The 72089-nt window shown below is 37.8% G+C and overlaps 4 protein-coding genes across 8 annotated transcripts; 1 reads left to right on the forward strand and 3 right to left on the reverse strand.

Moving 5' to 3' along the window:
• Window positions 1-18850: 18850 nt before the first annotated feature.
• Window positions 18851-21461, forward strand: LOC130976871 (glucan endo-1,3-beta-glucosidase 5-like). The gene is made up of 2 exons (XM_057901818.1): window positions 18851-19399; window positions 20192-21461. The coding sequence occupies exons 1-2, from the start codon at window positions 19050-19052 to the stop codon at window positions 21303-21305; spliced, it is 1464 nt and encodes a 487-aa protein (XP_057757801.1). The 5' UTR covers window positions 18851-19049; the 3' UTR covers window positions 21306-21461.
• A 640-nt stretch (window positions 21462-22101) lies between these two features.
• LOC130976872 (uncharacterized protein At4g26485-like) lies at window positions 22102-24212 on the reverse strand. 2 transcript variants are annotated; one of them, XM_057901820.1, is made up of 3 exons: window positions 23879-24212; window positions 23549-23675; window positions 22102-22945 (listed from the first exon to the last, which is right to left on the reverse strand). In XM_057901820.1, the coding sequence occupies exons 1-3, from the start codon at window positions 24141-24143 to the stop codon at window positions 22660-22662; spliced, it is 678 nt and encodes a 225-aa protein (XP_057757803.1). In that variant the 5' UTR covers window positions 24144-24212; the 3' UTR covers window positions 22102-22659. The 2 variants fall into 2 exon arrangements, with proteins under 2 accessions (XP_057757803.1, XP_057757802.1); XM_057901819.1 differs by having other exon boundaries at window positions 23477-23675.
• A 21261-nt stretch (window positions 24213-45473) lies between these two features.
• Window positions 45474-51541, reverse strand: LOC130972972 (DNA-directed RNA polymerases IV and V subunit 4-like). 4 transcript variants are annotated; one of them, XM_057897330.1, is made up of 12 exons: window positions 51242-51541; window positions 50426-50473; window positions 48300-48362; window positions 47565-47636; window positions 47332-47385; window positions 47090-47179; window positions 46809-46920; window positions 46613-46690; window positions 46417-46450; window positions 46273-46341; window positions 45841-45933; window positions 45474-45723 (listed from the first exon to the last, which is right to left on the reverse strand). In XM_057897330.1, the coding sequence occupies exons 3-11, from the start codon at window positions 48340-48342 to the stop codon at window positions 45865-45867; spliced, it is 621 nt and encodes a 206-aa protein (XP_057753313.1). In that variant the 5' UTR covers window positions 48343-48362; window positions 50426-50473; window positions 51242-51541; the 3' UTR covers window positions 45474-45723; window positions 45841-45864. The 4 variants fall into 4 exon arrangements, with proteins under 4 accessions (XP_057753313.1, XP_057753312.1, XP_057753314.1 ...); XM_057897329.1 differs by lacking the exon at window positions 50426-50473; XM_057897331.1 differs by lacking the exons at window positions 50426-50473; window positions 51242-51541 and adding an exon at window positions 48559-48855 and having other exon boundaries at window positions 45474-45726.
• A 632-nt stretch (window positions 51542-52173) lies between these two features.
• Window positions 52174-55425, reverse strand: LOC130974542 (calcineurin B-like protein 2). The gene is made up of 8 exons (XM_057899417.1): window positions 55290-55425; window positions 55131-55213; window positions 53461-53520; window positions 53274-53382; window positions 53058-53110; window positions 52668-52748; window positions 52350-52462; window positions 52174-52234 (listed from the first exon to the last, which is right to left on the reverse strand). The coding sequence occupies exons 1-8, from the start codon at window positions 55423-55425 to the stop codon at window positions 52174-52176; spliced, it is 696 nt and encodes a 231-aa protein (XP_057755400.1).
• Window positions 55426-72089: the final 16664 nt, after the last annotated feature.

Genomic DNA, 72089 nt, shown 5'->3' on the forward strand with positions numbered 1-72089 from the left:
TTGGGGGGAAGGCTAACCGTAGGAGAAAAAGGGTTTGGGTTAATGTGGAAAAATTGGAAATAGGGATAAATTAGTGGTAGGATAAATTAAAACTGAACAGACCATTTGAAATTAGGGTAAATGAAGATTAATTTATTCTTTTAATTTAAATTGGGGCGAATAAATATCCCATTGTAACTATTATATAGATACTTCATTATTTTTCTAGCAGGACTCTTATAAATCAATAACATACTTTGTTTGAGATAAGTATAAGTGTATATTTGTCTAACACTAATTCTTTGAACTTCTATGCTTAAAAAATAACTTAGTTCTCCAGGATCTTTTAGATGAAGATTGAATTTAATTGTTTAATCATAGTATCAATTTCAAAAGTATCATTTTCGGTAATAATGATATCATCAACATAGCATATAGGATATAAATAATCTAAGTATGAGATTGTTTAATGAACAATGATGTATCACACTAAGCATGTGTAAAATCAAATTGAGATAAGATATTATATAACTTAAGAAATCATTCTCTTGGAATTTGTTTTAGACTATAAAGAGACCTATTTAGCCTACAGCATTCAATTTGAGCATTAATTCAAAACCTTTAATTTGGACTATTTCATATAAACAATTTGTTTAAAACCTCTATTTAAAAAAATATTATTAAAATTAAATTGTCTAATCACTAATTTTTAGACAAAACTAAAATTAGAATTAATCTAATGGTGGTTGGTTTTATCACAGGACTAAAAACTTTATCAAAATCTATTCTCTCTAATTGAATGTAGTCTTGAGTCACAAGTTTGATTTTATGTTTTTGGATGGATTTGTTCATTAGAATTTTTTTTATTCGAATATTTGAGATATTTTTCGTGACATATCGAGAGAGTTTGCTATCACCTTTTCATTTTGTAAAATTGCTGGTGAATAATTGCAGCAAACATTATTTGTGTGAGATAAAAATTGCTACTATCTTTTGTGACGAATGTATCTGCCACAAACCTTTTGCAACGGAGGTTATGGAAAATTGAGAGAGAAAAGAGAGAAAGATTATGAACTATATATTTAGAAAACCAAATGGCACTTTAGTAATTAGAATATCTTCAAAGTAGGTAGATATTAAAAAGAAAGGTTTCTTCGACATAAAATTATCCATAGCACACTATAGTTTTATTCAGGGAAATTATCAAAATAGTTTTGTTTGCTTCCACCATATATTATATTCACCAAATAAAGAGAAGTACATATATAGAGTCTGCCTCAACCTTCAACCTTCAACCTTGTGATATATTATAGGAAAAATTTCAAGTGTATCGAGAAACATCAGTGTTTCAGTTGTTTTAACCGTTGATTTTAATTAATATATATTATATATATTTTTTATAATTCAAATTAATAGTTAAAACAACTGAAATACTTGTATTCTCAATACACTTAAAACTGTTTCTATATATATGCTTAAGGGCAACATCCATCTTCACAGCATGCTTTTCCACATTGGATCATTGGCTTCCAAATGAACCAGCAACACCTACAACCTTTGAAAAAAAAATGACAAAACATTTTATTATTATTACTATAATTGTTGCAAGAATTGGAAACTGAAGAGTCAAATATTGAATCCAAATTCATAATTAAGCATATACTTATTGATTTTACCTTGAGGATAATAGACCATATGGTTAGACTTTGGTGGGTGAATTTTGGTATTCCCTTCATCATTTGCATATACAACTACTACTAATGTCACAAGTAAGAGCCATAAGAAAGCAGTGACAAAAGCTTCTCTTTTCACCATCATCTCAAATCTCAAAACTTCTACACTTTTTTTTCTTTGCAAACCAAACCTATTTATAGGGTCTCACTCTCAATAGGCTAGTTGTTCTTGGGACAAAAAGTAGTGATAAGACCATTTTGCAACTTGTTTCTTGTCATTCATATATTGAAATTGAATAATGTAGCATACTCTGCACACATGAATTATTGGGAACCATTTGCCCATAACACTCTTGTCCACACCTTTTAGGTCAAAATTATATTTCGGGTTAAAAAATAAACCTCTATGTTTATTATCGGCAGCTACAAGTGACTATTCATATGAAATTGTCTTCATGTGAAAAAAATAATTTAATTAAATATATTAAATTATTTAACGATTTTTATGTGAAGACAAATTCATGTAAGCAATATTTTTTTTTTAATCATAGTATTCTTCTAAAGAGGTAAAGAATTATCCAAAAAAATAGTGTTCTATCTATTCCATTCAGTGGAGACTGAATATTTGACTACATAGTTAAAGGTTGAGATGAGCTACTACCATGTCACATTCTATACCTATCTTTTTTGTCATAATTGAGCTAGCCAACATTGACTTCCCCATATTTTAAGCATTCATATAATATAATATAATCTGTGTGCAAGTCGAATAATAAATGCTTCTTTGGTCTCTCAATAATATAGTTCCATTTTATTTGTTAGTTCATTCATCTCATCAACACTCAAATAACACATTGATTTTTTATTTCTAGATCAAAAATTAATTCCTCACAAATATAAAAAAATAATATACTAGTATTGATGGACAATTAGACATAGGGAACATTTGGCGAAAATTTATGTTGGCATTAAATGGGACCGTATTAATTGGGCTTTATGTGATCTAAGAAATTTAAGATTGGGCCATAAGTCCATTAATAATAGATAAAAAACAGAATCAGAATTTTTTTTGAAAGAGAGCATTTATTAAGAAATGCAGGGTATCGTCAACAAAAAAAAATGCATAGTATAAGTAAGTATTAGGGATTTAAATCTCGTCTTATGCATATAATAATTTATTGGTTAGTAATAAACTCTTAAATGGAGTTCCGATTCATGACAGATTAGTTCTTGATTTATCGGGTTGAGAGATACCGTAAGAAACAAGAAAAATATACGATATTCTCTAGTATTCTCGATAAATTAATTTTTGGCCTATTGAGCGAGAGAATACCGTGAAAAATAAAAAAAAGATAAATTTGGACAAAATTAAAAATTAGCGGTTGGTTTTTAACCGGAATATTTAAATATTTACGCTTAGTAACATAAAAAAAAAGTGACCAAAAAAAATGAGATACAATATTTGCATGGAATGAGAAATTTTCTTATATTTTATGGTTTTTAGTTTCTTTTCCGGTTGGAGTTAGACTAAAATTAAATCTCAAATTTGGTATAGTGTGAGAGCCTACAAGCAAATTGCAATTATAAGCTCTAGATGTTATTGTGACCCTAAGACCCTTCGTGAAGTTGTTGCTTCAATTTTCGTTGTGTTCTTATATTCTATTATACTTGATATGATGTTTATTTTATAACAGGTTCATCTTCTGTTTGATGAAATGTCTCACAGGAATAATGAATCCCTTAGCAGAGATGAACAATAAAGAAAGCAAAGAAGAAGAAAAAGCATTGGTTCAATTATTTATGTAAGGAATCTCATACTTCTGGCCTTTACACCCCTTCCCTTTTCTGCTTTCTTAGACTTTAATTTTTCCCATTACATAATGACATCACTTGCTTATCTTGATAAACTTTTTCATAAGCATGGATCACTCCAATGCAGAATGGTGATTTTATATTATATAGTGTATTTATTTAAGAATTTAATTTTAATGCACTGTATTGTAAAACAATTTTATACAAATATCCAATTATGTAACTATCTCTCAGCAAAATAGCTATTTTTTGCATCGATAATATGAATGGTCATCTAAAAAAATGAATGTGATTGAACGACTACTTAAAACATTTTGCGCTGTTAGTGCATAAAAGCAAACTCTTTATTTAATGTTAAAACAATTTTATCTTATTTCCTTTAACAAGTAATATAAAGGGTCTTTCAATTGTTCATCTTAGGATAAACACTTGAACAGCATGGATGAGTCTAATCTAATGCAGAATCATGAGTACTAATCATGTGTTTATGTCAACTATTTTGTCTTGTTTACTTTAAACTAGTGGCATAAAGCCATAAACTATCCCAATCACATCACAATGACAAAGCTTGATGATTCAGAAGGGCTTGCTTATCTGTTATCTCTAATGGATTTATATTTGATAAATCAAACACATGCACATATATTGTGATTCAATTACTCTGAATAAAATTACCAGTAAATGTAGTTTGCTACAAACACTTTATAATAGGTTCCTATTTCAGTAAAATATTACTTCTGCAATTTCAATGCACTGAAATAATTAAAATAAATATCTTAACTCTTTTATTCAATATTTTAGAACATTTTTTAGCTGAATTCATTAGTTAGGATTAGTGTTAATCAACATAGTAATCAAGAAAGTGCTTCTGCTTGCTGGTGCCAGCACTGATAACCTTTTTTATTAAATGCAAAGTAAAAGAGATTATTAATTCTCACTAATGACATGGTTGACAAAAATCTTTTGCTGTGTTTTGAATTAAATTGTTGATCTTTTGATTGAATGCATGCCACGTCATTGGTATTATTTTCTTTACGTTAACACTTTAGACTTGTAGCCTAATCTATCGTATGATCATTGTTATTGCAGAACTAAACACTTTTAAAATTGTGCTTCCTCTTGTTGTTGTTGTTGTTATTTAGATAACCATTCTTTCAGAGGATTCATTGAAACATTCAGTTACTCTTTAGCATATGTTAGATAATTTAGGCAGCACATACATATAATTAATTTTATTTTTTTTTGTGGTCTAAATAAAAATAAAGTGGAATTAGCCCCTGTTATATTTCTATCTAATCTTATAAAGTTCATATAAAGATAGTGATACATAGTGATATATTATAGTTTTAGATGGAAATAAATTCGCTACAGGGCAGAAGATTAGGAATTCATGGTGGTTGATAAGACTTTGATACCATGTTGAACATCATCCTTATCACTTAATAAAACTACCTGAAAGAAATGTAGTAAAGGTTGAATATATAAGACTATAAGTGAAGTATACTCTTATAAGAAAATGATAATATTACTGGCAAGTAATTAATTTGTAAAATATCTACAAACACTATGTTGGAATATTTAAGTATGATCACTGATCACCTTATTAATTGCCAATTGAGACTAGTTCAATTGGTGTACAAGATTAGGCTAGAGTTTTTCCTTTCCCTAAGGGTGTGTTTGTTTGAGAGGAAAATGGGAGGAAGGAAATAGGAAGGAAAGAAATTGGAAGGAAAATAATTATTTTTCTTTGTTTGGTTGAATGGAAAAGTTAAAGGGAAAAAATGAATAGTGTAAAAAAATGGGTGGGACCCATTGAAAATTTTTTCCCTCCAATAATGGATGGAAAATGGAAGGAAAATATATTTTGTATCAATATTCCAATATTACCCTTTAATTTTTAATATATTTTAAAATATCTAAGGATAAAATTGTCTTTTCATAACATTATATACTATTTCCTTCCTTCTCATTTTCCTTTCATCCAAACATATCCAAGGAAAATAAAATTCCACTCAATTTCTTTTCTTTCTCTTCTTTTCTTTCTATTTCCTTCCTTTCTATTTCTTTCCTTCCAACCAAACAAACCCTAATGCTTGGGTTCAAAACTCAATTGGTGTAGAAGATAGATTAGGTTAGAGTTTTTACCTCTCCTATGCGGGCTCCAGATTAATTAGAGTAATTATTTACATTAGTCCAGTAAATTTTTATTGTTTAGAAGTTTTTAAAAAATTTTTATAAGTCAAATTAATCCTTTTGTTATTTTAAAGAGAGATAAATTTGTCATATAATTATGTTTTTTAAAAATTTAATTGTCTTATAATAAAATTTGTAAATAATTAATTTATCTAATACATATATTAAAAATTTGGTAGAAAATTACGTATAAATAAGGTGAAAACTCAAGTGCAATTGACTTCACGTGAAGTTGATAATTGAGAGTGTTAGATGAAAATTTAGTTAAATCATCTAATGACTCTCATCTATCAACTTTACGTAAAGTCAACTGCACCTGAGTTTTCACTAATAAATAAATATCTATTGAAGATTAACATGTCCCATTTAAAATTTGTTGGAATCAGAGATGTGTATTTTGTTAATTATTTCATTATGACTAATGAGTAGGCAGCACCCGGGAGAATAAGAATCAAATTTTGGAATGATATTGCAACCATATTCAATTCAATTTTTAGTGAGCCTAAAGAAGATAGAGTGATAACCAGAGAGTGAATGGAATGGATTATGGGCCATAGATATCTATGTCAATCTTGAATCTTTGAGAGAATATAGAAATAAAAATAAGAATGAAAGTGTGCTAATTAAGGTGCAAAATGCAGATGCAAAAGCACCCTCCCTGAAGTGATAAGCATGTGCTACTATTTTCTTTGGCCTTCTCTCTTTTATGGTGGCAGACATAAATACTCAACAAATAGAGAGTGCCAAATAAGCTTTCTATATTCTAATATTCTCTACACCAACCAGCCCCAATTGATGTTTGGATTCCCTCAAAGTGGCAAAGAAAGTTATAAAGATAAGGTGTTTCTCAATGAGGAATCAAGCACCAATAGAATGAAGATTTATCAGATAATAATCTTTCTTTGAAAATGCTGACTTTTCCTTTCTTCTTCTTCCTTTTTTTTCCTTCTTGTGTTGGTTGATAATATATATATCAATATCTGGACTTGCCTAAGAAGACATGTTTCCTTTTACAATCCTTCAAAAGCTTGCAATTGCAAAGTGGTTTTGGACATATAATAAAAAAAAAGTTGCACTGTACTAACAACTCATCCTCACATTTAGGAAGGGTAATCTGTTTTTAGAAAAACTAATAATGTGACATCTTCACTCTCTATTCCAAATTCAGTTAAGATCAGTGACATTTTATAAATAACAATAATAAAAGCAAATAATAATGAAAATAAAAATCAATAACACTAAGTTTTAAATGATATTAGTCTATTTACTATTTTATGAGATAATTTTGTTTTAGATTCAGATGCACATGAGTTTTAAGCACCATAAGATGCAATTGGGAAATAGGTTAATATGCACCTCTCTTTTCTTTTCTCATTATCTTTGCATAATCTTAGTTATATAAAATTGCAAGACTTATGCAGACACTTAGATATATAGAACAGTTATTTTAAACTGTTGATGGATTTTCTTTACACCTGTTACGGCCTGGCCCAAGAAAGAACTTGGGCCTACCCGACCCGATCACCACCCGACCTCAACGGTCAGGTGACCCGAACCTGTCCGACCTGCGTATCCGTTTGGGACAGCTGGCCGCCGCAGCTGTGCAAGGAAGCTTTCAAGAAGGTGGGTTCTGCCCTCCTGGGGCCCACACCTGACATAGTATATAAGGGAAGGGTCCTACCCTCCCCTGAGGTACGTCACACTTTCCACCTAACCTATTCCCCACCTGCTCACTAGCTGACTAGAGCGTCGGAGTGTCTTTGCAGGTGGCACCCTCTCTTTTTCCTCAACAAGAGCTCGGCTACCCGGTAGATCCAAACCTAGCACGTCCACGATCGAAGCGTTCTCACCCCCTCAAGTGTTCACCCGAGTCGTCCGGTAACCGCTTCACCGAACATTGGCGCCGTCTGTGGGGAGTGGTTATGGAAGTTGTGCCGGGCCTTGGAGATCAAGGCCGAGCAGCCGGCGCAGAGGCGGCAGCCTCTGTCGCATCACCGGGAGGACGGCGAAGGTCCCCCCGGCAACACATCGAAACACGAACCAGGACGCGAGAGACGCGACCTTTCGGAGGAACTGGCGGTGACAGCGCCCGAATAATGCAGGAGCTACGTCACAGAGTCCAGAATCTGGAACGACAACTAGCTGATCAGGAGCACGATCGACGGACCACCGATCCTACTTACTCCCCGTCCCCAGAGAGCCGGGAGAGGGATTCCCACCAAAGTCACCCCCGGCACGCCTCCGCTTCCAGAACGGAAGCGGAAAGCACCCGAGAAGACTCTCCCATCCCGAGAAGACGAAACGACACAATCATCTACTCCCGAGGCAAGGAAACATTCCACACGGGACGAGATCACGAAGGCGGGGAAGGAAGGCCTGTGAGGACGCGGCAACCCGTGATAATGGGCGCCACCCCGTTTCATCGGTCCATCCTTGAGGTCCGGTTGCCGAAGCACTTCGACAAACCAACGGACATGAGGTACGATGGAACTCAAGACCCACTGGAACACCTCATAGCTTTCGAGGCTAGAATGAATCTGGAGGGAGTAGGGGGCGAGGTGAGGTGCCGGGCCTTCCCGGTCACCTTAGCCGGACCCGCGATCCGATGGTTTAACGGCCTCCCGCAGGGATCCATCTACGGATTTTCGGACATCAGCCGTGCCTTCTTGGCTCAGTTCACAACGCGGATAGCAAAGGCAAAACACCCGATCAACCTGCTCGGGATAACCCAGAGACCCGGGGAGCCGACCAGGAAGTACCTGGATCGCTTTAACGATGAATGCTTGGAAATCGACGGCCTAACCGACTCGGTGGCCAGCCTTTGCCTGACGAACGGCCTCCTGAACGAGGACTTTCGAAAACACCTTACCACGAAACCGGTTTGGACGATGCACGAGATCCAAACGGTGGCTAAGGAATACATAAATGACGAAGAAGTCAGCCAGGTCGTGGCCGCCAATAAACGGCACTCCGGCTACAACCAATCTAGGCAACAGGGTAACGGGGAGAGGCACAAAGACCAAGCCAAGGAGGGAGGACCGACCAAGGCACACAGATCGTTTCCCCGGATCGGGAAGTTCACCAACTACACTCCACTCACTCTTCCCAATGTGGAAGTTTACCAGCAAATAGCCGAGAGAGGGATCTTGTCGAAGCCCCGACCACTCAAGGACCGAACGGGGGGAATAAGAGCCTCTACTGTGACTACCACAAGGGCTACGGACATCAAACACAAGACTGTTTTGACCTGAGGGATGCATTAGAGCAAGCAATAAGAGATGGCAAACTCTCTGAGTTCTCCCACCTCATACGGGAGCCGAGGAGACGGCAACGTGACCAAGACAGCGAAGAAGTCAAGACCCGAGCGGCAAAGCGGCGACAAGAGCCAGAAGATAAAGGCCACGGTCTTACGGTGATAAATGTAGTAACCGCCAAAAACTCCGCGCCGAGGTCTAGGTCAGCTCACAAGAAAGACGCCAAAATCCTAGCAGTCTCCTCCATCCCAATGCGAAGTTCCAAGAGGCCCCCATGCGTCTCCTTTGGCCCCGAAGACCAATGGTTCGACGAGGCACCCGAGAACCCACCTATGGTCATCACGGCCAGGGTGGGAACCGGCCTCGTCAAACGGATCCTTGTCGACACGGGGGCATACTCGAACATCATGTTTCGCAATGTGTTTGACGCTCTAGGATTAAGAGACGCCGACCTATTATCGCACCAACATGGGGTCATCGGATTAGGCGACCACTTCATCAAGCCAGACGGAGTAATATCCCTGCCGATCTCTGTGGGACAGGCACAGGGCCGGAGATCGGCAATGGCTGAATTCGTGGTTCTCCGAGATTCCACAGCCTACAACATCATCTTAGGAAGAAAGACGATCAATGATATTGAAGCGATAATCAACACGAAGCTTCTAGTCATGAAGTTTGTTACCGACGATGGGTCCGTAGGGTCCATAAGGGGAGATCTGGAAACGGCAGTCGCTTGCGACAATGCCAGCCTGTCCTTAAGGAAGAAATCCAAGGAAGCGTCGGGGGTGTTCCTAGCAGACCTAGACGCCAGGGTAGACGACAAGCCCAGGCCGGAACCAGAAGGGGACCTGGAAAGGTTCAGGGTCGGCGACACGGAAGAAAAGTTCACGTTCGTCAACAGGAACCTCCCACATGAATTGAAGGAGCCCCTGGTAGAGATGATCAGGGCCAATGGGGATCTATTTGCCTGGACACCGGCCGACATGCCGGGCATAGACCCTGAAATTATGTCACATCACCTGGCCGTGAAGTCGGATGCGCGCCCGGTAGCCCAGCGTAGACGAAAGATGTCGCGGGAGAGGGCAGAGGAGGTGGCCAGGCAGACGGCCAGCCTCCTAGAAGCAGGTTTCATACGAGAATTAGACTACTCGACGTGGCTCTCGAATGTGGTCCTAGTAAAGAAGCACAGCGGCAAATGGAGAATGTGCGTAGACTACTCCGACCTCAACAAGGCATGCCCAAAAGATTGTTTCCCCCTCCCCAACATAGATGCACTCGTTGACGCTGCGGCGGGCTACCGCTATTTGAGCTTTATGGACGCCTACTCCGGCTACAACCAGATACCGATGCACCGTCCCGACGAGGACAAGACGGCGTTCATAACGCCGGAAGGAACCTTCTGTTATAAGGTGATGCCTTTCGGGTTGAAAAACGCAGGAGCAACGTACCAGAGGCTGATGAACAAGATATTCCACGACCTCATAGGCAAGACTGTAGAGGTCTATGTGGACGACATCCTCGCAAAGACAACGAGACCTGACGATCTTCTGAATGACCTGGCAAAGGTATTCGCCTCTCTCCGACAACATGGCATGAGACTCAATCCCCTCAAATGTGTCTTCGTTGTGGAAGCTGGAAAGTTCCTAGGATTCATGATAACCCAAAGAGGGGTAGAGGCTAACCCGGAGAAATGCCAAGCGATCCTCCAGATGAAGAGTCCGGGTTGTATCAAGGACGTCCAGAGATTGGCGGGACAACTGACCTCGCTATCCCGGTTTCTCGGAGCATCGGTAGCAAAAGCCCTACCTTTCTTTAACCTCATGAAGAAAGGGATAGCGTTTGAATGGACGCCCGCGTGCGAGGAAGCCTTTAAGCATTTCAAGGAAATCCTGGCGGCGTCCCCGGTTCTCGGGAAACCAAGGGTCGGAGAGCCGCTATACCTATACCTCGCCATAACAGGAGAAGCCCTGGCCGGGGTTCTAGTAAGAGAAGAAGGGAGGGCTCAACAACCGGTCTATTTCATGAGCAGGGCCTTACAAGGGGCAGAATTAAGATACAGCAAACTGGAAAAACTAGCTCTAGCACTCTTGACCTCTTCACGGAGGTTAAAACAATACTTCCAGAGTCACCGGATAGTCGTAAGAACAGACCAAGGGATCCGACAAGTGCTCCAAAAACCCGACCTGGCGGAAAGGATGATGACTTGGTCCATCGAACTTTCCCAATATGACATACGGTACGAGCCCCGGCAAGCAATCAAGGCGCAAGCAATGGCAGATTTTCTAGTAGAAGTAACGGGAGATCCAACCGAAGAAGCGAGCACACGGTGGAAGCTCCACGTAGACGGAGCCTCCCACCAGACCTCTGGGGGCGCCGGGATCATCCTGGAAAGCCCGGTTGGAGTCATATACGAGCAGTCGATCAGGTTCGAATTCTCCGTTTCGAACAACCAAGCATAATACAAAGCCCTCATAGGGGGCTTAACCCTAGCAGCGGAAGTCGGAGCAACGAGGTTGGAAATATGCAGCGATTCACAGGTCGTCACCTCCCAGGTAAACGGGAGCTATCAAGCCAAAGACGCATTATTGCAAAAGTACTTGGAAAAGGTCAAGGATTTGAGCCAAAAGTTCAAAGAGGTCACGATCCACCACGTGCCCAGAGAAAGAAATACACGGGCAAAACTCCTATCAAAACTGGCCAGCACCAAGCCGGGAGAGGGTAACCGATCTCTTATCTAAGGTATGACGAGGGAGCCGGCGATCACTCTACACCTATCAAGGCTAGGCCCCTCATGGATAGACCCCATCACCAATTTCTTAGAAAATGGCAAACTCCCCGATGACGAAAAGGATGCAGCAAAACTAAGAAGGGAAGCGGCCAAGTACGCGATCATCCAGGGACAGCTATTCAAGAAAGGACTCAACCAGCCCCTACTGAAATGCCTACACCCCGACCAGACGAGCTACGTCCTCAGGGAAGTCCACGAAGGTTGCTGCGGACATCACATTGGGGGCAAAGCCCTAGCAAGAAAGTTGATTCGAGTTGGATACTATTGGCCGTCGATGATGGCAGACTCTAAAGAATTCGTCAGAAAATGCGCCAAGTGTCAAGAGAACGCCAATTTCCACAGGGCACCGGCCTTCGAGTTAAGCCTGCTAACGTCCTCCCGACCATTCTCGCAATGGGGAGTCGATCTCTTGGGGCCCTTCCCGGTCGGTCCGGGGCAAGTCAAGTACCTCATAGTCGCCATTAATTACTACACCAAATGGATAGAGGCCGAGCCGCTGGCCAGCATATCCTCATCCAATTGCAGAAAATTCATGTGGAGGCAGGTGATAACTCGATTCGGTATTCCGGAGGTCGTTATCTCGGACAACGGCACACAGTTTACCGACAAGAAGTTCACGGAGTTCCTCACCGGCCTGGGTATAAGACAGAAGTTCTCCTCGGTAGAGCACCCCCAAACAAACGGACAGGTGGAGTCCGCGAACAAGATTATCCTGTTAGGACTCAAGAAGCGATTGGATAATAAAAAAGGTGCTTGGGCCGACGAGCTAGCCTCGGTCCTCTGGTCTTACCGAACAACCGAGCAATCCTCCACTAAGGAGACCCCTTTCCAACTGACATACGGGTTAGATGCGGTAATACCCGTGGAAATCGGAGAACCGAGACCGCGACTACTTTTGAAAGGAGTGGAAGAAGCCGTGGAAAAAGACCTGATAGATGAAGCCAGAGAAATGGCCCATTTGGCGAAAACAGCACTGAAGCAAAGAATGGCCCTGCGCTATAACACCAAAGTGCTTAAAAGGGAATTTGAACCAAACGATCTCGTCCTAAGGCGTAACGACATCGGCTTACCGACCCCAGGAGTAGGCAAGCTGGCGGCAAACTGGGAAGGCCCCTATAGAATCAAAAAGGTGATGGGTAAAGGCGCTTTCAAGTTAGAGAGACTCGATGGCAAAGAAGTCCCAAGAACGTAGAACGCAAACAACCTGAGAAGATTCTACTCCTAGTACACGAGGCGACATGCCGACCAATCAAGCTAAGTATTTCATGCACGGAATTGTACTTTTCATCATCGAATTGTACTTTTACGCAATTACCGAATAAAATATACTTGTGCAAATTTTGTTTCTTTTGTCTCGTTCACTTTTTCCAGACAACCCACTACGCAAGCGAATTCCTCACAAATCGGCAACAATGCGCGGCCCGGGACTGATCACCCCGGTAGCCCATAAATCACCACGATAGCAAACGGCTACACTACAAAGCCACGACTTGGCCTCACAAACGGCAACTACAAACCAATAACGGTGAACATAAACGGCAACACTACCAGACGAATTAAAGTATTAATTGACAAAGCGGGCAAAAAACCCAATAAAACAAACTGTTCACAAAAGCCAAAACAAACGGCCAACCAAAAGTTTCATACAAAATGAGAGGAATCACTTTTTGGGAACGTCAACAATCTTCCCGTCCTTGATCACCTTGAAGACACCAATTGCAGACGTGTCGAAGTCAGGAGCAACAATTTTGACCTGAGCCTTAAGGGCCTCCTCAGTCGCCAGGATCGCGCCCTTCCCCTGCTTGACGACGTCTTTGTACTTCGATTTTAACGCTGCCAACTCAGCCTCCACAGCTTGCTTCTCCTTCTCCATCTCGGCCACCTATTTTTGTGCCGCGCCGACCTGACTCTCTAAAGTCATTTCACGCTCAACAAGACGTGAAACCGTGGCGTCCGACTCTTTCAACTTTTTCTCAGCGGTAGTGACTTTCTTCTCGGCAACAGCAGCTTTCTTCTCGGCGGCGTCAAGCTTTTCATTGGATTGGGTCAGCTGCTCCCGGAGACTCTCAACTTCGCGTTTAAGCTCATTATTAGCCTTTCCAGCAGATTCCAACCTCCTGCGAAGAGATTCCATCCCGGACAGCTCGAACTCGGCTTTCCGAGCTATCACTGCGCCGCGCAAGAGGGTACGGTACATCCACCTCGCTTGCCCGGTAAGGGATGATTCATGAAAATGCTCTTCAGTACCAGGAATCGGCTGAGAATCTATAAAGTTTCCGGCGTCGAAGTTCTTCTCCATGACAGTAAGAACCCCCTCAGGACTGCTGGACATTTTCCTCTTCCTTTTGAGGCTAGGAACCTCCTCCACCTCGTCATCGGCATCAGGGTTGGACGTCGAACCCCCAGTACCGACCACCTCGTGGAAGGGGGAAACGTGAACCACCTTATCAACCTGAACCGAGGCACCCTGAGCCGGGGTGCCGGTCTCGTCGACCGCAGCCCCTTGCTCGGAGGCGGCCTTGTCCTCCGGGGCAGCAACAGATTTCTCATTACCCCCCCTCGTCGTCACTCGCGCATAGGAAGGTTTGGAACAAGTTGGGGAGACCCGTTATCTCGGCAGACATTCCCACTGTGAAAAGAAAAAGAAGTCTGTTAGTCGCAATAAGTTATTAGGAAAAGCAAGATGCTAAGGGACAAAGCAAGCAAAGATCCCTCACAAATATAGTTCCGACCGGCCTCCCGGTCACCCATGAGGAGATGAGGATTCACATGATTCCTCCCAAAGATTGCCAGCAACACGTCGGCAATCCTCCTATCCACCGCAGCCATGCCCATATAGGACACTTTAACAAAGGCGTTGGACCCTACCCCGATGCTCCAATAGGTCGGGATGAGGCGTGCCCCCTCCAACGACAACCAAAAGGGATGACGACCTTTGACCGGACGAACCTTGAAATATTTATCCTTAAATCCATGGTAGGAGTCCTCAAACAGACCAAAAATCCTCCGACCTTGGGCAGACCGGAAAGACATGAACCCCTTCTTATGTTTCCCTTCCTTCGAAGGGTTTGTAAGATTGAAAAAGAAAAGAAAAACATCTACAGACACCGGCAGCTCGAGATACTCACAAACCATCTCGAAACAGCGGATCGAAGCCCAGCTGTTCGGATGCAATTGCGACGGTGCCACGGAAATCCGACCTAGAAGCGCCATCTGGAAGGCGAAAAATGGAATACGGACTCCCACTTGAGTAAACATGGATTTGTAGAACCAAATCCAGTCGGCAACTCGGGGGGCGTGGAAATTAAGCTCGTACAAGCGCTCATGAGGAGCCGGGACGAAGACGTCGTAATTGGCCTCCTCGTCTGTTCCTCCGCACAAGTACTCATTCTGACGGAACTCGGTGAGCTCCTCCTCGCCCATTTGGTTGGGAGAGTCCTTTACATCAGAAACAACCCAGGCGTAAGGGTCATACGCCGCGGGAGAAGGGGAAGCCCGGGAAGCGGTGCGAGCCATACCTACATGGGGGGACCATCCAGTCAGTCTAAGAGGTCGGGAGCTCGGAACGAATACAGAAGCTACCCCCACACTACTCCCCAACTAAGGCTAAACACGATTAAAAGTTAAAGGTCCAAACAAAGTCACACTAAGAATGGCAACCCCCCTAGGACCTAAGATCAACCATCATGCAAGATAAACATACATGCACGAAAAGAAGTAATGGCAGAAGCAAAAGATGACAAAAGATAAAGGAAATTACCTGTGTTGATGACAAAAATCTGGAAAGAAAGCAGCAACAAACGCCCTGGAGTTAATAAGGAAGAAGGAGATGGAGGACGACAGAATTAGAATCAGAGAAGATGATCGCCAAATAAACCCCAGAAAAGTGCTACTAAACAGTTTTAAAACCACCATCAAAGGGAGCGCGAAAGTCGAAGGGCACATCGGTCTTTGCATAAAGGGTTTCAAACCCATTATGAACATTTAATGCTCGACGCGAAAAATGAGGCAGTAACCAATCGCCCCAGCAACAAACAGGCACGCGTGAAAAGGGCACGTCCTCCCCACGGACGTCCGAATTAGCGACAACGCAAGAGGCCAGGAACGTCGCGTCACCAACAGCCCACGCGGCTGTTGCTCACGCGTCGGGGGCACTATTACGGCCTCTTGGGCCTACCCGACCCGATCACCACCCAACCTCAACGGTCAGGTGACCCGAACCTGTCCGACCCGCGCATCCGTTTGGGACAGCTGGCCGTCACAGCTGTGCAAGGAAGCTTCCAAGAAGGTGGGTTCTGCCCTCCTGGGGCCCACACCTGATATAGTATATAAGGGAAGGGTCCTACCCTCCCCCGAGGTACGTCACACTTTCCACCTAACCTATTCCCCACCTGCTCACTAGCTGACTAGAGCGTCGGAGTGTCTTTGCAGATGGCACCCCCTCTTTTTCCTCAACAAGAGCTCGGCTACCTATTAGATCCAAACCTAGCACGTCCACGATCGAAGCGTTCTCACCCCCTCAAATGTTCACCCGAGTCGTCCGGTAACTGCTTCACCGAACAACACCAAACAAGATGCAACGAGATTCTTTGATTTATGTATCCGATCTCATCTAGTAAAAAAAAAAGTGTTTATTATTTTTGTTGTAAGTTTTTTTATTTTTAAAGTTATTCGGAGTATTTATTATCAATAAAAGTAATTTCTTCTAAAAAAAAATAATTTGTTGCTTATAAAATTTTCTGTATAAATATTCGTAGGGATAAAATTATTACCAATTATGGGCATTGCATGATTTTATTTTGTCTTATATATTTAGCAATAAAGATTTGGTCTTGAAATGACTTATAATGCAAGATACATACATGAATGTTCTTGTGGATATTAATTCTTAAGAATGCTTTAGAATTATTAATATCCTTAAGAATCATTATCATCAATCTAAATAGAATAATCAGTTGTTGGCCTTGGATTCACCAAGATGGGATGTAAAAATTTTTTCAAAACCTGCAGAAAAAGGACAATAGATTGGCTATATTATGAAGCATCTCAAGGAACTATTATTATGAATATTTAAACCTCAGTACTGTCACCGTCCATTTGCCCTGGTTTTCTTAATTAATTAATTAAGAAAAAGAATGAGAGAATTTCAACAAAGAAAGCTACAAGTCCTAAATTCTGTTGCCCATCACAATAGATGTGATCTAATAACTAATAAGATAAAAGAATCTTAAATAATACTCTTGAAACTTCACATTATGCTACACTTGGTTTTTTGAAAAGATAAAAATAAAAAAATAATGGAGTTAAGATATTGATGTTGCATAACACAAAATTTGTAATAAGAAATAAGCAGCTTATTATTCCAAATGTTTAAATAGAAAAAATATATCAATAGTTATATTTTTAATATATTTTTTTGTGAAATATTATTTTAAAAATTTGAGTGAATTTTATATAGATGTTATTTTTCCTTTGTATTATAAAAATTCTCATACTATATTATGAAATTACTTATCTTTAAATTTAAACTAATAAAAAAATGCATAAATATTATATCTCTCACTATAATAATTACATAATGTAAAAATTTAAAAGTTAGCAATTTTAATTTATATTGGTAAATATTTTTAACCAATAATTTAATATTTTTAGTCTAATAATTTAATATTATATTTTTTATTAATATTTTAAAAATTATTACTTAATTATAGATTTAAATAATAAATTATGCTAATCTTACTCTTTCATAATTGATACATAATGTTCAAGAAATTTTGAATATTTAAATATATCAAAAGTATCATGATGATGATTCATGAATGTCATGGACGTGAATGTATTATGAAGAGATCACATGAAATTTAATAATTGTTTAATAATCCATTAATTTGAGTGAGGAGGAGGCAGCAGCAGCACCGTCCTTTATTTCATTTGTGTGACAGTTTCCATTCATTTCACCTCTTTATCCTATATGACAAATACTTACAAATAATATCGTACAAAAATATTATTCATACATTAAAATTAATTATTAAAATTAATTATTATATATAATTTAATTTTTAATATATAATTTATATTTTAATATATATTTTATAATTATAATTAATTTTAGCATATATGTAAGACAGTGGAATATCATATCATATTAAATAATTTTATTAGGCGCTTTCTTGACTTATATATTTGTTTATTTGTTCTTAATTGATTTGATTTTACAATTATATCCCCCACACTTACACATTTCTGTTGGTGTGTCATAATCTTCCATTTCCCATTTCAATTATTTTCCCTTTATCATGTTAGTATGTCAAAATCAAACACCTTCACCGTTTTTGATAATCACATTCTGCTTTTACATACGTTTGAATATATTAGGATTAATTACTTTTTTCAATTGAATTGAACCCTGTGTTTTTTGATAATTGAAAACAACCTATGAAGCTCCATTTTACAGTTTCTGTTATATATTATGCTCCAAGATAGTTTAAGTTTCATAGGTCAATTCTATAATAAACCTCTTATACTAAGATAATTTAGTGATAAAAATTAAATAATTATAAATACCATTGTCCTATGATTTATATTATATCTGTTAATTGAATTAGACATGTACTGTTACTCACCCCAAAATGTCAGAATTGCCATACCCTAAGATCCAGTATAAAATTATTATTTCTTCTAAGGACCACTACCATTATCTTAAATTATTATTTTTAAATTATTTTTGCACATGAAATTTTTGCAAGAACACATACTTAGGCACCTGATTAATCTCTGTCACAGCACAAAATAATATTCTGGCTATAGTTTTTTTAATTTTAATACACTAATAATAAAAAATATTTATACCATCATTCAATTAGATGACTCTTTTATTCTATCATAAAAGATTAAATTATTTAAATATAACTTCCAACAAAAGGAAATTAGGATAAAATTAAATTCAAATTAGTAACAGCAATCCGAGGCTAAGCAAAGCCATACAACATAATGCACCTGATAATATTGGGGGACCTGTGTTGAAAAATCTCAATGCCGACACAAATAAAAAAAATAAAAAATTTAGGGCATTTTGGTAAATTTAAACCCTCCCTACTTAATAACACAAGTTAACAACCTTCAACTCATATCATAAACCTCACTATAAAGTCCATAAACTATCTTCAACTTTACTCAACACTTCACTTAAGTAACTAGTTAAACACTCTGTTTTGTTTTCTGTTGAGTGCTTTAAATCTTCAAACTCCAACACCCAGATCACTTTTTCCTTCAAACTACTTCAGGAACCTCTTATGATCTCTTAAAGTTTCCAACTTTGTCAAGCATTGCAAAGTGGTAGGAGTACACATGTTGGAGCCTAGATTCTTTTATGGTGCACTCTACCTGTTTGTTATATGTTGGAGCTTGGAAGCTCCAATGGCTGAGTCAGGAATAGGGGTTAACTGGGGCACCATTTCATCCCACAGGCTGAGGCCAACTACAGTGGTTGATCTGCTTAGAGAGAACAAGATCCAGAAGGTGAAACTGTTTGAGGCTGAGCCTGATGTGATGAGAGCATTGATGGGGAGTGGGATTCAAGTAATGGTTGGGATCCCAAATGAGATGTTATCAGTTTTGAGTTCTTCACCTTCTGCTGCTGATTTGTGGGTTAGACAGAATGTTTCTTCTTACATTGGAAAGGGTGGTGCTGATATCAGGTTAGTTCTATGCACCTCTTTATTCATGCATTCCATTACCTTAGATTCAAAATTAAAAATAAACCAAAAAAAAAGAGATATTTAGGTGTAAGAGTATATTATCTTTACTTTTATTGAAATTGAATTAGGCACTCTGGTGAGAGTGAACTCATTACTTTATCTTCTACAATCTCCAAAATTACTTGCTTATCTGTTGTTAAAGTTCTTTTATAGGATTTGTTGGAGCTGGGAATATTTTGATAATCTGCAAAACATTTAGTAAGAAATATTGGAAATCTTAGGTTGTGTTCTATCAAGAGTGTTTCTATTGTTATAATTTTTCATTGTTACTCTAAGTTAATAATTTGGTTTTTAAAACTCTTTTTTACATACTTCTGAAAACACTAAGATAATTTAAGTTGATTAGGGTTAATTTGAGTAATTCATAAAGGTGTGTTTGATATTAACTCATTCTTGCAACTTTTATAAGCTAAGTTACTAGGTGGTGCAATACAATCCCCTAGAATAAGTATCATATGCATTCCATTAGTAGTTTGAAATAGTAACTAATAGTTAATAGGGTTTTGACTAACTATTAAAATTTAGCTGTCAAAGTGAAGAGATGCCAACTTTTTTAGTAACAAGCTCAAAAAGCAGAAATTTTCATCACTGTTTTTTTTTCTGTAATTCAGATGATATTTATGATAAAATTTGTTCTTTACTTTTACTTTTGTAGATTCTTCTCTTTTGGTATGCAAAATACATATTGATTTTTTCTATAAGGCTTTTACATCTTGTGCCTTGTTATGATAGGTATGTTGCAGTTGGAAATGAACCTTTCCTTTCAACTTACAATGGCCAATTTCAGAACTTGGTGATGCCTGCAGTCCTCAATGTTCAGCAATCCTTAGTCAAAGCAAATCTAGCCGGTTATGTAAAGATAGTTGTCCCTTGCAATGCCGATGCCTATGAATCTGCATCGCTTCCTTCCCAAGGGGCATTTCGTCCTGAACTGACCCAAATCATTACTCAACTTGTTCAGTTCCTCAACTCAAATGGTTCACCATTTGTTGTTAACATCTACCCCTTTCTAAGTCTCTATGGCAATGGAGATTTCCCCCAAGATTATGCATTCTTTGAGGGAACTACCCATTCTGTAACAGATGGTTCCAACGTCTACACCAATGCGTTTGATGGAAACTATGACACATTAGTTGCAGCCCTCAGTAAACTTGGATATGGTCAGATGCCGATAGTTATTGGCGAAATCGGTTGGCCCTCAGATGGAGCTATTGGTGCAAATATTACTGCTGCAAGGGTCTTTAACCAAGGCCTTATCCGTCACATTATGAGCAACAAAGGGACGCCATTGAGGCCGAATTCTCCTCCTGTTGATGTTTATATCTTCAGTCTACTTGACGAAGGAGCTAAGAGCACACTTCCCGGAAACTTTGAGAGGCATTGGGGGATATTTTCTTTTGATGGACAGGCTAAGTATCTGTTGAACCTTGGATTTGGAAACAAGCAATTGAAAAATGCAAAGAATGTTCAGTATCTTCCGTCTAGATGGTGTGTAGCAGACCCTTTAAGCGATTTGACGAATGTGGTGAACCACATGAAACTGGCATGTAGTGTTGCTGATTGCACCACACTTAACTATGGTGGTTCATGTAATGAGATTGGTGCAAAGGGAAATATATCATATGCTTTTAACAGTTACTATCAGCTACAAATGCAAGATTCAAGGAGCTGTGATTTTGATGGACTTGGTATGGTAACTTTTTTAGACCCTTCAATTGGAGATTGCCATTTTCTTGTGGGAGTTACAGATAAAGACTCAGATTCATCTGCATCAGAAACAGCAAAGCATTGTTGGTTTCTACTATTACTTTTATTTTTACATGGGACTTTTTGGCTCTCAATTTGATAAATAGATTTGGTAAAGTAGGTTAGCTGATATACTATACTATTTATTTATCTAGTCTTAGGAATATTCAAATGCATTTTTGGTTTGTAGCATCATCCTAGGATTCAGTATATTGTATCATATAAGAGACTGTATGAACACTATATCTTGAATATCACACATTTATTTCATGTTTGCTCTTCAGTAGCTGCTTTACAGTTTTCACATCTAACATAAATATGACTTTGTAAGGTAGTGTTTGTTTGGGGTACTTTGACTAAAACTGGGAGACTGAAACTAAAATTTCAGTCTCTTCAGTATCTCCAGAAAATGGAGACATAGAAGATTGAAATTTCTGGAGACAGAACTAAAACTTTAATAACATTTATTTTCGAAAGTATCCTCATATCACTTTTTGAATTCCAAGTCTACTCCTTCCACCAAAACAAAGACAACAAAACTGGGCAGGACAATAGCAGTTTTTCGGCGAGCTCTGCTTCTCCGGCGACGACACAATGGCAGAGCAGCTCAACGAGAGTGAAGGTCGCAGCAATGCAGTGATGGCAACGAGAAGCTCCCCCTCGCAACCTCCTCCTCTCTCTCTTTCTCCCGTATGGTTGAACCTAGTGGTGGCAGCAGTGACCTTCTCCAGCGTCGCACCTTCCTCGACCTATTCTCCTTCGTTCTTCGTCAATGACAGCAGCGGCAGTGACTTGCCATTGTCATTCCCCTCCTCCTCCGATCGTTCTCTGGTTCTCTCTCTCTCTCCCATTGTGATTTCTTTCTCTCTGGCGAAGATTATGGTGTGGCTGACACGGAACTTGGTCATTCAAGTCAACTACTTCCAATACCAGCACACCCTTGTTTCTACGATGCAAGATTCAAAGATCATCAACCTCACTTCATCCATTCTTGTTTCCTCTGCAAGAAGCAATCGGGAAAACACAGAGACATATTCATCTACAGGTTAGAATCAAGTTTCAAGAATTCAAGATCCCTTTTACAAATTCCACAGTGGATTTTTGTTATTTTAGATTTAGATTTTGGATAATTGGAATCTGATTTTGAAATTTGATGGCAGGGATGACGCGAATAATAAAGTGAAAAACTAATTTTAATTTAGTCTCAGTCTCTCCTCTAATAAAGTGAAGAATGAACTATGAGAATCTCAAAAGAGAGAATCAGACTGAATATTCCAGCCATCAGTTTTATACACATAAATGCAAGTCAAGTACTCTCCTCTATTTTTTACTTTTTCTATGTTCTCTTCACAGAGTTTGGCAGATGAAGTTTTATGGTAGGGAAGGTAGTTGGCATAATCAAGATGACATTGATGCTCAAAACCAAACCTAAAACTCATAAACCCCTTTAATCATTAGAGAGTGGACTGAAGCTTGAACTTGTAAGTATTAGATTCTCCAATGGGGAAAGAGGCATCACATAATTTTCCATGTGCTCTCTTGTTGTCATAACCAGGATAATCATCCTTGAAGAATGGAACAGCTTGTTGCAAGACCAAACCTCTCTTCTCTGCCTTCTTGACCAGACCCCATTTGCTGTATGGATCACCTTCCTTGTGTGTTACATGAATCTCTCCCCCCTCTTTCCTTACCAGAATCTTGGCATTTGACAGAAAACCCTTCACCAACCTTTTGTTCAACCTGTTTGATTCTCACAAATTCAAGACAACGGTTCAGTAAATGAAGAAACAAAATCAACAACCACAAATGTCATCATGTCTCCCTAGTGTATCAAAAAGAGTTATAATATTTAATGGTGTGCTTAAAGATCCTCCTAATTTGAAATTCCACTCGCAATGGCATGAGTTGTAATTTACATAACATTCAAGAAGAACTTGATGTATGTTAGTGAGATTTTGACCAAGGAAGAATTATCATTTCTCTATCAGAAAAGAAAGCATGCATCACTAACTTTCAGAGCAAAAGAAAATGATCTTAACAAGGAATGTGTAATAGAGTTTAATTTTGATTTTGATGCACTCACAACTTAAAACTGTCGTTCAGATAACCATTCACACGGTCAATGTAAAAAGTAATTATTTTTGTTGACATATAGTTCCGTAATTAGATACAGTTGTAAAATTGTTTTATCGTGACAGCACATCAAAAATTAAATTCCTTAGTAATTTAGTAATATACAAAAGTAATTTATGGTAATGGTGGAAACATTACTGGATTTGGCAGTAGCTATTCTCTGGATAAAGGAATCCAACATGAGGGAAGTTATATACAATGCGATCAAACCTCTGAGTCTTTAGAAAGAAATGTTGACTCATTTCCTTAGCATCAACTCCATAAAGCACAAGGCAACCCCTTTCTTCAAGCTCCCTCACATTGTTTATCCCATTACTGTACTTCTTCACAATGTTCTCTTCAAAAATGGAAATCAGATTAATGGGAATCCTGGAGAATCCTCAAAGTTTCATTTTTAAAATTTTCAATGGAAAACATAGAGAAAACAAAAGAAATGTTGTTTGAGTGAATGAATCAGACCTAAATTGAAATGCAGTGATCAGAATTAAAAATAAGCATAAATTTGAGTAATTTGTTGTAATATTTAAGATGGGTACTTACCCTGAGAATCAATGGAAGTAGCAACGAGGTTGTGAGCAGAACCAAAAGCTGTGGCCAAAGAGAGAGAGAAAGAGAAGTCACCCTCTCCAACAAGGAGTATCCTATGCCTTGATGAGTAATGCTTCCTCCATTTCTCTGCCTTTTGTGAATCTTCTTCTTCTTCTTCTTCTTCTTCTTCTTCTTGGGGTTGTTGTAGTTGTAGGAGTGTGACATCGTCTTCTGCACCCATTTTGAGAAGAAAATTGGAAGAAGAAGGATACTGCATAGTGTTAATGGCTTAATGCATTGGAGTCGTTTCCAGTTTCCACTATGTGCAGAAGTGACTTGGATACAAACAAAATCAATTCCTTTTTTGACATCCCGCTGAACGCGTTCTTTTCTCTCTCGTCTTCTTTTTTTTTTTTTTTTTTTTTGTCATTTTCAAAAGTGAAAAAGGAGTATCCTATTTAGCGGTTCACATTATTCACCCTGGCTCCAAGGCCCGGTCCAAACCTGAATACTTTAGGACTAATTTGGTGTGATTTTAGTGAATTTAGATCAGACAAGAGTTTTAAAAATAGTGAAAACTCAAGTATAGTAGACTTTACGTAAAGTTAATAGATGAGAGCCATTAGATAAAAATTTAGTCAAATCAGTTAAATCATCTAACAACTCTTGGTTATCAACTTTACATGAAATCGACTGCAACTGAGTTTCTACCTATAAAAATAAATCCGGCTATTATTTAGAGTTGGATCTGGATTAAGGCGAATCCAACTTCACCCGGTCCATGTTACAACTTATGGGACCAAAAAAGAGATATATATATATATATATATATATATGTTCATACCCTGTCTCAATAATAAAGGCCCAGGTCCAAACGAAAGGCCTAATCCAAAGGATTGAGCCTTGCTGAGCACCGACCTTCGTACTAAGAAGTCGGTGCTGACTACGGACTGCTCTAAAGAAGTCGGGACGAAGAATAGTTGGCAGATTAACATCAATTCAAATGAGTAACTGCCCCTAAAATCTCTCTAACCACTTCCGGGAGCCATATCTTAACCTCCCTAAGATAAAGGGACAGTTATCACCCTAAAAGGGTGGCACTACTTCAGCGGTGGTTATTGGCTCACCCTATAAATACACTGACACCCCTCAGGTATCTCTAAACCCAATACATTCAAACTTGCTCACACCCTTGTTAACTTAGGCATCAGAGTGTCTTTGCAGGTACTACCCCCCATTCACTCACGTACACAAGTCGGAAGGAGGTTCCAGCGTGCAAACCTGCTCGGAGACTACCATCCGCAGACAATTGGGCCGGCCAACTACGGTCCAATATATTAATCTCCGGTTACCCACCGTAACATTGGCGCCGTTGCCGGGGACCCGAGAGATCAGCCAACGATGGCGGACAGATCCTATGAAGAAGGTCATGTGGAGACAGATTCTGAGCAAGAGAATCTGGACACAGGCAATAACGATGCGGACTTCACCCTCCACTAGGAAATTGATAATCAACACAGGGAAGGTACCTCCGGAGTAAAAAACCCGAAGGTAAACTCCTCAGAAGGGCGCGAATCAGAAAAAGAGGGACCATCCCATGTAACTGAACTCATGGGATTAGTCCACAGTCGCTTGGAACAGTTAGAACAAGAACGGGAGCGACAAAAGGAAACCGAAAAGAGCCTAAAAGAGGAGATGGAACGACGAAAAGAGTTAGAGAGAAAACTCTTAAAGTTAGAATCCTCCCTCAAAGGTCGCAACTCTCGTGACGAAAAAGAAGAGCCACCCTTGGGTGGGGAGGATCCTTTCAGCGAAGACATAATGAGGGCAAAAGTTCCGAGGAACTTCAAAAGCCCTGATATGGACCTCTATGACGGAACCACGGATCCAAAGCATCACCTGAGCTACTTCAAAAGTCGGATGTACCTAGCTGATGCTTCCGACGCTACGCGATGCAAAGCCTTCCCGACCACTCTATCGAAAGCAGCGATGAAGTGGTTCGATAGCCTCCCCCCGAGGTCGGTTACCAGCTTTGAAGACCTCTCAAGGAAGTTTTTGATGAGGTTCTCTATCCAGAAAGACAAAGTGAAACATGCACCGAGCCTCCTGAGAATAAAACAGGAGGTCGGAGAATCTTTACGAGCCTATATGGAAAGGTTCAACAAAGCATGTTTGGAGATTCAAGACCTGCCTACCGAGGCAGTAATAATGGGGTTAGTCAATGGGCTTAGAGAAGGCCCCTTCTCGCAGTCCATATCCAAAAGACACCCCATCTCCCTGAGTGATGTACAAGAAAGAGCGGAAAAGTACATCAACATGGAGGAAAATGCCAAGCTGAGAGACCTAAGTTGGCGACTCGGGCACCCTCCCTCAATAAAAGAGAGGGAGAAGGAGCCCAAGAAGAAGGAAGAACTCGGTCTCGACAGACCAAGGAAGTACCACTCTTATACTCCTCTAAAAGTTTCAATAGTGGATGTGTACAGAGAAATTTGCAACACTGAAAGGCTGCCACCCCCCAGACCCATCAAAAATAAAAAGGGGGGAAGCCGCAGCGACTACTGTGAGTACCATAAAATATATGGTCACTCCACGAACGATTGTTACGACCTCAAAAATGTGATAGAAAAGTCGGCTAGAGAAGGTCGACTTGACAGATATCTCATAGAAAGGTCGGACGGTCATGGGAAGAGGAAGCGAGATGATATCGACAGAAGAGACCCACCACCGTCGACTCCTGAGAGACATATCCATATGATCTCAGGAGGGTTCGCGGGAGGGGGACTCACAAAATCCTCTCGCAAAAGGCACCTCAAGAGAGTCTATCAAGTCGGAGGAGAGTCGTCCGATCTCCCCACCATCTCATTCACTAAAGAAGATGGGCAAGGAATAATCCCTGGACACGATGATCCAGTAGTAATAACTATGATCCTAGCCAATGCCCATCTCCACAGAACCCTAGTAGACCAAGGAAGCTCAGCGGACATCCTTTTTAAGCCCGCTTTTGACAAGCTAGGGTTGGATGAGAAAGAATTAAGAGCCTACCCCGACACCCTATACGGATTAGGGGACACGCCAATAAAACCACTGGGATTTTTGCCCCTCCACACCACTTTTGGAAAAGGGGAAAAATCTAGGACTCTGAGTATAGACTTCATAGTCATTGATGTCGGGTCAACATATAATGCTTTAATCGGCAGAGCTACCCTTAATCGACTCAGAGCAGTGGTATCCACTCCCCACCTCTGCATGAAATTCCCGACCTCAGCGGGAATAGCAACGGTAAGGGGAGACCAAAAATTGGCGAGGAAATGCTACAATGAAAGCCTAAATCTGAGAGGAAAGGGCAGAGAAGTTCACACAATAGAGCTCGGTGGCGCAAGGGCCAGAGAAGAGCTGCGACCACAACCGGGAAGAAAAACCGAGGAGATACAGGTCGGCAAAGAGGAGGGGAAGAATACGCACATAGGAGCCAACCTAGGGGAGACCCTAAAACAAGAATTGACTAAGCTCCTAAGAGATAACTCCGACCTCTTCGCCTGGAATGCCTCCGACATGCCTGGGATAGACCCCGAGCTCATGTCCCACAAGCTCTCGGTTTATCCGGGATCCCGACCGGTACAACAAAGAAGACGCAAGCTCGGCCCAGAACGAGCCCTAATAGTAGAAGAACAAGTGCAGGCGCTCCTGGAAGCTGGCTTCATCAGAGAAGTCAAGTACCCAACATGGCTAGCCAATGTAGTGCTAGTCAAAAAACAGAATGGCAAATGGAGAATGTGTGTCGACTACACCGACTTAAATAAGGCATGTCCCAAGGACCCTTATCCATTGCCAAGTATTGACACCTTAGTGGACTCCAGCTCGGGGTATCAATACTTATCATTTATGGATGCCTACTCGGGATATAATCAAATCCCAATGTATGAGTGATGAGCGGATAATTTATACGCTTTTTGGCATTGTTTTTAAATAGTTTTTAGTAAGTTCCAGCTACTTTTAGGGATGTTTTCATTAGTTTTTATGTTAAATTCACATTTTTGGACTTTACTATGAGTTTGTGTGTTTTTCTGTGATTTCAGGTAAATTCTGGCTGAAATTGAAGGACTTGAGCAAAACTCTGAAAAAGGCTGACAAAAGGACTGCTGATGCTGTTGGAATCTGACCTCTCTGCACTCAAAATGGATTTTCTGGAGTTACAGAACTTTAAATGGCGCGCTCTCAACGGCGTTGGAAAGTACACATCCAGAGCTTTCCAGCAATATATAATAGTCTATACTTCATTCGGAAATTGACGACGTAACTTGGCGTTGAACGCCAAGTACATGCTGCTATCTGGAGTTAAACGCCAGAAAAACGTCATGATCCGGAGTTGAACGCCCAAAACACGTCATAACTCGGAGTTCAACTCCAAGTAAAGCCTCAGCTCGTGGATTGATCAAGCTCAGTCCAAGCATACACCAAGTGGGCCCCGGAAGTGGATTTATGCATCAATTACTTACTCATGTAAACCCTAGGAGCTAGTTTATTATAAATAGAACTTTTTACTATCATAATCTCATCCTGGATTGTCTTTTGAATCCTGTGATCACGTTTTGGGGGCTGGCCATTCGGCCATGCCTGAACCTTTTACTTATGTAATTTCAACGGTGGAGTTTCTGCACACCATAGATTAAGGGTGTGGAGCTTTGCTGTACCTCAAGTTTCAATACAATTACTATTACTTTTTATTCAATTCTCTCTTATTCTTATTCCAAGATATTCATTCGCACCCAAGAACATGATGAATGTGATGATTATGTGACGCTCATCATCATTCTCACCTATGAACGCGCGTGATTGACAACCACCTCCGTTCTACATGCAACCGAGCTTGAATGTGTATCTCTTAGATTCCCCAACAGAATCTTCGTGGTATAAGCTAGATAGATGGCGGCATTCATGAGGATCCGGAAGGTCTAACCTTGTCTGTGGTATTCCGAGTAGGATCCTGGGAATCCGGAAAGTCTAACCTTGTCTGTGGTATTCCGAGTAGGATTCCGGTAATGAATGACTGTGATGTGCTTCAGACTCGCAAGTGCTGGGCGTTAGTGACAGACGCAAAAGAATCAAGGGATTCTATTCCAGCAGGAGCGGGAACCAACCAGTGATTAGCCGTGCTGTGACAGAGCGCGTGAGCGTAGTTTTCACTGCGAGGATGGGATGTAGCCTTCGGCCAGTGTGATGCCTCCAGACGATTAGCCATGCGAGTGACAGCGCAGAGGACCATTTTCCAGAGAGGATACAAAGTAGCCATCGTCGAACGGTGAACCCCTACATACAGCTTGCCATGGAAAGGAGTAAGAAGGATTGAAGGAAGAGCGAGTAGTGAAGCAGAGTTTTAAGAGGAACACAGCATCTCCATACACCTATCTGAAATTCCCACTATTGATTTACATAAGTATTTCTATCTCTTTTTATTTTCTTTTTATTATTAATTTTCGAAACCATAAACCAATTTAATCTGCCTAACTGAGATTTACAAGGTGACCATAGCTTGCTTCATACCAACAATCTCTGTGGGATCGACCCTTACTCACGTAAGGTTTATTACTTGGACGACCCAGTACACTTGCTGGTTAGTTGAACGGAGTTGTGAATTCAACCGGTGCCATAATAATGATTTCATACAAATACAAAGAATATGGATCACAATTTTGTCCACCAAGTTTTTGGCGCCGTTGCCGGAGATTGTTCGAGTATGGACAACTGACGGTTCATCTTGTTGCTCAAATTAGGTAATTTTCTTTTCAAAAATCTTTTTCAAAAATTTTTCTTTTATTTTTCGTTTTTCCTAACATTATTTCCGAAAAAAAAATTAATAAAAATCCAAAAAAATTAGAAAATCATAAAAATCAAAAATATTTTGTGTTTCTTGTTTGAGTTTTGAGTCAAATTTTAAGTTTGGTGTCAATTGCATGCTTTTAAAATTTTTTTCTTGCATTTTTCGAAAATTTCATGCATTCATAGTGTTCTTCATGATCTTCAAGTTGTTCTTGATAAGTCCTCTTGTTTGATCTTGATGATTTCTTGTTTTGTGTTGTTTGTTGTTTTTCATGTACATCTTTGCATTCATATTTTCCAAGCATTAAAAATTTCTAAGTTTGGTGTCTTGCATGTTTTCTTTGCATCAAAGATTTTTCAAAATTATGTTCTTGATGTTCATCATGATCTTCAAAGTGTTATTGGTGTTCATCTTGACATTCATAGCATTCTTGCATGCATTCATTGTTTTGATCTAAAAATTTCATGCATTGAGTATTTTTGTTGTTTTTCTCTTTCATCATTAAAAATTCAAAAATAAAAAAATATATCTTTTCCTTATTTCCCTCCAAAATTTCGAAATTTTGGGTTGACTTGGTCAAAAATTTTTAAAATTAGTTGTTTCTTACAAGTCAAGTCAAAATTTCAATTTTAAAAAATCTTATCTTTTCAAAATCTTTTTCAAAAATCATATCTTTTTCATTTTTTTTTATTATTTTTCGAAAATTTCAAAAATCTTTTTCAAAATATTTTAAAAATCTTTTTCTTATCTTTTATATCTAATTTTCGAAAATTAGCTAACAATTAATGTGATTGGTTCAAAAATTTGAAGTTTGTTACTTTCTTGTTAAGAAAGGTTCAATCTTTAAGTTCTAGAATCTTATCTTGTAGTTTCTTGTTAGTTAAGTCATTTTAAAAAAATTAAATCTTTTTCAAAATATCTTTTTCTTAAAAATCTTATCTTTTTATCTTATCTTTTTCAAAATTTTATCTTTTTCAAAATTTGATTTCAAAATATCTTATCTAACTTCTTTTCTTCTTTTCTTTTTAAAATTTGATTTCAAATCTTTTTCAATCAACTAACTAACTTTTTGTTTGTTTCTTATCTTTTTCAAAACCACCTAACTACTTTTCCCTCTCTAATTTTCGAAAATATCTCTCTCCTTTTCAAAAATTCTTTTTAATTAATTAAGTGTTTCATGTTTTAATTTTAATACCCTTTAATTTTCAAAAAAATACTAACCCCTTTTTCAAAATTATTTTCGAAATTCCCTTCTCTTTTCTTATTCTATTTAATTATTTAATTACTAACACTTCTCTTCACCTCTCTCCATCTAAATATCTGAATTCCCTCTTCTATTTCTTCTACCCCTTTCTTCTTCTACTAACATAAAGGAATCTCTATACTGTGACATAGAGGATTCCTCTTTCTTTTCTTATTTTCTTCTCTTTCATATGAGCAGGAACAAGGATAAAGGCACTCTTGTTGAAATTGATCCAGAACCTGAAAGGACCCTGAAGAGAAAATTAAGAGAAGCTAAATTACAACAATCCAGAAACAACCTTTCATAAATTTTCGAACAAGAGAAGGAGATGGCAGCCGAAAATAATAATAATGCAAGGAGAATGCTTGGTGACTTCACAAAGCCAACATCCAAGTTTGATGGAAGAAGCATCTCCATTCCTGCCATTGGAGCCAACAACTTTGAGCTAAAACCTCAGCTAGTTGCCTTAATGCAACAAAACTGCAAGTTTTATGGACTTCCATCTGAAGATCCTTACCAGTTTTTAACTGAGTTCTTGCAGATCTGTAAGACTGTAAAGACGAATGGAGTTGATCCTGAAGTCTACAGACTCATGCTTTTCCCTTTTGCTGTAAGAGACAGAGCTAGAATATGGTTAGATTCACAACCTAAGGATAGCCTGGACTCCTGGGATAAGCTGGTCACAGCCTTCTTGGATAAATTTTTTCCTCCTCAAAAGCTGAGCAAGCTGAGAGTGGATGTTCAAACCTTCAAACAAAAAGATGGTGAATCCCTCTATGAAGCCTGGGAAAGATACAAACAGCTGACCAAAAGATGTCCATCTAACATGTTTTCAGAATGGACCATATTAGATATATTCTATTATGGTCTATCTGAATTTTCGAAAATGTCATTGGATCATTCTGTAGGTGGATCTATTCACCTAAAGAAAACGCCTGAAGAGGCTCAAGAACTCATTGACATGGTTGTAAACAACCAATTCATGTACACTTCTGAGAGGAATTCCGTGAATAATGGGATACCTCAGAAGAAAGGAGTTCTTGAAATTGATGCTCTGAATGCCATATTGGCTCAGAACAAAGTGTTGACTCAACAGGTCAACATGATCTCTCAAAATCTGAATGGATGGCAACATGCATCCAACAGTACTAGAGAGGCAGCTTCTGAAGAAGCTTATGATCCTGAGAACCCTGCCATGGAAGAGGTTAATTACATGGGTGAACCTTATGGAAACACCTATAACTCATCATGGAGAAATCATCCAAATTTCTCATGGAAGGATCAACAAAAGCCTCAACAAGGCTTTAACAATGGTGGACGCAATAGGCTAAGCAATAGCAAGCCATATCCATCATCTTCTCAGCAACAGACAGAGAATTCTGAACAAAATACCTCTAATTTAGCCAATCTAGTCTCTGATCTGTCAAAGGCCACTTTCAGTTTCATGAGTGAAACAAGATCCTCCATTAGAAATCTGGAGGCACAAGTGGGCCAGCTGAGTAAGAAAGTCATTGAAACTCCTCCCAGTATTCTCCCAAGCAATACAGAAGAGAATCCAAAAGGAGAGTGCAAAGCCATTGACATAGTCAATATGGCCGAATGCACAAGGGAGGAGGAGGACGAAAATCCTAGTGAGGAAGACCTCCTGGGACGTCCCTCAAGCAAGAAGGAGTTTCCTATTAAGGATCCAAAGGAATCTGAGGCTCACATAGAGACCATAGAGATTCCATTAAATCTCCTTCTGCCATTCATGAGCTCTGAAGACTATTCTTCCTCTGAAGAGGATGAAGATGTGACTGGAGAGCAAGTTGCTCAATATTTAGGAGCTATCATGAAGCTGAATGCCAAGTTGTTTGGTAATGAGACTTGGGAAAGTGAACCTCCCTTGCTCATTAATGAACTAGATACCTGGATTCAGCAAATTCTACCTCAAAAGAAACAAGATCCTGGCAAGTTCTTAATACCTTGTACCAAAGGCACCATGACCTTTGAAAAAGCTCTGTGTGATCTGCGGTCAGGGATAAATCTTATGCCACTCTCTGTAATAGAGAAGCTGGGGATCATTGAGGTACAACCTGCCTTGTTCTCATTACAATTGGCAGATAAGTCATTGAGACAAGCTTATGGAATAGTAGAGGACGTGTTAGTAAAGGTTGAAGGCCTTTACATCCCTGCTAATTTCATAATCTTAGACACTAGGAAGGAAGAGGATGATTGCATCATCCTTGGAAGACCTTTCCTAGCCACAGCAGGAGCTGTGATAGATGTCAACAGAGGTGAATTAGTCCTTCAATTGAATGGGGACTACCTTGTGTTTAAGGCACATGGCCATCCCTCTGTGACAGAAGAGAGTAAGCATAAAGAGCTTCTCTCAGTTCAGAGTCAAGAAGAGCCCACATAGTCGAACTCTAAGTTTGGTGTTGTGAGGCCACAACCAAACTCTAAGTTTGGTGTTAAGATCCCATATCCAAACTCTAAGTTTGGTGTTGGGACTATACAACATTGACCTGATCACCTTGTGACTCCATGAGAGCCACTGTCAAGCTATTGACATTAAAGAAGCGCTTGTTGGGAGGCAACCCAATTTTATTTATCTAATTTTTATTTTATTCTATATTATTGTTATTTTGTGTTTTATTAGGTACATGATCATGAGGAGTCACGAAAAAATCATAAAAATTAAAAACAGAATCAAAAACAGCAGAAGAAAAAAATCACACCCTGGAGGAAGCACAGGCTGGCGTTCAACGCCAGTAAGATGCATCTGGCCGGTGTTCAACGCCAGAACAGAGCATCATTCTGGTGCTGAACGCCAGAAACAAGCAACATTCTGGCGCTAAACGCCAGGAATGTGCCTAGAGAGGAAAAACTGGCGCTGAACGCCAGTAACAAGCATGAAACTGGCGTTCAACGCCAGAAACATGCTTTACATGGGCGTTGAACGCCCAGAATGTGCATCACTCAGCGTTTAAACGCCAGAATGGTGTGCAAAGGCATTTTACATGCCTATTGGGTGCAGGGATGGAATTCCTTGACACCTCAGGATCTGTGGACCCCACAGGATCACCTCAGGATCTGTGAACCTCACAGGATCCCCACCTACCTCGCCCTCTCTCTCTCCATTCATGGTCATCCCTTCTGTTTTTCATTCACCACTCACTTCTATCCACTCTTCCCCATAAACCCCACCCACCTTCAAAATTCAAAACTCTTTCCCACCCAAACCCACCCATATAGCCGACTACACACATCCCTCCATCTCCTCCATATCTTCTTCTTCTTCTTCATCTTTTCTTTCTTCTCTTGCTCGAGGGCGAGCAATTTTCTAAGTTTGGTGTGGTAAAAGCATAGCTTTTTGCTTTTCCATAACCATTAATGGCACCGAAAGCCAGAGACATCCAAAAAAAAAAAGAAGAAGAGAAAAAAAGGGAAGACAAAAGCTTCAACCTCTGAGTCATGGGAGATGGAAAGACTCATGTAAAGGGTTTATAGCTCAGTGGTAGAACATGTGGCTGCAAATCAAGAAATCCCTGAGATACCTCAGGGGATAAATTGTCCTCCACACAAATATTGGAAGCAACTAAGGGTAGGAACACCAAAATTACTAGGAATCATTCAACAGAAGCAAGGAAGAGACATAAAGGAGCTCAAAGAGCACCATTGGACCTTCAAGAAGGCGCCACCCTCACTCAGGTGGATTCATTCCTTGTTCTTATTTCTTTCTGCTTTTCGGTTTTTAATGTTGTGTTTATCTATGTTTTGTGTCTCAACTTCATGATCATTAGTAGTTAGTAACTATGTCTTAAAGCTATGAATAAAATCCATTAATCCTTCACCTCTCTTAAATGAAATATGTTTTAATTCAAAAGAACAAGAAGTACATGAATTTCAAAATTATCCTTGAATTTAATTTAATTTTATTGATGTGGTGACAACACTTTTTGTTTTCTGAATGAATGATTGAACAGTGCATATGTCTTTTGATATTGTTGTTTATGAGTGTTAAAATTGTTGGCTCTTGAAAGAATGATGAACAAAGAGAAACGTTATTGATGATCTGAAAAATCATGAAATTGATTCTTGAAGCAAGAAAAAGCAGTGAAAAAGAAGAAGCTTGCGAAAAAAAAAAAGTGGCGAAAAAAAAATTTAGAAAGAAAAAAAGAAAAAGCAAGCAGAAAAAGCCAATAGCCCTTAAAACCAAAAGGCAAGGGTAAAAAGGATCCAAGGCTTTGAGCATCAATGGATAGGAGGGCCCAAGGAAATAAAATCCAGGCCTAAGCGGCTAAATCAAGCTGTCCCTAACCATGTGCTTGTGTCATGAAGGTCCAAGTGAAAAGCTTGAGACTGAGTGGTTAAAGTCGTGATCCAAAGCAAAAAGAGTGTGCTTAAGAGCTCTGGACACCACTAACTAGGGACTCTAGCAAAGCTGAGTCACAATCTGAAAAGGTTCACCCAGTTATGTGTCTGTGGCATTTATGTATCCGGTGGTAATACTGGAAAACAAAATGCTTAGGGCCACGGCCAAGACTCATAAGTAGCTGTGTTCAAGAATCAACATGCTTAACTAGGAAAGTCAATAACACTATCTGAAATTCTAAGTTCCTAGAGAAACCAATCATTCTAAACTTCAAAGGAAAAAGTGAGATGCCAAAACTGTTCAGAAGCAAAAAGCTACAAGTCCCGCTTATCTAATTATAATTAATATTCATTGATATTTTGAAATTTATAGTATATTCTCTTCTTTTTATCCTATTTGATTTTCAGTTGCTTGGGGACAAGCAACAATTTAAGTTTGGTGTTGTGATGAGCGGATAATTTATACGCTTTTTGGCATTGTTTTTAAATAGTTTTTAGTAAGTTCCAGCTACTTTTAGGGATGTTTTCATTAGTTTTTATGTTAAATTCACATTTCTGGACTTTACTATGAGCTTGTGTGTTTTTCTGTGATTTCAGGTAAATTCTGGCTGAAATTGAAGGACTTGAGCAAAACTCTGAAAAAGGCTGACAAAAGGACTGCTGATGCTGTTGGAATCTGACCTCCCTGCACTCAAAATGGATTTTCTGGAGCTACAGAACTCTAAATGGCGCGCTCTCAACGGCGTTGGAAAGTAGACATCCAGAGCTTTCCAGAAATATATAATAGTCCATACTTCATTCGGAAATTGACGGCGTAACTTGGCGTTGAACGCCAAGTACATGCTGCTGTCTGGAGTTAAACGCCAGAAAAACGTCATGATCCGGAGTTGAACGCCCAAAACACGTCATAACTCGGAGTTCAACTCCAAGTAAAGCCTCAGCTCGTGGATTGATCAAGCTCAGCCCAAGCATACACCAAGTGGGCCCCGGAAGTGGATTTATGCATCAATTACTTACTCATGTAAACCCTAGGAGCTAGTTTATTATAAATAGAACTTTTTACTATCATAATCTCATCCTGGATTGTCTTTTGAATCCTGTGATCACGTTTTGGGGGCTGGCCATTCGGCCATGCCTGAACCTTTTACTTATGTAATTTCAACGGTGGAGTTTCTGCACACCATAGATTAAGGGTGTGGAGCTTTGCTGTACCTCAAGTTTCAATACAATTACTATTACTTTTTATTCAATTCTCTCTTATTCTTATTCCAAGATATTCATTCGCACCCAAGAACATGATGAATGTGATGATTATGTGACGCTCATCATCATTCTCACCTATGAACGCGCGTGATTGACAACCACCTCCGTTCTACATGCAACCGAGCTTGAATGTGTATCTCTTAGATTCCCCAACAGAATCTTCGTGGTATAAGCTAGATAGATGGCGGCATTCATGAGGATCCGGAAGGTCTAACCTTGTCTGTGGTATTCCGAGTAGGATCCTGGGAATCCGGAAAGTCTAACCTTGTCTGTGGTATTCCGAGTAGGATTCCGGTAATGAATGACTGTGACGTGCTTCAGACTCGCAAGTGCTGGGCGTTAGTGACAGACGCAAAAGAATCAAGGGATTCTATTCCAGCAGGAGCGGGAACCAACCAGTGATTAGCCGTGCTGTGACAGAGCGCGTGAACGTAGTTTTCACTGCGAGGATGGGATGTAGCCTTCGGCCAGTGTGATGCCTCCAGACGATTAGCCATGCGAGTGACAGCGCAGAGGACCATTTTCCAGAGAGGATACAAAGTAGCCATCGTCGAACGGTGAACCCCTACATACAGCTTGCCATGGAAAGGAGTAAGAAGGATTGAAGGAAGAGCGAGTAGTGAAGCAGAGTTTCAAGAGGAACACAGCATCTCCATACACCTATCTGAAATTCCCACTATTGATTTACATAAGTATTTCTATCTCTTTTTATTTTCTTTTTATTATTAATTTTCGAAACCATAAACCAATTTAATCTGCCTAACTGAGATTTACAAGGTAACCATAGCTTGCTTCATACCAACAATCTCTGTGGGATCGACCCTTACTCACGTAAGGTTTATTACTTGGACGACCCAGTACACTTGTTGGTTAGTTGAACGGAGTTGTGAATTCAACCGGTGCCATAATAATGATTTCATACAAATACAAAGAATATGGATCACAATTTCGTCCACCAATGAGCCAGACCAGGAGAAAACATCATTCATCACACCCAGAGCTAATTTCTGCTACGTGGTCATGCCATTCGGATTAAAGAATGCATGAGCCACATATCAAAGGTTGATGAACAAACTATTTTTCCCTTATCTGGGGAGTCTAATGGAAGTATACGTCGACGATATGCTGGTAAAGACCAAGAAGGAAGTCGACCTCTTATCAGACCTCTCACAAGTCTTTGACACCATAAGGCTGCACAGGATGAGACTAAATCCCGCAAAGTGCGCCTTCGCGGTGGAGGCAGGAAAATTTCTAGGGTTTATGCTAACACAAAGAGGGATCGAAGCCAATCCCGATAAGTGTAGAGCCATCCTAGAAATGAAAAGTCCGACTTGCTTGAGAGAAGTCCAGCAGCTGAATGGCCGACTTGCAGCCCTCTCCAGATTTTTGGCAGGATCGGCACTGAAATCCCTTCCACTATTCTCCTTATTAAGAAAGGGATGCCAGTTCGAATGGACTCCTGAATGCGAGGAGGCGTTCCAGGAGTTCAAAAAGTTTTTAAGCCAACCTCCTATTCTGACCCGACCAGTATCTGGAAAAGACCTCGTCCTGTACTTATCCGTAGCGGACAAGGCTGTCTCATCAGCCCTGATAAGAGAAGACGAGGTCGGACAACATCCAGTTTATTTCATCAGTAAAGTTCTACAAGGTCCCGAGCTATGATACCACAAACTAGAGAAGTTTGCCTACTCCTTAATAATAGTCTCACGAAGGCTACGACCTTACTTTCAGGCTTACACAATAAGAGTCCGTACGAACCAACCCATGAAGCGAATCCTCCAAAAGACGGATGTTGCAGGGAGAATGGTTCAATGGGCAATAGAGCTCTCCGAGTTCGACTTAAGATATGAAACTCGGACGGCGATCAAAGCTCAGTGCCTCGCCGACTTCGTTGCAGAATACGCAGGGGATCAGGAGGAAAAACCAACTACATGGGAACTCTATGTAGATGGATCCTCCAACAAAACAGGAAGCGGTGCAGGCATAATATTGGTAGATGAAAGAGGAACCCAGATAGAGGTTTCCCTAAAATTTGAATTCCCAACTTCAAATAATCAGGCAGAGTATGAAGCCTTGATTGCTGGATTGAAGCTGGCAGAAGAAGTCGGAGCTACAAAGGTGATGATATACAGCGACTCACAAGTGGTGACCTCCCAAATAAGTGGAGAGTATCAGGCAAATGACCCAAATATAAAGAGGTACTTAGAGAAGACTTTGGAGCACCTTGGGCGCTTTGCAGAAACCGAGGTTAAACACATAACTCGGGATCTAAACAGCAGAGCGGACGCCCTATCCAAGTTAGCAAGTACCAAGCCAGGAGGAAACAACAGAAGCCTGATCCAAGAAACCCTCCAGGAACCCTCAGTGGTAAAAATAGAATACAAACAAGAAGTACTTGAGGTAGTCGGTTTAAACCTCGGATGGATGAACCCCTTGTTCGAATACATGAAATTCGACATCCTCCCTAAAGAGGAGAAAGAGGCTAAAAAGATCCGAAGGGAAGCACAACACTACACCTTGGTGAGAAATATTCTCTACAGAAGGGGGATATCAACACCACTATTAAAGTGTGTACCGACCTCAAGAACCGCCGAGGTATTAGAGGAAGTACATAGTGGGATCTGCGAAAACCATCTCGGAGCAAGGTCACTAGCCAGGAAAGTAATCCGAGCTGGATTCTACTGGCCGACCTTGCAGAAAGATGCCACAGAATTTGTAAAAAATTGTCAACCATGTCAGATGCATGCAAATTTCCACGTGGCTCCACCAGAAGAGCTCATCAGTATCACTTCTCCATGGCCCTTTGCAAAATGGGGAATGGATTTGTTAGGTCCTTTTCCCCAAGCGCCAGGACAAGTCAAATACCTGATCGTGGGAATAGATTTCTTCACAAAGTGGATAGAAGCAGAACCATTGGCCACCATCACCGCTCAAAGAAGTCGGAAGTTCCTCTACAAAAACATCATCGCAAGATATGGGATACCTTATTCCATCACTACAGATAATGGAACCCAATTCACTGACTCTACCTTCAGAAGCTTAGTAGCCAGTATGAGAATCAAACACCAGTTCACCTTGGTAGAGCACCCGCAAGCCAATGGGCAAGCCGAGGCAGCCAACAAAGTCATACTGGCAGGGCTAAAGAAAAGATTACAAGAAGCAAAAGGAGCTTGGGCTGAAGAGCTCCCCCATGTGCTATGGGCTTACAGGACAACACCCCAATCCGCCACAGGAGAAACACCCTTCCAACTAGTCTATGGTGTAGAGGCAATGATACCAATAGAAATCAATGAACAAAGCCCAAGGGTAATTCTCCATGATGAGATCGGAAACATACAAGGGCACAAAGAGGAGCTCGACTTGCTCCCCGAAGTCCGAGAAGATGCCCAGATAAGAGAAGCAGCGTTGAAGCAAAGGATGACTACAAGGTACAACAAAAAAGTCATTCGAAGAACATTTGCTCCGAATGATTTGGTCTTAATCAGAAACGACATTGGAGTCAACAAATCAGGAGAAGAAAAACTTGCTGCTAATTGGAAGGGACCATACAAAGTCAATAAAGTCTTAGGAAAAGGTTATTATAAAGTAACCGACCTGAACGGCACTGAGTTCCCAAGGTCGTGGCATGCTTGTAATCTGAAAAGGTACTACAGTTAAAAGCGAACTCTACTCCCTGATGTACTCTTTTCCCAACTTCATGATTTTTTCCCAAAATCAAAGGGTTTTTTTCTGAAGAAGAGTTTTTAACGAGGCATCATAGTAGAGGCTAAGGGAAAATAGGCTATTAAAAACCCTTAGTAGCAAGAAGGTACCTCCCCAATCAATAAAAGATCTTTTTCCATTTATCTCTTATAAACTTCTTTCTATTTTCTAAGTCTTTCTACGAAACGCGCCGACTTAAGCTCGACAAAACGTGAAAATCCCATGAACCGATCTATATGGTCGTCAGGATAAAACGACGAGGTACAAGTCGGTGTAAAGAGGTTATATGAGTTGATCGTAAAAAAAACTCGGGAACAATCCGACTCATAAGTCGAAATGAAAACCCGAGTAGAAAAGCTCGGAAATACTTCGACCCGTAAATCGGAGTGAAGAACCGAGTAGAAGAAAAACGCATCGCAAAAATAACCTAAGTCATAAGAACTCACTAAAGCAAAGTTGAGTATAAGGAATAATAAAAAAGAGATTGAAAAACCTAGGAAAAAGTTTAAAGGCTGTCCTAAAGTCCTTAAACAAAAGGCTCAGAAAAACAAACAAGCCAAAGGGAAAGGTTTTCAGAAAAAGACCAAGGGGACTTCGAAAAATCAAAAAAGCATCACGTATAAGGTAACTTAAACCCTTATCCAAAAAAGGGTATTTATTTTGTTAATTTAAAAACCCTCATTAAAAAGGGTATTTTTTAATATTTTGTTTACAGCCTTGAAAGGCCAAAGGAAATTGTTCAACAAACACCACCAACCAAAAATAAATAAAAGAGTTTAAAAATGGGGAACCTACAGGCCGGGCCCCCAAATAGCCCACAAATCATTTTTTAGGAAGAAGAGTAGACGGATCACCACCACCGGAGTCAGGAGGAGAGATAACCCTGACACCACCAGTCCTAGCACGAGACTTGGCTTTGGCCTCCTGGACCCTCTGGTAAGATTCCTGAGCATTCGTCTTCGCCATTTCTGAAAAAGAAAACAATAGCTAAGGAATTAAACAAGTCGGAAAGATCAGTTAACAAGTCAGGAATCTAACAAACAAATGAAAGCTACCTAGCTGTGCTTGGATAAAGGTCGGGGACCTTTGGAGAAACTTTTTAGTGTCCAAATATGGGGCCCTCCCCCACACTTCTCGGAGGAACCCCACAATGGCGGCCTCTACTTGATCCAGGTCATCCAAACCATATTTCTCTCAAGGAGAGGCCTCCAGCCAGTATAAAGGGAAGCGAGGAGAAGAATCATCGTCCAGGAAAAAGGGGTGGTGACCCTCTACAGCTTGCACTTTGAAAAAATAATTTTTAAAGTCGTGGAAGGATTCGTCAAAAAGGGTAAAGATTCTCCGACCTTGTATGGCTCGGAAGGAAACCCATTGTTGTTTATTGTTTAGCCTACTGAAGGGCTTGGTCAAATGGAAAAGATGGAAAAAGATTTTCAGAGAGGTCGGGAACTCCAGAGCATGGCTAATAAATTGATAAATTTTCAAAAAACCCCAAGAGTTGGGGTGAAGCTGGGTAGGGGCAACCCGACAGTGCTGCAAAACAGACATCTCAAAATCTGAAAAAGGTAGAAAAACGCCCAGACGGGTGATCATGCACTCATACATAAAGAAGAAATGAGGGGCCGTTTCATTGGCCCTCCCATGGCAAACTCGGTCCTCTGAACTTGGGATAAGCAATTCATACTTAGGCTTGTCCTCATCCGAGGTACAGAGCCGGTGGTGAGTACGAAGATGGGTAACAAACTCAACATCAACCAACGGCTCCTCCCCTAGGACAGTAACATCAACCCAATCTACGGAAGCCATTTTCTTTTCCTAAAGAAGATGAGGAAACCTACAAAGGGAAAAAGAAAAGAAAAAATAAAAAAGAAAGGTCTCTAGAGGGGAGAAAAAGGAACCAAGCAAAAGTCTACAAACCTACTTATCTACAAAATAAAGGCATACGAAAAATACGAAAGAGAAAAAGAAACTAACCTCTCTCTGAAAATGAAGGTTGGAAGAAGCAGAAGTCTCCGAAACACAAGAATGCAGCACGAACGAATGAAGAACGAACGAGGAAAGAATTAGAAAAATCGCAGAAAGAAGATAATGAAAGAGAGGGAAAAGTATTTATAAATACTCTAGGGGCATAATGGTAAAAACGGGGCAGTTATTAATGAGAGTGCACCGTTACCAAAGCCATTAATCCCTAGGTACACCCCTAACAGACACGACGCTTGAATAGACGTAACTGTCAGAAACAAAAAGTCGCAAAAATCACGTCGGTTTAAAAACCCACGCCTCCTCCAAGAAAGTCGGCTACGAACCCGAGTAAAATACTCGAACCCAAGTCTTAAAGAGATCTTGGGCTCAAGTAGGGGCACTGTTCATACCCTGGCCCAATAATAAAGGCCCAGGTCCAAACAAAAGGCCTAGTCCAAAGGATTGAGCCTTGCTGAGCACCGACCTTCGTACTAAGAAGTCGGTGCTGACTACGGACTGCTCTAAAGAAGTCGAGACGAAGAATAGTTGGCAGATTAACATCAATTCAAATGAGTAACTGCCCCTAAAATCTCTCTAACCACTTCCGGGAGCCATATCTTAACCTCCCTAAGATAAAGGGACGGTTATCACCCTAAAAGGGTGGCACTACTTCAGCGGTGGTTATTGGCTCACCCTATAAATACACTGACACCCCTCAGGTATCTCTAAGCCCAATACATTCAAACTTGCTCACACCCTTGCTAACTTAGGCATCGGAGTGTCTTTGCAGGTACCACCCCCCATTCACTCACGTACACAAGTCGGAAGGAGGTTCCAGCGTGCAAACCTGCTCGAAGACTACCATCCGCAGACAATTGGGCCGGCCAACTACGGTCCAGTATATTAATCTCCGGTTACCCACCGTAACAATATATATATATATATATATATATATATATATATATATATATATATATATATATATATATATATATATTAAATTAATTCCAATATTATATTGTATTAATTATAAGATTATTATTTTGCTTTTAATCACATTTGTTGAATTAGGATCAAAGAAGTATAAAATTAGAATTTAAAGACAAATTCAAGTTCAGTATGGATATCAACTATTCGGTAATAAATATATTTTTTTATAAATAAGTGCATCATAATTTTTTGACATAAAATTTATGAAGTCTCAAATTTCACCCTATATAGATCCGGTTTTAGTGTGGTCCAAAAATAATGTCATTCCACCAGGTTTAGTGTCGAGTAAGGATCTAAAAAATTAGACTCATTATTTAAGACCAAGTTGGGATTAAAGAGAACCCAACTTCACCCAACTCTATAAGCACCCCTAATCCTATTTATTCTCTAAAAACTAGACCCTTTTTTAAATTTATTTTTAAAAGATTTTATTAATTAATTTTTTAAAGATTATAATTTAATTACATTTATAAATTGCTAGTATGTATGATACCTAATATTTTCAATTAAATACTGACCAAAGTTATTAATTTAATCCATCCCAACATAATTTATAGACTAAATTAATATACTTTTATAAATATATTTGGTCAAAATTTAATTAGATAAGTTATGTATTATTTATGTTATTCGAGCAAAAGGGTGATAAAAAGATAAACTCATGATTAATTTGTAATTCTTAAAACTCAATTTAAAATATTATAATTTAATTAATAAAAAGTGATATTTTATTAAGTTTAACAATTTAAAATAAAATTACACATCATTTTTATTGTTGTTACTGTACTTTATCTTGAAATACCAAAACTAGTGTTCTCAACTTCTCATTGCGTTTTTATATCCATGCGAGAATAGGTTCTCTATTAAAAAACAATTAAGAATAACTGTAAAATATTTTACTCAATCGCATTTATTTAGGAGGAGTGCTATACATACAAATCATTTTTGTTTACAAGTCTTACAAGTTGGGCCTAACATGCATGTTACAGAAGAAGCAGAAGCAGAAGAAGTTAGGCCTAACACGTGCGTTACAGAAGAAGAAGAAGAAGCGTGAATATAAATGACTTGTATGATTTGTATGGAAAAGCATTCTCTCTTTGTCTTCGATCTCCTTCTGTTTTTTTCGATTTTCATAGTTTCTGAAATCAAGCTTTGAAATTGTTTTGAAGATGATGGAACTTCAAAAATACACCCGAACGATTACAAAAATACACTCAAACGATTATAGAAATACATCCAAAGGATTACAGAAATACACCCAAATAGTTACAGAAATAAACCAAACGATTATAAAAATACACCCAAAGGATTACAGAAATACACCAAAAGGATTTAAGAAATACACCCAATACAGGAAGAGACAGTATATTTCTTCTTGAAATCAATACACCCAAAGAATTATAGAAATACACCCAAAAGATTACAAAAATACACCCAAAAAATTTAAGAAATACACCCAAAATTCGTTGAAGTATGCATAATTCAGAACTCTTTCTCTTTTTCCTCCTCATCTTCTGCTGCTTCTTCTTTTTCAAAAACGATTTCAGAGCTTGATGTCAAAAAACAATGGAAACCGAGAATAACGAAGAAAGAAAACAAAGAGAAAAGCACGTAAATGACGAAGAAGAACAAAAAGAGGAAGAAGAACATGTAGCAAGAAGAAGAAGAATGAGAAAGAGAAGGTAAGAAACATACCTTGAATAATATTTCTTCGTTTTTTCTGGTGATTTTGATGAAGGAGAAAGAAAAAACGAAAAGAGGAGAAAAAATTTCAATAAAAAAAGAGGGAGGAAGAGAAGAAAAAGAGACAGAAAAAGAAGAAGAGATACCAAAAAAACGTGAAACGGCGTGTTTATAAATGACTTGTATGGAAAATCACTTGTATGTGGAGAATTACTCTTCTTTTGAATAATTATTTTTACTGATATAACATCATATAATTAAATATTTGTAAAATTATTTAACACTGACAATAGTCATTCAATCGCATTTATTCTTTAAATACTAATAGTTATTAAATATTTGTAAAATTATTTTTTAACATTGACAATAATCATTCAATCGCATTTATTCTTTTAAATAACTAATAGTTATTTTTGCTGATATAACATCATATAATTAAATATTTATAAAATTATTTAATACTAACAATACATCAAAATTAAATTTCATAAAGTTGGTTGATTTTTGTAACCATTTTGTTTTTCGATTTTCCTGTTAGCTTTCTGCAATAACAATATTCCTTTATAACGTTTTGAAATAAATATAAAATATTTAAGCTTAAATAAGTTTTGATTTTTGTAAAATTCATAATTTGCTAACATAATATTGATGAGTCTTAGTGTAACCAAGAGTTCCTTTGTTACCAATCTTACCATATACAAGACAAGATCCAGGGTCTAGGGCATTCAAACATGGATTAAGTTTCTAATTACATTGTCCCAGTTAGTAAACTCAAAAAGTAATAGGTACAATGCTTCATTTGCAAGAAGGATTACTTCTCGGTTCTCTTTAATGGCAAACCTGCTTTCACAGTAATAAAAGGGGGAAAAAAAGAAGCCCCATCAATAATAAAAGCAGAAACACAAAAAAATACTGAGACAAAAGCATGAACAATGAAAGGGGAAAAAAAAGGCTCACCAGCTAGCCTTTTTCATTATGGCCTTAAAACTGTTTAAGCTTAGAAAGCTGATGCAATGAATCTTGAAGAACTTGGGTAGTGCTTCCCTTATCCTGAAGAAACACATAAATATTATAAGATGTCATCATCCTATTGGATATAATAGCCATAAAACTAGTTGGTGAATTCTATAATAGACATATTTTTATCTTCTATGGAAACAATAGGGAGGTGCTCATATTCAAATCAAAATGAAAACCACCATGTGTGAAAGATTGTTGAACATATAATCAAATTTGCAATTGAATTACTTATCCAAGACAGATCTCACTTGCTTATTGAATATATAATCATCAATTGATAAATGAGTTTGTCATATACTTAAGACAACTACTTTCAGCACCAAAGGCATTAGTAATAATGATACCGATTTATATCGACAGATGTCATACCTTTACCGATGGGACAAGCGCAAAAACTTCATCAACAGTTTCTGGGCACATATTAGCAATCATGCATATCTGCAGTGAATAAAAACTTTAAAAAAATGTTAAATAATACATAACAGCAAAAGGAAGCTAGAATGAGATTGATACCTCATTATCAGAGAAGCCCTGACCCTTAAGTGGCCTAATGTTTGAGTCAAGAGAAGAACAAAGTTGAACAAAATGTAGATAGAGAGAGAACAGTCATATAAAGCAAAGCATTAGTGCTTCTTATCCCTGTAAACAGACCCAAAAACAAGTATGCACAGATGTATAAACAAGTAGCATCTTCAAAGATAAAGGATACTGAAGTACACGTCTAACCGACTCAGAATCTGAGTACTTGCTATTGCTACTGGCATAATGCAGCCCCTTGTCAAATGATCTACAAAGAAAGAAGAAGAAATTCAGATCACTCGAAACAGACCTTCGTCCTAAATCATGAACTATAAATAACCGATGTATTCTTGTCAATAAAAAATAAGTGTTCTCGGTGTCCTCACATAGGGATTTTGATGGTTGAATCTCTAGATAACATGACCATCTGCTCTTGAATGCCATGCAAGATATCAGCAGCCTCACAGTCCATTATGCATTTGATATTTTCTGGAAGTTCTGCATAAGCCAACCAAATAGGAGTAATATTGTAGATATTAGTTAAAGCAGAGTTTATGTAATGCAGATTTGATTAGTTCAGTGACTAAACCAAAATGGATAGATCATAAATGAGAGTCAAGATGCAGGTATAAATCATAAAGAAGATATAACCAAGTCAAGCACCAACTTTGATCAATTCCAGGGTCTGATGGGCTTTTTGAAGCATTAGCCTTTCCATTTGCAACCTTGTCTCCCTTTCCTCCTTTGTTAAATTCACCTTGGAAACGAAAAACAATCAGGGAAAAAGAAACTGACTGAGGAGACACAAAAAGAACGAGCAATCTATTTAAATATTGTAATCAAAATGTGCCAGAATGTGAAGTCCTGAAAGGATGGAGGCAGTAATAACTTCAGCAATTGCACTCCTACCTTTTCCGCCAGATGCTGGTGAACCAGTACTAGTTATTCCGGATTCAAATGGGCCTAAAATATACCAAAAAAAGGAAAAAAAAAATCAGTAAGATCATAGAAGAACTAATTGTAAACAAGGCGACTCTTCTTCAGTTCAGGCACCGGCTGCATCACAGAGGTTTTAGCACAGTGTAGTCACCACAGAGAAGTAGCAAGACATTAGAATATGGTTCTAACTTCTAAGTTCTAACCTTCTTTAGAAAACTGAACCCTCCTTCCTTTTGATGATTTTGTTGCACTGTCATCTTTCCCTTTTAGGGATCCTGCCAAGAAGAAAAAGGATACTCAAGTGCTTATATTACAACATATTGGCATTTCATCATCAACTAAAGACGAGATTAATACGCAAATGCCAAGTATCAACACATGATCTCGTATCAGTAATAAAAACAAATACAATACCAAAAACACTTCATACATAGTCAAAATATGTTTCGTGAACTGATATCTGGTTCTGGTTTGCTCACAAAGCAACATAATAGCAAATGGAGAATTGCATGTAGTGAAGGAGTCAAACTCAAGTACAGTACATTTGGAAACAATTTAAAAGGCGGGAGCAAACAGCAACTCCAACCTCCATTTTTCTTCCCTCCAAATCGAAACGGTTGATATAAACTTCTCTTTCATTCTATCACCAGACATATTAATTATTAAGCATCCAAACAAGAGGAATACACGTTCATGCATGTTCAAGTCCTTTACCTTTCCATTCCATTTGTTTTGAAGCCATTTGCTTTCATAATTTATTTACACTCTCAAACATAGTCATCAGTGGGAGAATCAATCCTCATAGGTTAAACTCAATCCCAATCTCCCAACGAATAATTTAACTCCAAGAGTAAATAAATGAAAATACAAAGACCCAACAAAAAAAGAACCTAACTTTAATTTGCAGAAAGAAAAAGGGAAAGTGAAACAACACTTACCCTTGCTTAACAGCGATGAACCCTTTCCTCCTTTCTCCGACATAACTGAACGTTCAGCTTAACCTAACGAAATAAGAGCAATGCAGGTAAAACAAAGAACGCAGTGGTGTAATTGGATGGTTCACAGTATCAGAGTTGACATGATCAAAATTCAGCAACAGAAAATGACATAAAAAGAAAGGATTTTTATTTGAAGAGCGTTTGTTTGAGGAAGAACAGATAAATGGGTCAGAGTGTTAAGCTTCATTCAATCACTTACCGCAGAGAAAGCGTGGAAGGTGCCTCCGGAGAATGAATTGAAAAATTCCCGAACTCAACAAAAGAGGTCTTTTTATTCAACTCTTGAATGAAGCGTACTTTTGGTATTTAGATCTTGGGCTCATTATTTTTATTTATTAGTGGTTTGGGCTATTTTAGTCATTAAATAAATTTTGAAATTGGTTAGGCCCAATTCATGTATTAATTTTTTGTTTAAGAATGTGTTCCTACTTGGTGCCCAGACCAAACATTAAAGTTTAATAATTATTTTTTAACTTGAAAAAAAAATTAATTTGAAAAATCTTACATGCATTTGAAGTTATATGAAATTTGATCTAGAATCTGCATCTTTATTAAATTTTAGTAAATAATTTATTATTTGGTAATGGTGAGAATAATAGGTTTTCATAAATATTCGTATATCGGCATTGTTCCGACCTTTTTTTGGGTCAACATTCTCACTTGGTTATTACTTATTATTGATATATTTTTAGCTTTATTTTTTATAAATTTAATACTTTTTTGGCACTATTTAGTATTGCAGGAAAAATAACTTTGCTCTACTTTAGTAACTTTTTTTGTGGGTCAATCAATAATACAAGGGGAAGCAATTAGCTATGGAATTTTTTATTTTTATAAATTAAATAAATATAATAATTATCAAAATAAATTATTTTAAAAATATTTATCAAAATAAATATCCATCTCTTATCTCGTTTACACTGTAAACGAAATAATTTTGCATGTATCTTGTAAACAAAATAAGACAGATGCATGCGATACGTGTTTATGTCGTTTACAGTGTAAACGAGATATATATTTATTCATTTTGATAGAATCAATGATTTGAAAAACCAATAAAGAAATGTGTACAATGTTTCCTCTTCAATTAATTTTATTGTGGATAAATAAAAAGGATTAACTAACATTGTATTTTTTATTGAGGAAGGTTACATTATCAGCAAATATTATCAATGTTTTTTACTAGTACTTGGCCAACAATAATTTGCATTCATATTTGTAGAAATTTTACATAAAAAAATATATATAATTTGCACCTATATTTACCAGAATTTTACACACATAAATCAATATAGTTTGCACACACATCTCTCGGAGTTTAGACACATGAATTAGTACAATTTATTTATTAAAAATAGTGTAATATTTGCAAAGTTTTGAAAACCGAACTAGTCATCAAACCACTCTAATTACTATTTTGCTGGTTTATTAGTCCAATCACTTCAACTGTAATTCAACCGAAAAATTATTTTATAATAAAATAACAAATAAAATATAAATAAATATCTTAAAAGTTAAAACATAATTATAGTCTAATATAAATTTTAAAATGTGTTCCAAATATAATGCAGTACATTAAATGTTATCAACTAAAGTCTTACAATTTTATCAAAGCACAATCTTAAAAGTTAAGTAACAAACGGAAATATCCATTATATTACTATTGAAATCTTCAATACAATCACAAACTAAACACAATGAAGCCCAAAGCATAAACACAGCACATCATAATATTCCAACAGCACATCACTATACAAAAAAGCACAAAACACAAAACGGCAGAGCAGCCAAAGCTAAGCAGTAATCAATTAATCATTCAATAAAAACACAAAACACTATGATTTCTGAACCCAGCATAAAAAAAAAAAACGAAAAACAAGCACAAGCAGTGAGCAGTGCAATTTTTTTTACTTCAAAAGGGGATTATAAACAACTGATTCTATGAAAGTTCAATAGCTAAACAAACTACAATAATATGCAATGCCAAAAATAGACCAATAATGAAGGGTTTCTCTTTTCAATTCTATGTTCAAGCTTGTGGGGGACCAAAATCAATAGAGTAGTACCATTGGGATAGTCTTTCTTCTTAATTCTTATATACCTCCAACTATTTCCTACAAAATGAAAATTGAGCACAAAACACAGCCTTAAAACAAAAACAGAACAACACTCAGAAATCAATAAGAATATTAAGCACCAACTTATGACAAAATGTACTATCAAGGATACATATATTCATGTCTTGGCGTGTTTGTTGCCACTTTATTTGGCTAATCAAGTTCAGTTTTGAAGTATGAAATCCCAAAGGTTCTAGAAGGTGATTTATTAACCAATAAATCAAATTGCATAGTATCAAACAGTTAAATTTTAAGTCAAAAAGTGAGGCTTGTTGGTATTAAGCATAAAGTGAAATTAACAACATTCAAACTTTGCACACAATTACTTTCAAGTTGACATAATAGTGATTAATCACATATCATTTCAGTGTTTTTCCGGTATTCAATACTTACTAAAATATACTTACTAAACCCGTAAAACATACTTACTAAAATGTCAGGAAGACCATGATTATGCGAGTTCATTTCAATACACAATTTGTTACCTTTTGTGGTTAAATTACAAGTATTCCTTTAGGCAATGAGCACAAAATTTATCATCAAGAAACTTTAACAAAATTTAACAACAGGAAAAAAAGCAAGAACAAGCCAGTAACAATTTATCAGTATCAGTTTATCATCAATCAGTAAGCCAGTAACAGAGTTAATCAACCAAAACAAGCAAGAACAAGCTAGTAATAGAGTTAAAATTTATCATCAAGCAGTGAGCAGAGCCAATCAACCAAGAAAAAGCACCGAGCATTGACTGAGCATCCGAGGCCTTACCTTCGGCGAGGGCAGTGACCACAGATTTGAGGGAGAGCTACGGGAGACGGACGGCGGGGAGCTGGCGACGAACGCTGGCGAGCTGGAGACGAACACGACGGACAGACGACGTTGGAGCAAGACCTGGAGACGCTGGCGTTGGGCGAACGGTAGGGCCTTCGAGCACGACGAACCAGGAGATTTGGCGAACGACCACGACGAACCAGGCGGCGACGGTGAGGCCAACGGCGGCGCAATGGAGGCTAGGGTTTTCAAGGAAGAACACGGAAGATCTCTGCGTGAGCGTAAGCGCGAGTGAGGGAGACTTGTTTCTCAATTCAGAAACCGTTTCTCTTTTGTTTTAAACGGCGTCGTTTGGAGTAAACCGGCCGGATACTGATTTGGTCTGACCGGTCGGTTCTCGATAGAAATGAATCTTCTCAATTTTTTTAACAATTGATGGAGTAAAGTGTAATCTCTCACCATACTCTATACTTTTCAAGTGGGACCAAAAATAAATATGAGAGAAAAAACAATAAAGGGTTAAAGATCACACTTTAAACTCTCAATTTTTTTAACAATTAAAAAGATCCATTCTCGTTCTCGACCGATTCAACGGTTTACAAACAATTTTAAAATTATCGGTTTTAAACAGTAAATCGTACAATATTATTTTTCAGTTCACGATTAAACCGGTCTAACTAACCGATTCAATTTTCAGAACCATAAATATTTATTAAACTAAAAATTTATAACCCCAAAAGTTTCTCTTTTATTTTCACCCAAATATTTTTTCTCAAATGCATCAAGCAAACAGAAAAAAGGAATAACAAATTAACATGACTAATTATATAGCTAGCTTGTTCAATATACGAGAAGAAAAACATTATTTTATATATAATATTGATTGTCAATAAAGAACAAAAAAGATTATAAATACAATGATGGGTGAATCAATCATCATCATCAACTTGCGAGTGAAACACAAAGCCTGGAAATGTGATGGTGATATCTCTGCATATATACCAAAATTGAAAATGTGTGTTAGGACTTAGAAGATTAAAATATACAAGTCATAGAAGAAATGAAAAGCAGGTAACATATATAATATAAGTATATAACTACTTACTTGAGATATTGAAGGTTCATGTTTCTCAGAAGAGAAGGATGGCCAAACGCAAACGTTCTCCACTCTTCCTTATCAATCTTCCCATCGTTTTTGGTATCAGCTTCTTTAAATGTCTGAATAATAAAGTCTTAATAATTATAAAACATTTCAATAATACATCTTACATATTAATATGTAAGGTATTAATACGATAATTTAATTTTAATACACTGTTAATATAAAATAATTTTATACATATATTTAATTACATAATATTACATTAACAAAAATAACTACTTTTTATATTGACAGTATAAATTATAATCCAAAATAATAGACCTTGTCAATGATGCTTTCCACCACATCATTTGAAAGATGCATGTCAGATTCAGCTAGGGTTGCCACCACCATTTGCTTTAACTACACATAAAAAAAAACATAATGTTTATTATTTGAGTTTCATTTATGTCTGATCAGTCTTGTTAGGAAACAATAAAAATAATCAACCAACTTCCAAAAATTTAAAAATTACACATCCAATGTTGAATTGTTGATAGATTATTAGTTATTGTTTCCCTAAATTTGCTTATATTATCTACTTTGACAGATAAATCAATCTATACATAACATAGATTAATTATTATTAGTAGTTGTAGGGTTTAGAATAAATGTGCAAAATATAATCCACATGTTGATTGTAATCATAAAAAGAAAGATGTTATTAGGTACCTCTTCTCTCCCTATATATCCTTGCTGTTTAAGATCATACAATCTGAATGAAACTGCAAGCAAAAAAGGAAACTCATTATAAAATATTGAAGTGCATAAATTTAAACTCTTATACATTATATATTAATTTTATTTAATAAATCTATAATTATTTGATAAAAATATTCCCATTAATAACAATATTAATCGTATGTTAATTAATTTGGTGAGTCTTACAATCGATCTTGTCTTCAATTGGTGCATTGGGATGAAAGACAGAGAGAGCAATTGCAAACTCATTGAAATCAAGACTTCCACTATGCTTAGAGTCAAACAAGTCAAACACCTACAACAAATTCATGAATATACATACATTATTATTGCAACAATTTACATTGAAATTAGAAGAGCTTTTCTTACTTACCCTATCTACAAATAAACTTTCCTTCTTGCCTGTCTTGAATAAGGCCAACTGAAATTCTTCCTGCAATATAGTAATTAATGTTTAAAGAAGCAAAAAATTAAAATGATTAATTATAATAATAAGCCTGCAGGGTGTTTGATACCAAGGTTCTCAAAGTTGTTGAATACACCATCAAACTAATAGAGCTAGAAGTAAAAAAGTTTAAAGATTCAAACAAAACTTAATCCGAATTGAATTAGATATAATAAAATAATATACTTATATATGAAAGATATTTTTTGAAAATAATTTTTTAAAATTAAAATATAGCTATGTTTTATATTATATTATTATATTATAAATGTGTCACATGACACTCTTATTAAATTGAAAAAAAAAATATTTTTTTCTAAAATTACTAAACTCCCTTCCTAAATTCTCTCATCTACCTCTTTCTCTTTTTTCTATTTCTCTCTACCCTTCTCACTCTATATATAATTTTGATATATTAATATATTATTATCTAATTTAATAACCAAATGTGTCACATGACATTCTTTTATTCAAATTGAGAAAAATTATTTCCTTCCAAAATTAATGAACTCCCTCTTAAATTTTTTCATCTATCTCTCTCCCTTTTTCTATTTCTATCTACTCTTTTCACTCTATATATAATTTGTAATTTATATTTTATGTAATATTGTATATTTTTTATTATAATTAAAATATTTTTTTTCAAAATTAATAATCTCCCAGTCTCAGTTTTCATCTTTATCATTCTCTCTCTTTTCTCTCCTTCTCTATTTTTTCTATCTTTTTGTTCTACAAAAAATAAAATTAATAAAATAATATAATTCAAATAAAAATATTATTATTATATACATTTTTTTAGTTTTTTATTTAGTTTTAAATTTTTACTATTTATCTTTCTAATCTATATTTTTATTTTTCTTCTTTCAAATATTTATTAAATATAATTTAAAGAGAATACTAATATTATAATTAAAAATTAAAATCAAAATTTTATTATTTAAAAAAATTAATTGAGTTAATTTTATAACTATCAATGTAATTTTTTCATGCTAATATCTAATTATATTTTTATATACATATAGAGAAAAAATATTAATTTTAAATAACAAGCATAAAAATTAATTATTTCTATTTGTGCAACAGACTTAATACCTAATCAAAAGTATACAAGTTAAATCGTTTTAAATTTAAGATAAATAATATTAAAATTAATTATTAGTAATAAATCAAACTCTTTCACATGAAAATAATAACTAAAAATCTTATTATTTGATTTTTTATCTACAGAGATCCTGATCTTCTTAGCCGATGGAGACTTTTATCCTCTATGATCTTTTTGTAAAAGTAGCTTGATTCTATAAATCTTTTGTGCTATAATCTATAATATCAGGATAAAACTAACATAATTTTAAAAAATTTATATTTTCGTAATGTAATTACGGATAAAAATACTAATTTAATAACTAATTTTTTATTAACTTGTCAAATTCGATCCAATTTTTTCAGAATCAGACTTGTTAATCATTAAAAAAAATTACAGTTCACAACCAATTATAGTATTATTAGATTAGAGAGAAATAAAATAAAATAAAGCTAGCATGCCATTATTTAAAGATTCATATATAATATATATAATGAGAGATGGGATTAGTATGTACCTTATTGATGAGTCCATCATCAATGAGCATAGAACTAATTTTCTTGAACAGTTCATACAGAGCTTCAATCTCATTTACACTAACTGCATTCAAACCCTAACAAGTTAATTAAACACTTTATTATTAAGTAAGAAGCAAAAGGGAATAATAAGAACATACAAATTGTTTGTTTGGCAAGAAATTGAGGGTTTTTTAAGCCTCTACTAGTTGGTCTTGTGGACCCATCATCTGCTTCAAAACACTTCATCACCAAAGCAGCTAACATATGCTTTATTCCTTTTAAGCACCTCCTCATCTTCACCACATTTCTGTAAAATAAAGTAGAAAAAATTAAGATTTTATGTAAAATTAAAAGAAAAATTAAATATGTAAAATATAAAATTTAATAAAATTTAAATTATAAAATTGTCCAATCTAATAAAAAAATTGTAAAATCAATCAACCCATTCAAATTAATAATATCGAAAAATTTTAAGATTTAAATTGCGATCCTAGCTATTATAATAAAAAATTTCCAAAATCGCAAAGACATATTTGTAATTTAAAATTAATTAAATGAGTTTGTACTACGGCACTTTATTTTTTTATATATATAGACATCTATACTTTTTTTTATCTAATTAATATTTTACGATTTTTTTAATTTTAAAAATTAATTTTAGTTATTGAGAGATATACCACAATTTCTTAACTACATATCATAAATTAGAATAATGTAGTAATCATCCTAATTGAATTAGATTTGAAAAATATATATGTTCTCAATAGAAATATAGCTAATTAATAAAAATGATTTCGCTAAAATGGTTAAGCAGAAGAGTCAATTATAGATCAATACAAATTATCAAAAATATGTAATTGACATGAATTTCATCATTTTCAGACACCATTAAATTAAAGGAAGCAAATCACATAAATTTAATATAAAACATTTTTTTTTTTCTTTTGGTGGTAGGGGTCAACAATTTCCCTTTTTATTTTTCTTAGTCATGATCAATGTTTTGCATATTTCAGGATTAACCAAGCTTGATATTAGATTATGGGGCTAATTTTTTTGGGCCTGTGATAATCTTGTCATCATTATTGGGTCAATCTAAGACCTCGGTAAAATATGGTATAAAATCTAAAGTAGAACATATTATTTAAATAAAGGATAAATTATTATTTTAATTTAATATTTGAGCTAAATTTTAATTTGGTCTTTAACGTTTTAAATGCTTTATTTCAGTTCCAAAAAATTTTAAATGGGTTTAATATCGTCTAAGTTAAATTTAATATTAACAATTAACATATTTAAAAGTCAATATAACATTCGATTTTAGTATATAAGTAAAATCGATTCACCAATAATCATTAATGTAAAAGTTTTTTCCATTAATTATTCAAGTTAAATTTAATAGCTAGTAGAACAACATTAAATTCATATAAAATTTTTTGGAGTTGAAATAGAATATTTAAAATATTAGAGATCAAATTAAAATTTAAACCGAACATTGGAAATCAAAATAATAATTTATCTTTAAATAGATTATATTGATGAAAGATATCCCTAAAACAACACAATGTAAGTAAACAACAATACTTATGAGTTATGACTGAAATAAAATTGACATGTCTTAAAAATAATTTTAAAAACTGTGATCTTTTAAGATTGTGTTTCTTAAATATTTCATATAACAGAAAATACACAATACACACAGAATTAAGATGGTTGCAAATTAAAGTTAGAATTTCAACATCTCACTCAAAATTCACAGAACCAGAATAATCAATTCCTCACAACAAAGATCCATGTTATTATTAATTTTGAATTTAGCTCTAATTAGATCAAACACACAGACACAAATTGAATAGCAAATTGAAGAAAATTAAATAATGGGAACTCATACAAAAATCAAAAGCAAAAATAAATAATAATAATAATAATAATAATAATAATAATAATAATAATAAGACAAAAATTACCCTTTAGAAAGAGCAGAAAATGGAGAACAAAGAAGTAGTCATGATTCTCTTACATGCATGCCCCACTCTGGAATCTGGAATTTAGCATAGAAAGGAGAGTATCATTTTGATTTATATAGAAAAACTTAGTATTGGGTTTCTTAGCCGTTCCACTAGGAGAGCACAAAAACCATGTGACCTCTAATAAAAACAACAAGAATCATAATTATTGTTAATTATCAATTCTCAATTCCTGCCTTAAATTCATCTTTTAAATTTTTTAGTTTTTTGTTTAAATAGATTCATTAATTAATCATCCAAGTTATATGGACATAAAAGACTAACTATTTAATTAACTATTCGTATAAAATACATGTTAAAATATAAATGATAATATTAAGAAGATAAAAAAATAGTTAAAATTTATCATATTTAGTATTTATTAATTATTGTTAGAATTAATAAATACTAAATAAAGTAAATTCTAATTGTCTTTTGACTAAATTTTTTTGTTATTAAACATTTCGAAAATACAAAATATGCATTGATAATAAATTAAAACAACATAAATTTGTTTTATTTACTATTTTATGATAATAATAATTAAAAATACTAAATAAGATAAGTTTAAATTGTTTTAGTTAGTTTTTTATTATTTCTCAAATATTATTATTATATATAAATATATAATAATTAATTTAATGGCTAATTTTTATATGCACTTAATATTAATTGATTCCAATACTAAACATTGTTTGAATATAATAAAAGGATATGTAATAAATACCTTTACCGAAATAGTTGTAACAAAGTAACCGAAAAGAAAGACCAAAAATAGGATTATTGTAGAGAAAGGAATAAAGATTTGAGGCTGTTTTTTTTTTTTATATGATTAGTGGTGTGAGTTATGCTGCGTTACGATCGTTAGGGGGTATTACACTGTTATGATGGCGTAGCTTTTAGAAATTTGGGGGGAGGGGGGAAGAAATCGGTGGGTCCGATTTCAAGCAGAGAGGAAGGAACACAAATCAGTTCCACCGATTTGTGTGAGAGAGAGATTCAGTTTACATTAAATCGGACCCACCGATTTGTGGGAGCCCAATTTTATAAAACAGAGAGTGCAGTAATTGGATCCACCGATTTCGGATGGCCAAAATTTTTTTTTAATCCGAGAGTGCACCAATCGGATCGAGCGATTTGTGTGGCATGCGGTCGGTCCGTCCGATTTGCCTGTAACTGCATACATAAAATGAAAAAAAAATCACAGAAGCTTCATTTTTTCATTGCCGATCTCAGCTGATGTTCTTCCTCTTCTCTCCTTCTTTTCCTTCATTCTTGTAGAATAAATTTCAGTGAGTGTGAGAATAGGCAAGTACGTATACTGATATGGATGATAGAGTTGTGTTGAAGATTTATTGTTACGGGCAGATTTTGTTGCAAACATATGAAGGAGTTCAATTTGTGTGTGAAAAATTATTAGATATTGTTATTCTGTTCACATTGTCATTTGAGGAATTAAAAGGTGTGATTTGTGAGAAGATAGATTTTCAAAGATCTAGGAGAGTATCGTGTATTTTGTACAGGTATCCTTTATCTGTGTTTGGTGGGTTCGTTCAATTTCAGACCAAGTACGTGACGGATGAAGCGAGTATGCATGAAATATTTTCAATGTATATGGAAAATCGCCACCGAATGTCATGCATCGAGTTGTATGTTGAGTTTAAGCAATCTGAAGCGGACCGTAACATTGAATTGAAAGAATATAATAGTAAAAGCGAGGATGAATTTGAAAGTAACTATGAGATCATTGGTCCAGGTGAAGACGAAGATGAAGCTGGCGGCGCCATGAATGCAGATGTGGCGGAAGTTGCAAATGCACTAGCAAACCCGCATCCGTTTCAGGAGCCTTCTTTCATGCGGTTGTTGGATTTGGAGGCTATGCACGCACCGGAGTTTTCGCAATATATGAATCCAGGTGCGTAAAGCTAGATAGCTATATGAAACTCTTAAGTAGCAGTTCAATAAGTCAGATAAGTAATATATGTGATATGTGGATAGTCATTTGTGACCATAGCATTTGATTTTTTTATTAATTAATAGTTCTTTGTTATGAATTATATTTAGTTGTTCTTTACGTAGATAGAATAGCGACAAAAAAGACTATTATGATCTTACATGATAAAGTGTGTTTATTAATCGAGTTGTAATAAATGATTTATTACTAAGTACACAATAAAGGATTTATTATTTTTGATGTATGCAGTGCTTCCTGTTGTGGCGGATGGTGAGTTCACAGTGGGGATGGAATTCAGTTCAAGGGAGGTAGTAATCAAGGCAATGAAAGATTATACCATCCGCAGAGGTGTAGACTATCGGGTATATGAGTTGAAACCGACGACATTCTATGACAAATGTACAGAATATGGTAATGGTTGTGACTGGTTGATCAGGGTTACCAAAATGTAGAAGAAGTACTGTTGGGAGATAAGGAGGTACAATGGAAGTCACACTTGTACCAGGTCTACTATTTCTCAAGACCATTCGAAGCTGGATTCGAAGACAGTTGCAGAAGCAATTAATCCATTGGTAGAGGCTGACCCGTCTATAAAGGTGAAATCAGTCATTGCTGAAGTCCAGTCAAAGTTTAACTACACCATAAGTTATCGCAAGGCTTGGTTAGCGAAGCAGTAGGCAGTGGAATCAATTTTCGGGGGTTGGGAAGCATCATATGAAGCTTTGCCCATATGGTTTGAGGCCATGTGTCACAAGGAGCCATTAGCAGTGGTTCACTTTGAAACAATGCCTGCTTACCAGGGGAATGATTTGGTTCCTGATATACGTGTACTGCATAGAGTCTTCTAGAGTTATTACTCTTGTATAAGGGCCTTCAGACACTGCAAGCCAGTGGTGCAGGTGGACGAGACTCATTTGTATGAAAAATACAAGGGTTGTTTATTAGTTGCAGTCTCACAAGATGGTAATAACAACATCGTGCCTATTGCATTCGCCATAGTGGAGGGAGAGACTTCTGATGCATGGTACTTTTTCCTAAGTAACTTGCGTCAATATGTGGTGACATGTGATGGTGTGGGACTTATCTCTGATCATCACGATTCTATTAGGTCAACTATTAAGAGAAGTAATGGGGCTTGGTCTCCTCCTAGAATGGTCCATATGTTTTGTATCCAGCATATAGAGTCCAACTTCTTGAGGAAGTTCAAGGCACCTTACTTGCAGAAGCTTATCGTCAACATTAGTAAGTTTAAATACAATGAACTTTGAATTTATTGTAAGTACGATCAAATAGAATGGTGTTCAATGTTGACTGAATGTTTTTCATAGGATACTCGAAGACAATCAGGGAGTACCAGATGCGCTATGAACGATTAAAGGAACGGGGTGAGGCTTACACCAACTGGCTTGATCGGATCCCACGTGAGCAGTATGCTTTGGCATTTGATGGTGGATACCGATGGGGTCATATGACCACCAATCTTGTGGAGTGCATCAACTCCGTCTTAAAGGGTGCACGCAATCTTTCGGTGACTGCGCTTGTTAAGGCTACATTTTACAGACTGAATGAGTTGTTCACTAGGAAAAGAGCTGAGGCTGAAGCCCGAATTAATGCTGGAGTTGTGCTCTCTGAGATGGTGACCTCCAAGGTGCATGCAAATCAACGAGCATCGGGTAACATACAGGTTAGTTGTTTTGATAGAGAAAATGAAGTATTTGAGGTACGCGAGATGCCGAGTGGGGTTGAGTATGCAGTTGACCTACGCCACTGTCGTTGCGACTGTGGTGAATTCCAGGTTGACTGAATTCCGTGTCGACATGTGTTTGCTTGTTGTGCAAATCAGCGGTTGGACTGGCAAGTGTATGCTCATGATGTATACAAGATGGACCAAGTTCGAAGAGTATATAGGGCTAGGTTTGGACCACTGGAAAATCCTGCAACGTGACCTGCTTATCATGGACCTCCAAGGTCACGGCACACTCACCAACTGGAAAATGAAACGTGTGAGTCTCAGGCTGCCATCTCTCAATCAGAGCATTAATCATTACTGACTGACATTTGATAACTCCAATTTGGAAAACATAATAAAATCCAGTCTCACGTAAGTGTGCCTAAACAATTTGATTGTATGGATCCGGCGGCTTTAAATGATCACACATCAACATCCGTGAACCCTACAATATCAAATTTCTGCTATAAGTATCAGTATAATATAAGTATATTCTCAAAAACACAATTATCTTTATATGTCCATTATAACTAATTCCAGCATAATTGCATTTCAAATATACACAGTAAATGTGTTATACAAAAATCCTTTAATCATATTCATTACCTTATAACAAAAATTATTTAACCTTAACTAACTAACCAGAATAATTTCACGACTGATAAACTATTTATTCGTAAAACAGCATACTAATTTTATTATTGTTATTATTATTCATAAAATAGCATACTAATTTTATTGTTGTTGTTGTTGTTGTTGTTGTTGTTGTTGTTGTTGTTCATAACACAACATAATTTCCTAATATAAGTTTAGTTATTACTAATTTATTGTCTAAATTTTACTGAATTAAAATTCAATTATTAATGGTCATAAATAAAATAATTTATTAAATTTTTATTATTAATCATAATAATTTATTAAACTCAATTACTACTGCTAATAATAACAACAACAATATTAATCTACTCTAATATAATATGTATAGATCTCATCTCATTTTTCTTCTTCTTTCATTCATTCATTAACTATTAAAAAAAAAACCAATTATTCCGTAGAGCCCTTACCATACCATATCATACATACACACATGATTAATTCCTATTTTAATTTTTATTTCTAACCACCTAATAATAACATCATACACACATACATAATTAATCTCTACTTAGTTCCATTACAATATATATATATATATATATATATATATATATATATATATATATATATATATATATATATATATATTGCTAATCAAATTTAATATTATCACTATTATTATTATTAAATTAGATTATTAAAAAATAAAAACTTATATAATTTGAATGTCCAAAATAATTAACAATATGAAACTCTAGTTGATTTACTTCTTTAATTTTTGGTCTTCTTGGCATTTTTTTTTTAATTTTGTTGAAGGTTTGTTGTGGTCCAACAATGGTGATGAAGGAAGAAAGTAGTGGAGTTGAGTGTGTGTATGAGGGAGTCACGGGCCAACCAAGAGAGGCAATTGCATGCGTGACACATAGACAGGGTGCACCAATCGGACCCACCGATTTGTACACCAACTGCGTCCTGAAATCGGTGCCTCCGATTTCCTTCCTACCACTCGGTGCCACCGATTTTTTCTATCCAGCCGTCACAAATCCGTGAAACACCATTAACCCCCATATTACTACTATACTCTGTCAACCGGTTCATATCAAAATTAAAAAACTCAAATATTTGAATACCACTTTTTTTGGGCTTTTTACATATCGTAAACTGTTATTTTTTATTATAAAAGTTAATCATCAATAACTCTAAAAGAGATCAATTAACTTATAATATTAAAGATTGGATTAATTTGCCAAATTATAGTATCCAACTAATTACCTATTTGAATAGTTTTATCGAACTAATTCAATTTTTTACAAGATGCTAAATTAATTGGTTTAATTACTCTGTTGGTTTTTATAATTTTGTAAAATTTTCAGTTAGGTTTCTATACTTTTATTCTTTTTAATTGGGTCCATGCACCAATATTTTTTTCAATTAGGTCCCTCTTAACAGTAATCAGTTTAATTTTATAGGGACCTAACTAAAAAAAAAATCGGTGCAGAGACCTAAATAAAAGAAAAAAAAAGTGTAGGGACCCAATTAAAAAAAAATAATGCAAAGATTCAATTAAAAAGAAAAAAAAATATATGAACCTAATTAAAAATTTTGCGAAACTATAGGAGCCAATAGAATAATTAAACAAAATTAATTAAAATTTTTTAATTAGAAACGTTAGTTCATCTTTTACATTTAGGAGGAAAAAAAAAACTTTAATATTTTGTTTTTATTTTTATCAAAAATTAAAATTTTCAATTAAAAAATTGAAAATTGAAATAAAAAATTTTCTAAACCTTTCAAATGGGCCCAAAACCTATTACTTTATGATTTCCTCTAATAACAATAACATATCATTTTCTAAGAAGCATTGCAATTCTTACTTTATTTATAACGCATTAAATTTACACTTATTTAGTGTCAAATATAAAAAAGTATAGAGTATTGTTAAACATACAAATTTTTTTGGCATACAAGTCACTTACATAACGCGCACGTAAAATTATGCTATTCTATCCTGCGTTCCTCTTCCTCCTCCTCTTCCTTCTTCTTCTCCTTTTTCTTTACGTTTTTCATCCTTTTTCTTTCACGTATTTTATCTTCATCGTCGTTTTTTTTATTCATGTTGATGTTGCTGCATTTTTTTTCCTCCTCCTCTTTTTATTGATTTTCTAATATTATGCATTTTTTCCTCCTAAGAAGAATGATGAGAATATGAAATAAGAAGATGAAGAAGAAGAAGCAGCAGAAGATGGGGAGGAGGAATAGGAAGAGTTTTGAATTATGCGGAACTTATCAGCACACATACAACGAAAATTTTTAAACAATACGCTCAAATATCTTCGTGTTACATCCAAAATATCTTCGTGTTACACCCAAATTTACTGTAAATACAAAAAAATGTTTCTTCTAATGCTGCATTTTTTTCTTCTTTTTTTTCCTTATTTCTTTCTTAGTTTTAGTTGAATGAATGTAAGTTCATTCTCTTCCAAGTAATTTTGCAGCATTATGTGTTTCTTTTTCTTCTTTGTTTGATTTTTTTATTTTTATTCTTGTTAAAGGAGTAAAACAAGAAGAAACATGATAAAGTAAAATAAAAAAAAAGATGAATAAGAAAAAATGGTGATGATGATGAAAAAAAAAAGAAGAAGCAGTAGAAGATGAGGAGGAAGAGGAAGAGTTTTGAATTATGTAGAACCCATACACCGAAAATTCTTAAACAATACACTCAAATATCTTCATGTTATACCCAAACATTTTCGTGCACCCAAATTTTCTGCAAATACAAAAAAATATTTTCTCTAATGCTGCATTTTTTTTTCTTATTTCTTTCTTTTTTTTAGTCGAATGAATGTAAGTTCATCATCTTTCAAGTAATTTTGCAGCATTATGTGTTTCTTTTTCTTCTTTGTTTGATTTTTTTATTTTTATTCTTGTTAAAAGAGTAAAATAAGAAGAAATTTGAGAAGATAAAAAAAAAATGAAACATTATTCACCTGCAGAATCATAAACTACTAACGAAAAAATTAACTAGAATCGAACCACATCTCAATCACTTGATTGGATTCAAAACAATAATCAATTTCGTCTTAGTTCAATTGACAATCTAAACTTAAATTATTCATTATCTTCAACAACGAGATAACTGATGATGGAGGAGAAGGAGGAAAAGGAAGGAGAAGAAGAAATTCCAATGAAAAAAGAAGGAGAAAGAGGAAGAGGTGGTGTTGGTGACGACGATAGTGAAAAAGAAAAATAACGAAGAAGAAGAAGAAGAAGAACGTGCAATAACAGCACGAAAAAAAACTTGCGCGCGTGAATATAAATGACTTGTATAGACTTGTATCAAAAAATAACTTGTACGTTATATTCGGAGAATAATTGAAAAGTATAACATTACTCTTTACACACATTTGAGAAGTTTTCACTTTTCATCATTAATTGTAATAAGAACTCATTAAATATTAAATAAATAATACACCAAATCATTTAATGCTTTAATTCCTTTTTCGAAAAAATTATATTTTATGGATTTAACTAACTTATTCACTAAGGTAGTGTTTGGTAGAGAGATAAAGACAGAAAGACTAAGACTAAGGTATTGTTTGTTTGGACTGAAAATCAAGGGAAAGAAAATAAAAGGAAAGAAGTGAGAGAAAAAACGTTTATTTTTTCCTGTTTGTTTGGAATGAAATTTTGAGTGAAAAACTAAAACAGTTCAAAATTAAGAGTGGGTCCCACTCAAAATTTTTCCTTCCAACTATGGACGGAAAACTGAGGAAAGAGAAACCCAAAAACATTATTCCATATTTGTCCTTTCATAAATCATATACATAAAATATCATTTTTATAAATATAAGGACAAAAATGTCATTTATTACTAATTCATTCTTCTTTCTCCCTAATTTTCTTTCTAACCAAATAAAAAAATTATTCTTTTTTTTCTTTTCTTTCTTTCCATTTTCCTTTCATCCAAACAACTTAAGAGAAAATAAAAATACATTCAAATTCTTTCCTTTCTTTTCTTTCCTTTCTATTTCCTTCCTTTCCATTTCCATCTTTCCATCCAAACAAACCCTAAGAGATAGAGATTAAAAGATAGAGATTAAAATAGATCTCAGTATTTTGTTTGGTGCAAAATGGGAGACAGAAATTAAAACAAGAATAAAACTCTAATTTAATTTGCACAAATGGTAAAATTGAAATTAATTAATTGAAATGAAGGTATTTTAGGTATAAAATGTTATTAAAGTTTTAGTCTCTATTTCAAAAAATTTTAGTCTCTTATATCTCCACTTTTTGAAGGTACTGAAATACTGAAATTTTGAAGACAGTGACAAATTTTAATTCCAGTCTATAAACTAACAAACATGATATTAAGTCTCAGTCTCTCAGTCTCTATCTCAGTACCTCAGAACAAATGTTACCTAAGAGCATATTTTAAAAATATAATAATAAAATTTTTTAATGTTTTTGATATATTTAATTATTGGAAACGTTAAAAAATTCATTTTTGCAATAACTTTTTGTTACGGCCTGGCCCAAAATATATACGGGCCGACCCGACCCCTTGAGACTCCGACCCGAGCGGTCGGGTACTCCGCACCCGCCATGATGTCCAGACACGCGTCCTCACCAACCCCCAACACAGTTGTGAGGAAGCTTCGAGGAAAGTGGGCCCATCCCCTCAGGGCCCACCTCTGACACGGTATAAATGGGAAAGGACCTGCCTTTCCCCCAAGGTACGTCACACACTCCATCTAACCCACTTTCTCACCTGCACACTAACTGACTAGAGCGTCGGAGTGTCTTTGCAGGTGACACCCCCTCCTTCCACGACGAGAGCTCGGCTACCCGGTAGACCAGACCCAAGCACGACCGTGACCGAAGCGTTCCCAATTCCACCTATTCCACCCGAACCGTCCGGTACCCGAACCACCGAAAATTGGCGCCGTCTGTGGGGACGCCTAAATGGACGTCGTGCCGGGCCCCGGAGACCAAGGCCGAGGAGTCGGAGCAGAGGGGGCAGCCTCCGTCACCTCGCTAAGAGGACGGCGAAGGTCCCCCCGACAACGCACTGAACCACACACAAGGACGCGACCCTTCGGGGGAACTGGCAGCGACAGCGCCATAATAATGCAGGAGCTACGCCACAGGGTCCAGAACCTGGAACGGCAGCTGGCCGACCAGGAACACGACCGACGAACCACTGATCCTAGCTACTCCCCATCTCTTGAAAACCAAGAGAGAGACTCCCACCGAAGTCGTCTACGACGCGCCTCCGCATCCCGAACGGAAGTGGAGAGCACTCGCGAAGAGTCATCCATCCCGAGAAGACGAAACGACACAATCATCTCCTCCCGAGGCAAGGAAACGCGCTATGCGGGGCGAGGTCGCAAAGACGAGGAAGAGAGGTCCGAGAGGACACGGCGACCCGTGATAATGGGCGCCACCCCATTCCATCGATCCATCCTCGAAGTCCGGTTGCCGAAGCACTTCGACAAACCGACGGACATGAAGTACGATGGAACTCAAGACCCTCTGGAACACCTCACCGCCTTCGAAGCTAGGATGAACCTGGAGGGAGTAGGGGACGAGGTGAGATGCCGAGCCTTCCCGGTCACTCTGGCAGGACCCGCGATCAGATGGTTTAACGGCCTCCCGCAGGGGTCCATCCATGGGTTTTCGGACATCAGCCGTGCCTTCCTAGCCCAATTCACAACACGAATAGCAAAGGCAAAGCACCCGATCAACCTTCTGGGGATAACCCAGAGACAGGGAGAGCCAACCAAAAAATACCTAGACCGGTTCAACGACGAATGCTTGGAAATTGACGGCCTAACCGATTCGGTGGCCAGCCTTTGTCTGACGAACGGCCTCCTCAATGAGGACTTTCGAAAGCACCTTACCACGAAACCAGTTTAGATGATGCACGAGATCCAAACAGTAGCCAAAGAGTACATCAATGACGAGGAAGTCAGCCAAGTCGTGGCTGCCAATAAACGGCACTCCGGCTACAATCAACATAGGCAGCAAGGAAACGGGGAAAGACAAAAAGAACAAGCCAGGGAAGGAGCGCCGAACAAGGCACCCAGGCCATTCCCCCGGGTCGAGAAATTCACCAACTACACTTCGCTCACTCTTCCCATCATGGAAGTTTATCAGCAAATTGCCGAGAAAGGAATTCTGCCAAAGCCCCGACCACTCAAGGACCGTACGAGGGGAATCAAGAACTTCTACTGTGACTATCACAAGGGCTACGGTCACCAAACACAGGTCTGTTTTGACCTGAAAGATGCACTGGAACAAGCGATAAGGGAGGGTAAATTAACAGAATTCTTCCATCTCATAAGGGAGCCGAGGAGGCGTCATCGCGACCAAGACGAAGAAGGAAAAACCCAGTCGGCAAAGCGGCGACAAGAGCCGGAAGACAGAGATCACGGTCTCACCGTGATAAACGTAGTGACAGCCAAAAACGCCGCGCCAAGGTCGCGGTCGGCGCACAAGAAAGATGCTAAGGTCTTGGCGGTCTCCTCCTCGCTGGCGCGAAGCTCTAAGAAGCCCCCTCCCATCTCTTTCGGACCGAAAGACCAGTGGTTTGATGAGGCCCCTGAAAACCCACCCATGGTCATTACGGCCAGAGTGGGAACCGGTCTCGTCAAACGAATCCTTGTCGACACGGGGGCAGACTTGAACATCATGTTCCACAACGTGTTTGACGCATTGGGGCTAAGGGACGCCGACCTGTCGACTCACCAGCACGGGGTCATTGGGTTGGGCGACCACTTCATCAAGCCAGACGGAGTAATATCCCTGCTGATTTCAGTGGGACAGGCCCAAGGCCGGAGATCGGCTATGGCTGAATTCGTGGTTCTTCGAGATTCCACGGCCTATAACATCATTTTGGGGAGAAACACAATTAACGATGTTGAAGCAATAATCAGCACAAAACTACTAGTCATGAAGTTTGTTACTGACGACGGATCTATAGGATCCATAAGGGGAGACCTGGAAACGGCGGTCGCTTGCGACAACGCCAGCCTCTCCCTAAGGAAGAAATCCAAAGAGGCGTCAGGGGTGTTCCTGGCTGACTTGGACGCCAGGGTTGACGACAAGCCCAGACCAGAACCGGAGGGGGACCTGGAGAAGTTCAGGGTCAGGGACACAGAAGACAAGTTCACGTTTGTCAATAGAAACCTTCCCCAAGAATTGAAGGAACCCTTGGTGGAAATGATCAGGGCCAATGGGGACTTGTTCGCCTGGACGCCGGCCGACATGCCGGGCATAGACCCCAAAGTCATGTCGCATCACCTGGCCGTCAAAACGGAAGCCCGCCCGGTGGCTCAGAGGAGGAGAAAGATGTCACGCGAAAGGGCGGAGGAGGTGGCCAGGCAGACGGCCAGCCTCCTTGAAGCGGGCTTCATACGGAAACTAGACTACTCGACCTGGCTCAACAAGGCATGCCCTAAGGACTGTTTCCCCTTCCCCAACATAGATGCGCTCGTCGACGCGGCGGCAGGCTACCGATACCTGAGCTTCATGGATGCCTACTCCGGCTACAACCAGATACCGATGCACCGGCCCGACGAGACTAAAACAGCATTTATAACGCCAGGAGGAACCTTCTGCTACAAAGTAATGCCTTTCGGCCTAAAAAATGCGGGAGCAACATACCAAAGACTAATGAATAAAATATTTGACGACCTCATAGGCAAAATAGTGGAGGTTTATGTAGATGACATCCTCGCGAAGACTGCGCGACCGGATGACCTTCTGAATGACCTGAGAAGTGTATTCGCGTCCCTCCGACAACACGGTATGAGGCTCAATCCCATGAAGTGTGCCTTCGCCATGGAAGCCGGGAAGTTCCTAGGATTCATGATAACCCAAAGGGGGGTAGAAGCCAACCCTGAGAAACGCCAAGCAATACTCCAAATGAAGAGTCCGGATTGCGTCAAGGACGTCTAAAGATTGGCAGGTCGACTAACCTCGTTATCCCGTTTCCTCGGAGCCTCGGCAACAAGGGCCCTACCCTTCTTTAACCTCATGAAGAAAGGGATAGCGTTCGAATGGACGCCCGCACGCGAGGAAGCTTTCAAGCACTTCAAGGAAATCCTAGCGACGCCCCCCGTACTCGGAAAGCCAAAGGCCGAAGAGCCGTTATACTTGTACCTCGCCGTAACAGGAGAAGCTCTGGCCGCGGTCTTGATACGAGAAGAAGAAAGGGCTCAGCAGCCAGTCTATTTCGTGAGCAGAGCCCTACAAGGGGCGGAACTTAGGTACAGCAAACTGGAAAAGCTAGCTCTGGCACTCTTGACCACCTCGAGGAGGTTAAAACAATATTTCCAAGGCCACCAGATAGTCGTGAGGACGGACCAAGGAATTCGGCAAGTACTCCAAAAACCCGATTTGGCGGGAAGAATGATGACTTGGTCCATCGAACTCTCCCAATACGACATACGGTACAAGCCCCGTCAAGCGATCAAGGCGCAAGCAATGGCAGATTTTCTGGTTGAAGTAACGGGAGAACCAACCGAAGAAACGGGCACACGGTGGAGGCTCCACGTGGACGGGGCCTCCAATCAGACATCCGGGGGAGCCGGGATCATCCTAGAGAGCCCGGCCGGGGTCGTGTACGAGCAGTCGATCAAGTTTGAATTCCCTGTTTCGAATAACCAAGCAGAATGCGAAGCCTTTATAGGGGGCTTAACCCTAGCAACGGAGGTCGGAGCGACAAGGTTGGAAATATGCAGCGATTCACAGGTTGTCACCTCCCAAGTGAACGGGAGCTACCAAGCCAGGGACTCGCTACTACAAAAGTACTTGGAGAAAGTCAAGGATTTGAGCTGGAAGTTTGAGGAAGTCACGATCCACCACGTTTCGAGGGAAAGGAACACACGGGCAGACCTCTTATCGAAGTTGGCTAGCACCAAACCGGGAGAGGGTAACCGATCTCTCATCCAAAGAATGATGAAGGAGCCGGCAGTCACCCTGCACCTCTCAAAGCTAAACCCCTCATGGTTGGACCCCATCACGGACTTCTTAGAAAAAGGTAAACTTCCCGACGATGAAAAAGATGCCAAGAAGCTGAGAAGGGAAGCAACCAGGTATGCAATCATCCAGGGTCAGTTGTTCAGAAAAGGATTCAACCAGCCCCTACTGAAATGCCTGCACCCCGACCAAATGGACTACGTCCTCAGGGAAGTCCATGAAGGGTGCTGCGGCCATCACATAGGAGGCAAAGCCCTGGCGAGAAAATTAATCCGGGTAGGATACTATTGGCCGTCAATGATGGCAGACTCGAAGGAATTCGTTAGGAAGTGTGTCAAATGCCAAGAAAACGCCAATTTCCATAGAGCGCCGGCTTCCGAGCTAAGCCTGCTAACGTCTACCCGGCCATTCTCACAATGGGGAGTCGACCTCTTAGGGCCCTTCCCGGTTGGCCCCGGACAAGTCAAGTACCTCATAGTCGCTATTGACTACTACACCAAATGGATAGAGGCCGAACCGCTGGCCAGCATATCCTCGTCCAATTGCAGGAAATTCATGTGGAGGCAAGTGATAACACGGTTCGGTATCCCAGAAGCCGTCATCTCGGACAACGGAACACAGTTCACCGACAAGAAATTCACAGAGTTCCTCACCGGCCTGGGCATAAAACAGAGGTTCTCCTCGGTGGAACACCCCCAAACAAACGGACAGGTCGAGTCCACAAACAAGATCATCCTGCTAGGACTTAAGAAGCGGCTGGACAATAAGAAGGGTGCTTGGGCCGACGAGCTCGCCTCGGTCCTCTGGTCCTACCGTACAACCGAGCAATCTTCCACCAAGGAGACCCCCTTTCGACTAACGTACGGGCTAGATGCGGTAATACCTGTGGAAATCGGGGAACCGAGCCCACGACTACTTCTGAAGGGAGTAGAGGAAGCTGTAGAGAAAGACCTGATAGATGAAGCCAGGGAGATGGCCCACTTGGCTGAAACAGCGCTAAAGCAAAGAATGACCCTGCGCTACAACGCCAAAGCACTCAAAAGAGAGTTTGAAGCAAACGACCTCGTCCTAAGGCGCAACGACGTCGGCCTGCCGACCCCGGGAGAGGGCAAACTGGCAGCAAACTGGGAAGGACCCTACAGAGTCAAAGAGGTGATCGGCAAGGGCGCATACAAGCTGGAAAAACTCAATGGCAAAGAGATCCCGAGGACATGGAACGCAGATAACTTAAGAAAGTTTTACTCCTAAGTCACTTACTTTGCAACAACACCTCAATACCTTTGTTACAGTGATAAGATTTGCTTAGTTACCAATTGCTATGCTTGTCTATACTTTTGTTATCTCATGTTCACTTTCTCTTAAGCGACCACCGTACAAATGAGGATACACGGCCTCGGGGCTGATCACCCCGGGAGCCCCCTAGGCCAAGGACATAATAAACGGCCATAACAGGAAAAAACGCGACCACAAATAAATGCCGATTTAACGGTAAAGGCGAGCAAACCAACGGACATTGAAATAAAACAAGCAAATCAAACATACGCGCGAACAAACCGGCAAACCCACTAACGGGCACAAAAAGTTTCGATCCAAACAACGGTTCTACAAAAAGTTCAAAATTACAAATATCATTTCTTCGGCATGTCGACAACCTTCCCATCCTTGATAGTTTTGAAGACGCCAATTGCCGACA

Source organism: Arachis stenosperma, chromosome 4, assembly GCF_014773155.1.
Source record: "Arachis stenosperma cultivar V10309 chromosome 4, arast.V10309.gnm1.PFL2, whole genome shotgun sequence".
Lineage (NCBI taxonomy): Eukaryota > Viridiplantae > Streptophyta > Magnoliopsida > Fabales > Fabaceae > Arachis > Arachis stenosperma.

Bases quoted from the DNA above. Each gene is read 5' to 3' on its own strand.
- LOC130976871 (XM_057901818.1), top strand. From the start codon at position 19,050: ATGTTGGAGCCTAGATTCTTTTATGGTGCACTCTACCTGTTTGTTATA. The intron at 19,400-20,191 runs GTTAGTTCTATG...TTGTTATGATAG, and splicing joins AAGGGTGGTGCTGATATCAG to GTATGTTGCAGTTGGAAATG.
- LOC130976872 (XM_057901819.1), bottom strand. From the start codon at position 24,143: ATGCAGTATCCTTCTTCTTCCAATTTTCTTCTCAAAATGGGTGCAGAA. The intron at 23,676-23,878 runs GTAAGTACCCAT...CCATTTTTGAAG, and splicing joins TACTTCCATTGATTCTCAGG to AGAACATTGTGAAGAAGTAC. The intron at 22,946-23,476 runs GTAATGTTTCCA...AGAATCAAACAG, and splicing joins AATAGCTACTGCCAAATCCA to GTTGAACAAAAGGTTGGTGA.
- LOC130972972 (XM_057897329.1), bottom strand. From the start codon at position 48,342: ATGTCGGAGAAAGGAGGAAAGGGTTCATCGCTGTTAAGCAAGG. The intron at 46,921-47,089 runs GTTGGTGCTTGA...TGGCTTATGCAG, and splicing joins AGACCCTGGAATTGATCAAA to AACTTCCAGAAAATATCAAA. The intron at 46,451-46,612 runs GTATCCTTTATC...CTCAAACATTAG, and splicing joins TCGGTTAGACGTGTACTTCA to GCCACTTAAGGGTCAGGGCT.
- LOC130974542 (XM_057899417.1), bottom strand. From the start codon at position 55,425: ATGAGGAGGTGCTTAAAAGGAATAAAGCATATGTTAGCTGCTTTGGTG. The intron at 53,111-53,273 runs GTAAGACTCACC...TTTTGCTTGCAG, and splicing joins AATTGAAGACAAGATCGATT to TTTCATTCAGATTGTATGAT. The intron at 52,749-53,057 runs GTACCTAATAAC...TTTTATGTGTAG, and splicing joins GATATATAGGGAGAGAAGAG to TTAAAGCAAATGGTGGTGGC.